This window comes from Macaca mulatta, chromosome 9 (genome assembly GCF_049350105.2).
Source record: "Macaca mulatta isolate MMU2019108-1 chromosome 9, T2T-MMU8v2.0, whole genome shotgun sequence".
NCBI classification, from domain to species: domain Eukaryota; kingdom Metazoa; phylum Chordata; class Mammalia; order Primates; family Cercopithecidae; genus Macaca; species Macaca mulatta.
In genome coordinates, this window is record NC_133414.1 from 118,322,722 (window position 1) to 118,394,810 (window position 72,089).

Sequence of the window (72,089 nt, forward strand, 5' to 3'; positions counted from 1 at the left end):
CATAACAATAAAAGGGTAAATCCACCAAGAAGTCATAACAACCCTACATGTACATGAATATAACAAAAGAGCCTCAGAACATGAAGGAAAACCTGAAAGAACTGAATGGAGAAGTAAAAAAATCCACAATTATATCTGTGGATGTATTTATCAGTCATAGATAAACTAGTAGACAGAATATTGGAAAATATATAAAGGGACCAAATGCCACCGACAATCAACAGGTTCTAATTGATACTTATGTAATTATCCATCCAAGCAGGAAAATACTTATTATTTTCAAGTGTATACCCAACACTCACCAAATAAGGATATCCTGATTCATAAAACAGATCTTAACAAAATAAAAGAATTGATGTTATACAAAATATGTTCTCTAATTGCTGTGGTTTTCCCACCCAAACTCATGCTGAAATTTGATTCTCGGTGTGGTGGTGGTGGGAGTTGGGGCCTAGTGGGAGGTGTTTGAGTCTCAGAGGTGATCCTTCATGAGTTGATTCATGCCCTCCTATGGGAGTGAAATTTTGCTTTCTCAGGATTGGATTAGTTATCAGAGAGTGAACTGTTACAAAAGCAAATTGGACTTCCTAGACTCTCTCTTCCTCCTGTGCCAAGTGACCTCTTTTCCCATGCCAGTTTCTGACCCAACATGTGGCCCTATGCTCTTGAGTTTCCCAGCCTGTAGAATCCTGTGCTAAATAAATCCGTATAGAAAACAAACTACCAAGTCTCAGGTATTCTGTTATAGACACACTAAACAGACTAACACACTGACCATAACTGAATTAAACTATAAATAAACAATAGAAAGATAGATAAATTTCCAAACTCTTGGAAATTAAACAACACATTTTCAAATAGTCCATGGGTCAAAGAGAAGATCCTAAGAGAAACTGGAAAATATTTTCAAGAGAAATAAAATGAAAATACACATATCAAAATTTGTGGGATGTTGCTGGAGCAGTGTTTAGTGGAAAATGTATAGGATTAAATGTTTATTTTAGAAAGAATAAAAATAATACAGTCATTTTGGAACAGAGTTTGTCAGTTTCCGGTCAAGTTAAACAGAGACTCTATTGCCCAGAAATTCCACCCCACCCAAAAGAAACAAAGCATGTGCATACAAAGACTGAATGCAAATGTATATAGCAGCTGTATTAATAATAGTCAAACCTGGAAACATTTATATGGTTCATTCAACAATATAAATAAAACAATATAAGCATTCAGCTGGTGAATGTATAATCTATTATGCTATATCCACACAATTAACTAGTACTCAGCAACAAAGGCGGTGAACTATTGATACATGAAACAATGTGGATGAATCTCAAAAGCATTATGCTAAATGAAAGAAGCCAGATACAAAAAGTGAGATCATACATATCCTTGTCTACTTCCTAAAATCAGAGGACACTATTCAATACTTATTTAACCATGAAGACTTATGCTATCTGATGCCTTTGTGTTGAAACTCTTTATCAGATTGAGAAGGTTTTCTTCTGCTTCAAGTACGTTGAGAATATTTATTATATGTGTTTAATTATATTAAATTTCCTTTTTCCCATTGAGAAAATCATTATTACTAATAGATTTTAATATTAAATTAAATTCTCTTACCTGGGATGAATGCCATTTGGTTATATTATATTATATCCCCAAATCCAAATCCCTTTACTATCTCCAAATCAAAATCTCTTTAATATTCCTCATTACAGTAATGCAAGTGTTTCCAAAATTCGTTGCTTCACAGAACATTTAATTTTTCTGTTAAGACATTTTTCAGGCTTTGTGTTCCACAGAACTATTTATAAATCACTGACATAAATAAGTTAATTAAAACCTGAAGTATATAGTTAGCAATCATTAATTTCTTTCATCTTTACCCATGTACTCACCAATGACTTCTAACATTTTGAAATGAAAGACACAAGAATTGCAGTTACTCTTACACTTACAAATGATCACTTTAAAGCATAATTTCAAAGAACAGGCTGCATATTCAAGTGGGAACAACTTGTGCATAAATCTTAAGATATTATTTGCTACATATTGATATAATAGTTGTAGTAAATGTTTTACTCTGTGGATGGTAGACTCACTGAAAAGCTCTTCTAACTATATATTGATTCCTTAATGCAGTCATTTCCTTGAAATATATTCACTTGTCTTGATCTGGCTCTTTACAGTAAGAATTTAATCACAGTTTTTCACTGGTTAACCACTTTGCAGTCCTTTAAAATTTCAAGAAGTTCTGGCTACCATCTGAAATTAAATAAGTTAACCGTTGACCTTGGAAGTTACATAAAAAACTTTTTTAAATTGGAGATTGCTTTTTTCTGTAGTCAGAGTTACTATTTTCCCAGGGATGCTAAGAAACATTAATCTATGAAGATAGGTGGCTTTCCCCTTGGCACCTTCACACACACACACCCCCCACACACGTGCATGTGCGCGCGCCAATAGATACTTGAATTAGATACTTTTATTTGGAGATATTGGGATTCTTGAACACCTGGGCTCAAGAAATCCATTTGCTTCAGCCTCCCAAAGTGCTGAGATTATAGGAGTGAACCACCATGCCTGGCCAAAAAATATTTTTTAAGCAGTGGCTTAGGTATCCAATATAAAATGAAAAGTATTTTATAAACTGGACTAGAAGATTTAGTAAACTTTTTTTTTTTTTTTTGGAGACAGGGTCTCGTTCTGTTACCTGGGCTAGAATACAGTGGGAGGCTCACAGCTCAGTGCAGCCTTGAACTCCTGGGCTCAAGCCATGCTCTTACCTCAGCTCCCAAGTAGCTGGTCTAACAGGCATGTGTCAGCATGCCTGGCTAATTTTTTTTTTTTTTTTTTTTTAAAGAGACGGGGTCTCACTTTGTTGCCCAGGCTGATCTCCAACTCCTGGCTTAAAGTGATCTTTCCAGTGTATCCTCCCAAAATGCCGGCATTACAGGCATGTGGCGCCATGCCCAATCTAGGAAACTTATTTTTAAGGTAGCTTGGCTTAAATAGTGAAGTGCTATAGGCAGGAAAGACTTGACATTCTGTATTTGTCTGGGACTATTCAAACCTAAAACTTAGACCTTACCTTATGACGTGAAGGAAGGACTAGGACAAAGGTAATACTCATAGACCCAAACCAAGACAGAAAGTTTGCTCATGATAATATTAAGGGAGATCACCTAGACATCTTCTCCAGCCTGGCTGCTGGGGTAGATTCTAGAGGGGAGAGAGGAGGAAAAAGATGCCTGGGTTTTATCTTTGGTGAGTGAAGAATATCGTACTTTACTTACCATACTCTTTTTACTGAGGGGAGAGAAGAAAGGTAAAATATGGGTGGGCGTTCTCCATTTCGAAAGGGAGAAAAAGAAGACCATGGAAATGATGAATTTTCCCTTCTATTAAGAAGAAAGGGGAAATATTGGGAATAGGAGAGAGTAACATACTGGAAATTCTTCCTTTGGAGCTCAGTACTATTTTAATACTCTCCACATCACCCCCACTTTTTTGGACACAGAACTTATTTCAAACAAAGTAAAGTAAGCACTGAACTGTAAATCTATGAATGTGGTCCTCAGTTTTCTTCATATGTAAAGTGAGAAGTCTGGGCTAGTCTCTGAGATGTCTTCTATCCACATGTACCTGAAATGACCCAAGCTGCAGACACTGCTCAACACACCTCGTCACTACTGGACTGGATGGCCAGGTGAATATTCTGGCTTGCTCATTCTGCTCGCAACAGCTGGGGCTGAAACAGCTGAGATTTGCCATCTCAGGCTACAGAAGGCCTGGTCAAGGACTTACTTGCTGAGCACTTCTTCCTCTCCCTCTTGCTCAGTTTGGTAACAGTATCAAGGGCATAGAAACTGCAAGTTCCCCAGGATCAGAAAATGCATTTTGCTCTTTAGGCTTCTCCTCCTGGTGCCCTGCTGCCCTTTCTTCTCAGAAACCCCACTGGTGCTCACACTGGGGCATTTAACAGCTCCTTTCAGTCACTTTTGTGTCCTAGGGCTGATGCCCATGCAGAGCCTGCTGGCTATTGACTAAAGGTTGGTGGTGGCCAGCAGAGCATGAGGTTTGAGTATCTCGGGAGAAAGCTCTGGGACAATGCCCTCCTTGATGTCAGTGTGTGGGGTCTTGTTGAAGATTTGCCAGGCAGCCAAGAGAAACTGTTCCACACATAGAACAGGGGGAGACTTGAATCCCAGAGAAAACAAAACAAAACCTAACAAAACAGAAATGACTTTTGATGAACCTCTTGCTCTGGACTGGTGCCCTAGAAGTGAACGAAATTGTTTTAAAGATTACCAAGAAGATATAACATATCAAATGCAGCATTAATATGTGAGTATTATATTTTACTTTATTCTTAGTGTGGCATAACACATGTAAAATTTATCATCTTAGCTCTGTTTAAGTGCACAGTTGAGTAGTGTTAAGTGTATTCACATTGTTGTACAATCTCCAGAACTCTTTTCATCTTGAAAAACTGAAACTCTGTGCCTATTAAACAACAATTTCTATTCTTCCCTTTCCTGGATTCCTGGCAACCACCCTACTACTTTTGTTTTTAATAAATGTGACTACTCTATGTATCTCATATAAATAAAATAATACAGTATTTGTGTTTTTGTGACAGGTTTATGTCACATAGATAATGTCCTCAAAGTCCATCCATGATGTAGCTATGTCACAATTTCCTTCCTTTATAAGGTTAGGTAAAATTTCCTTGTATGTGTATACCACATTTTGTTTATCCATTCACCTGCTTATAGACACGTGAGGTATTTTCACCTTTTTGCTATTGTGAATAATTATGTTATGATAAAGGGTATACAAATATCTCTTTAGGATCCTGCTTTCCATCTTGGGAGGTATACATGCAGGCATGGAATTTCTAGATCATACAGTAATTCTATTTTTAATTTTCTGAGGGATCACAAAAATATAAGTGCTATTGTCTGAATATGTATGTCTCCACAAAATTCATATATTGAAATCCTAACCCCCAATATGGTGGTATTAGGAGGTGGAACCTTTGGGAGGTGATTAAGTCACATGGGTGTAGCCCTCACGAATGAGATTAGTCCCCTTATAATAAAGAACCCAGAGAACTCTCTGTTTTTGGTGATTGACATCATTTCCTCTATGGAAGTGAATATAAAAAGAGACACTGTAGAGGACCCTGAGATAATATATGGCTAATGATGAGACCCTTGCAGGTGGTATAGAAGCCTCTGGTTTGTCAGGGCAGATTCATATCTAGGATCAAAAGGACGACCCTAGTTGCTTAACAGGAAATAGGGTTTCATGAGAATGCAACAGTTTATTATAATTTATAATTATTATATTATAATATTTACAGGAAAAGTTTATTATAATTTATAATTATTATATTAATTTATAATATGTATAACTTACAATTTATAATTATGTTATAAGTTATAACTTATAATTTTAAAATATCTTTAATTGTATACCAAAGTCATTCATATTATATATATAATACATATATAAAATACATGTATATGAATATTTCTGCAAACAAATGTTTCAAATGTAAAACCAGGAAAGAAGCTGACATTCAAACTCTCAGTTCTACTTCCTTGTCCAGCAAAGATGATATCAAGCAGAATATATTGGAAATAACCTCATAAAACCTCAAGCACTAGCATACCCTATACCTAGCCCTAATGTCAACAAATAAACGCGCTGCTTGATAGAAGCCCACCAAACAAGTTCCTACATAGCCGACTTTCACTTCCTTTCCAGGATGACGAGGAGAAAAAGAGATATCATCAGCTCTAAGATGGATACTTTAGAAGGAACAGTTCTTTCAATGATTCCAGATATCTTATCTGGCTTAACATATCTTCTGGTATTTCACAGAGAACCTGTTACTATTTTGCATACGTTTCTTCTGGACCTATGTCTTATTTCTGCCTGCCACACAAATCCAGAGTACCTATGATTTAGCATACTATATTATTTTCCCAGTTGCCATAATATATTCAAACAGATCAAGAATGTGAGATGGGCTCTAACTAGACTCAGAATAAAATCTCTCCAGCTCTTTATTAATCCCATTTCCTTGAAAAGCAAACAAAACCCTACCTGAGGTATAATACAAAACACTTGCTTTGCTATTACTATGGCTATCCTATTTCTTCTATTTCTTCAGGAGTGCTGTTGTCAAAAATGATTCTTCTGATTTTGGTGGTTGTACCCTACATCATCATTTAGAGCTCACACATATGAGAAAGCAATTGAGATGACACTTGTTTTACTGAAGTATTAGTTAACCTGTTGTTTACCTGTGCTACAGCCCTACGCTTATAGGCATAGGAATTTCGATCCATGTCTAGCCTGTCTCTGATCTCTGTAGGCAGAAGCAGAGATTATTTCTCGAAAAATAATCCAGGTAATAAAGGATTTGCTTCAACCTTTGTACAGTATTTTCTCAAGACTAAATCCCATTAACAATTATATCTACAAATGGATACCACATTTGTTTCTAACCACAATTTCAATGACTTCTACATCATCTTAGTGATAATAACGTAGGACAGAATGTTTGTGTCTCCTGATGGAAATTTTGATAATCCCATGCAGATTGTTTTACAAGGTCCTGGAGAAAACATTAAGACCATTAGAACAGCGTCTATGAAATGAATGCAGTGGAGCTAGTGGCAAGGCTAGGGTCTAGGAAATAGTCGACTCACCCCAAATTTGCTGATTTGTGCCATTCAGTTGACTCTGCCCTTGCTCTTGGCTTGCTCCTTGGTCATATGTTCCTGGACTGAGGCTTTAACATGCCTTTAGGAAAGAACTGCCAACATTTCTAGTAGGATATCCAGTACTAGGATCCAAGGCAAAATGCAGGCCACTGAAGAAGCTCATAGCTTCTAACAAAGCTCAATTACGTATTTGTTGATGAGAGAAAGCCCCAAGGTGAAAGACAGAATGTTGACTTAATTTCTTAAAGGAAAAACCTAATGGAAATAGATTCAATCAGATCCTTAACTTACCGTAGAAAATATATTATGATAGAACTACAATTTCAGATGAGACTGAGAAACCAGCTGCCTTCAGCATCTTCTGTGACTGATTTACTCTAAACCAGGAATGAGATCTGCAAACCACCAGGTCCTACTCAACCACCCTTTATTTCCTGCTTTCTTGTGGAACCATGAAAGCTTAGGGAGACCTGTTAGGCTTGGACTTGTGAACTACAGTTCTCCAACAGCAAATGTGTCATGCATTCCCTGGGCAGAAGGGTCCATGATCACAGGCTGTGTTATCAACCTGTCTCCAAGAGCAATCAAAGAATGTGTGGGATGTCTGAGAAGGACACTAAGCGAGCTAACAGCTGGACTGGGAGAAAAAAAAAAAACTTTCCATGGCATGTTCAAAAATTATGTGGTACCCTCAGAACATGCAAATAAACAATTATAGATATGTGTGGATATAAGATGGCTACAAACATCTACACGCACTGAAAATAAAATCTGCATCCATAATCAACAAAACTCTGGACTGGTTCATATTCTTAAACATAAAATGCAACTTATGAAGAAATTCTTAAGTTTTATTCCTCCCTCCCAAAGAAAATCTTCACAACACTATAATCTCTTCATAGATTTTGAAACACTTTTATGAACAAAAATTATAATTTTGTTTTTAGTCAAAATATTGTTTAAGATGTGTTATCAGTACAATTTTCCAAATGACTAACTTCTAACAATAAAGTCCAATTTCCCCTCAACAACTAGGTGTCATGTTTTTTCATCTGCTGAAAGTCAAGCGGATCCTCTGGTTTGCAGATTACAAGACAATGTTTAGATGAGGTGTCAGGCTGTACTTGCATATGCGTCTTCTAATGTGGTCTTATCATTATCAAAGTAGTGTTTTTGAATTTTGAAATTGTGGCCTGTTTTTACACAACATAATTCACATAACTCCACATAGATATTGAGATTTATGTAGTAGGATGTATTTGTCTAAGCCAATTCCATGTAGGAATAGCATAGGAAACAATATGCCATACTTGCATGCCTGGGTTGCTGGTCCTAGATTTGGTGAAGTTGACATTGTGGGTTAAGAATTTTCAGATCATTTTCCAGGGAGTACAGCAAGTTTTGGTATATGGGTTGATAAAATTTAAAAGGTGCTTTCAAGGACTTCTGCATTGAGACAGTACAATCAAAAGGCAAAAGTCTGTAGCTTCTAGCTTTACCTGTTTCAACCCTGAAAAATGTTCAGCCTGGACCCTAGTAAGCACAACTATTTGAAATTTTGGAATAGAGTGAAAAGGTCATACCTCAGGACCTCAAAATGTCAAAAAAAAATACATGAGTCATTTTCACACAACATTGCTCAAATGTTGCATGGAGATTGATCATAGAATATTTGGAAACCATTCTATGAACATTTGTAGGCAATGGCTTTCATTCAGATGTGTTCTGAATTTAGTAAGAAACAGAGACTAGATTTTTTTGATATTATCGAAATATTCAGTAACCACTACTCTTTTGAATGTTAATAGCGTTAAATTTGTATTTGTATTTTGCCAAGGCACTCTCCATTACCTTACCCATATTGTTATAACTTTGCTTCTCGTAATATATAAAAATGACCCTTAAATCTGTAGTAACAATGGTCCAAGAATGTAAATAACTGAGTATATGTGAATGAACACATGGATGGACAGATGGATGAATGAAAAATAAAAATAAATAAATGCAGAAACAAATGAATGAATAAAGCCAGTAGAAAGTCAATATAGTTAGTACCTGGGGAGGGACGTGTTCAACTTTTGATAGGGAAGTCAGAGAAAGGGTCTCTGACATGATAATATGAGTGAAGTAAGATCTCACCAAAGGAGCTGAGAATGTAAGCCTCGTGCATTCTTTGAAGAAGAATGTTTCAGACAGAGGAAAGAGAATAAAGATCTAGAGGCAGAAACACATCTGACATGATTGAAGAACAAAGAGGCCGGTGTGGTAGCAGAATGACTGAAGGGGAGAGATGTAGGGTATGGGTTATTCCAGGGGAGCCAGACTGTATGGGCTTTTAGAGGCCCCTATAAATATCTTGGCATTTATACGCAATAAATACAAATGTTTACTTAAAAAATTATAATAGGAAATGAAATTTAAGTTCAGCTTTTCTGCATCACTCATAATTTGTCAGGTATTGTTTTTCTAGTAGTGGATGAGTGTTGAAATACACAAGTTCTCATCTTATCCTTTTTGTTGTCAATAGTCTTACTTATTGAGACGTGAGGCTTATAGCTGTGTAATAAAAGAAAATTAATTTTAATTGTTAGATTTAGTACCAAACACTAATATCCTTCATTAATGTGTTTCTTCAATGAAGATCTCTAAGAAATTTCTACGTGCTCAGTACTGTGCTAGGAAATAATTGCAAACTCCAGGAGGATTGGGCATGATTGCTTCAAACTGCTCCTTTTCAGGATTAGCACAGCTCAATAACACATGCTCAATAATATGTCCAGAATAAAGAAGTTACTAATACATGAGGATACAACGGTGAAGAGTATATAGTTGGTGTCTGATTTCATGGAATATACAGTCAAATGAAAGAGTGATTTAAAAATAAGCAACTGCAGTACAGTTATGCACCAAACAACAACGTTTTGGTGAAGAACAGACCACATATATGATGTTGGTTCCATAACATTATTATGGAGCTGAAAAATTTTTATCACCTGATATCTTAATCGTCTTGATCCTTTGTAGGTCTAGGCTAATATATGTGTTTGTGTCTTAATTTTTAACAAAAAAAAGTTTTAAAGTAAAATATATAAATTTGCAATAGAAAAAGGCTTATAGAATAATGATATAATGAAAGAAAATATTTTTGTACAGCTATACAGTGTGTTTGTGTTTTGAACCAGAAGTTATTACAAGAATCAAAAAGTTAAAAAATTAAAAGCTTATAAAGTAAAAAATTACAGTTAAGGTTAATTTATTATTTAAAACTATTTGTTTATAAATGTACTGTAGCCTGATTATATAGTGTTTATGAAGTCTCCAGTAGTGTTCAGCAATGTCCTAGGCCTTCACATTCACTCACTACTCACTCACTCATTCGCCCAGAGCAATAGTCAGTCCTGCAAGCTTTGGCCACAGGAAGTACCTTACATAGGGGTACCTTTTTTTTTCTTTAAATCTTTTACATTCTATAATGTTTAGACAATGACAAAGTCACCTAAGGAATACTTTTTTCAGAACATATTCCCACTGTTAAGCGACTCATGACTGTGATGAAGGAAGGATAGTTTCAGCGTGATAGTGATTAATCATTGCAGAATTCAGTAACAAAGTAACTATTACCTAAAATATCAACACTAAGAAAAGTCATTGAAATACTGACCAGTGTTATTGGAGAAAATTGGAAGAAAAAGACTAAGCATACAAATTGCAGATATTTATTTCTTGTTTAGAATATGATTAGGCTGAATGGTGAAATGCACCTAACAAAATTAAGTCAACTTTATAAATGGTGCCAGGGTGTTTATTAGATTTGCTTGAAAATTTCTCAAAAAATTATCCAAGACTTTGGCAATTTACTACAAAGCCAATTCTATGAATATAATCACTCAAAAAAAATCTATTGCCTCAGCATCTTCACTAAGAACAAGAGTAGGCACAAAAACTCAAAAGCAATTTCAAAGCATGTTGATTTCTCCCATATTCTTCTTATAGATAATTCATTAAAGCCATGCAAATGTCAATTCACAAATCAAAGACACATTTGTATCTTCACGTTCTTACGTGTAAAAAGAGAAACCATGCACGTTTATGTAAGATATGTCATTTCAGTGTATAATTACCTGTCAGCTTTCAGGAAAAATGAATATTCAGGAACACAGGAAGAATCACCGTACATCAAAAAGGAAAACATCATTGATTGTTCTGGAAGTCATTAGCTAAATTGTCTATTTACAAACCTTAGCATGAGTCTAAAATGACCTAATGCATTTCTTGTAGAAAATAAAAAAGAAATCGTATCTAACAAACAGAATCTTGATTATTAGAAGGGATTTTTACAGTTTCCAAAGCAGCAGTTGGCAAACCTTTTCTATAAAGGGTCAGACCAAATATTTCAAGCTGTGCAGGCCAAACATTCTCTGTCACTGCTACTCAGCTCTGTCACTGTAGCTGAAAGCAGGCTTTGTGAACAAATGAGCATGGTTGATAAAACTATTTACAAAAGCAGGCAGCATACCAGATGTGGCTCAGGGGTTACCGTTTGCGGACCCCCATTCTCGAAGATTTTCAGATTAAAGAAGCTCTGGGGGTGCTTAGTATTTACCTGACCACAACCAGATACATTCCAAAGTCATGAGTGCTATGGTATCTCAGGTGGTATCAAGCCTGGTGAACAAATCCTATTTATGTAAGTCAACTGAAAAAACAAATGGAAAACTTTACCTGAGCTTGCCTGCAGTTGATACATTCTGGGAGAAATGAAAAATACATTTTTTAATGACAGAAATTAACCCATAAAAAGATGTTTGAGCAAGAAGGATGTGTGAATCAAGTGTGTTCAATCTTTTTCAGCAGAACCACCTGAAATTCACAAAAGCCAAAAATAGATTAAGCTAGACATCAAGATGTCTGGATTCTATTATGGGCTTTGCTAGTAAGAGCTCATATGACCTCTACACTTCAATTTCCCTAACTCTAAAAAAAAAGTATGTGAACTTGATGAACTTCGAAATTATTTCAGACTAGAAAAGTTAATGGTATTATGAATGAAATGAACATTTTGATAATATTGCCAATAGGAAGAAACCATGGCTGAGAGAGCCAGTGGTGACTAAGAGGACAGGTGTCCCACCAGGCAGATCTGCTATGAGCATTCAACATTTGAGTTGCCAGGGACTTTTTAATGACAATGAAATCAAGATGATGGAATGTCTCATAGAATACATGCCATAAGTTCCAGGCAGAGTCTGTTCATCACCCAGATAACCAGTAGACAAATGTACACTGTGCAAAAGGTAGAAAGAGACTAGCTGCCAGTAAGCCAAAGCATTCATTGCTTGCAAAGTAGAAGCAAATGTTGCTCACATCAGAGCATATGAAGCAAGGCCTCCTATTTCGGTGTGTGTTGGTATCCATACATTTCTTTTAAAAAAAGGTCAATTTATACTTGGTTATATTTGATTATTAAAGGCTAAGATGCTGCATTTGACTGTGAATCTGGAAAACTCTCAATCCAAGAAATTCTCAAGAAAGGTAATCTCAGATTCCTAGGAGCTCAGGTTTTAAAATTCATCAGAAAGAAAGTACTGGTGGAGGACTGCTTGGAGGATATGCTACCTCTTGATGACACTGGATTCTTTAAAATCTATCCTTCCATTGAGTCAGACCATCAGAGAAACAAACTTCTAAGATGTCTCATATTGTCCAATCTATCCCCCCTACCTGCTCGCCACAGAATTGCTTTTACAGAATCAGAGTTTGCTGCAATGCTATAAACATAGACTGATGATACTTACTTACAGCATAGCCACACGTTCTGGGGTGCCTGGGACAATCCTAGTTTATGCCTATGGTCCTAACATAGTGACTGATAAATGCTTTTCCAAGAACCACTTTTCTCTAAATGAAGGCAACTTAAACAATTCAATCATTTATTTTTTTTAAATAATGATTTTCCACAAGGAAAAGGAAACAAACAAACAAACATGATTTAGTGGACCCTCTTATTTTTCCTAAATCAAGTGGGGAGAAAGAGAAGCATTCTCAACCAATGGATTTTCACCATTCTAGAGCAGGTATGGCAAATACTGACACTGAAAAAGGAAAATTAATTAACATCTTAATGCTTCTTGGTCACCAAGGAAAGTGGATCTTGACTTGAATCACAAGTGGCACAGTGTTTCTGTGATCAGGGTTCAGCAAATAGATGACAATTGTATGACCTGATACATGCCGGCTCTCTTGCCTCTGGTTGCCCTGGAGAAATGACGAAAGGGCCATAGGTCCCTTACTTTTTGAGGACCACGTTTCACTGCAAGCAGCCAAGCATCTAGCACCCAGAAAGATTAGATAAAAACAACTCACCAATCCTTTTCAAATATATCACTTCCCTTTAAAGTACAGCGATTTGTTCCTGGATTCAATTAGCTACACAATATTCTAGCTATAGCAGTTCACTATACTTTTAATATACCCAAATTTTAACTAATTAGTGGGACACCAAAACGATCAAGTGGAGAGTGCAACATTTGTTCTGGAGGAACCAGACTCTAAAATATTATCATCTACATCCTTTTATTTTCTTTAGTTTACATTGATTATAGCTTGTCATTTTAAATCATTGTTGGAACAAGGCAGTTTATAAAGAAAGAATAGAAAAGTATGAATTAAATAGTGAGATGACATGATATTTCCCAGGGTTCCTGAAATCATACTGAGACTTTCCAAGGGAAGAATGATCCTTGTTTATTTAACAATCAACAAATAGCAATGTGCACTACGTTAGGAAAGATAACACTATATCACCCCCTGAATATTCTATGTAGCTTTAGGTGGTCTTACTATTTCCTTTCCTTCTCTAGTAATAGAGGGCAGTTGCACACAATGAGCATCTCTCCGATGTGCAGCTCTTTTAATGAACAGGTCATATATTTGCTTGAAAGATAGGTCTGTGGAAATATACGGCAATGGAAGATTTTGTTCTGCCCACTAATTTATTTAAAAATCCTTTGGATTGAGTGGAAAGACCATTTTAATGGTCTTTTTTGCATCCTACAAGAAATATAATAATCAACAGCTAACCCAAACATAACTTTTGAAGGAATCATAGCTAAAAAAGAAAATGGGAAGGTAGTGCTCTGGGTTAACTTGTGTCCTCCATAAAGACAAACTGAAGTCCTAAACCCCAGTACCTATAAATGTGACTGAATTTAGAATTAGGGCCTTTATAGACATAACTAGCTAAGATAACGTCATACTAGGTACAGTAAGCCCTATATCCAATGACTGACACCTTTATGGAAGCCCATGTGAAGACACAGAGACACATAGGGAAGAAGGCCACATAACAACTGAATTAGATATTAGGATGATAAACTACAGTTCAAAGAACAGCAAGAACACCAGTAATCACCAGAAGCTGGAAAAGCATTCTTAAATAGAGTCCTTAGAGGGAGCAGGAGCCTGCTGACACCTTGATTTCAGGTTTCTAGCCTCCAGAACTATGAGAGAATACATTTCTGTCCTTTTAAGCCATACATTAAGCAGTACTTGGTTACAGCAGCCCTAGGAGACTACAGCAAGGGACAAACGCCCTTTGTTAGGATCCCCTTGTCACTTCCTTTCCAACTTCCTACTCTCCAGGGTAATATGCATTTTATTGAGATTCTATATTTTAAGTTAAATGATGACAGTATAGTTTGCCAGTAAACAGCGTGAGCTTTGGAGAAAGAAAGATCTGAATTTAAATCTGGCTTTACCATTTGTTAATGAAGCATCTTGGCCAAGTCACTTGATCTCTCTAATATTCAGTTCCATTATAATTAAAGTGGGAATAATTACAATGTTTACTTAGAAATGTGATCATATAAGTAAACAATGAGCATTGATCTTACACAGAGGATAAAAGACACAGAAATAAGAGACATTAAAGTCATAAAAAAGAAGTTAAATTGTTTGCAGATGCCATGATATTACATATAGAAAACCCTAAAGACCACCAAAAAACTGTTGGAACTAAGAAAGGAATTCAATAACATTTCAGGATACAAAATCAACATACAAAAATCAGTTGTTTTCTATGCACTAACAAAAACTATCTGAAATCTGTAAGATATTGAATAAAGAAATTGAAGAAGACATAAATAAATGAAAAACTATTCTGTGGATTGGATTGGAAGAATTAATATTGTTAAAATGTTCATACTACCCAAAGAGGTCTATATGCCTAATGCAATCCTTATCAAAATTCCAGTGACATTTTTCACAGAAATAGAAAAAAAAAATCTAAATTTGGATGTAACCATTACATAGCCCAAATAACCAAAGCAATTCTTAAGAAAGAACAAAAAAGCTGAAGGCATCACAGTCCCTCATTTTAAAATATATTACAAAGCTATTGTAATCAAAACATCACAGTACTGGCACAAACAGACACATGCATTCATGGACAGGAATAGAGAGCCCAGAAATGAACCCATACATATATGATTAATTACACTTTGACAAGACTGCCAAGAATACACAATGGGGAAAAGATAGTCTCTTCAGTAGAGGGTGATGGGAAAACTGGATATCTATGTGTAAAAGAATGAAATTGGACCCTTCTTATATACCATATTAAAAAAATTAACTCGACATAAAGATTTCGACGTAAGACCAGAATCCATAAAAGTCCTAGAAGAAAATAGGGGAAAACTCCATAATATTGGTCTTGGCAATCACTTTTTGGATATGACACCAAAAGCATAGACAGTAAAAGCAGAAATAAACAAGTGGGACTACATAAAATTAAAAAAAAAACAAAAAACAAAAAAACAAAAAAACTTCTGCATAGAAAAGAAAACAATCCTCTGGGCATGATGTCAAATGCCTGTAATTCCAGCACTTTGGGAGGCTGAGGCAGGAAGATGCCTTTAGCCCAGTTGCTCGAGACCAGCCTCAGCAACATAGTGAGACCACATTTCTGCATTTTTTTTCTTAATTATCTGGGCATGGTGATGCATGCCTCTAGTCACAACTGCCTGTGAGGCTGAGGTGGGAGGACTGCTTGAGCCTGAGAGGTTCAGGCTGCAGTGAGCTATATTCATGCCACTGCACTGCAACCTGTGACAGAGCAAGGCCCTATCTCAACAAAAAAGAAAAAAACATCAACAAAATGAAAAGGCAACCTACAGAGTGGGGAAAATATTTGAAAATCATATATCTGACAATGTATATGGAAATATATATGGTATATGGAAATATATAAGGAATCCAAGTAACTCAATATATATGGCAATATAAAAATACAAATAAACCCGATTTAAAAATGAACAAAAAACCTGAATAGACATTTTTCTAAAGAAGACATACAAATGACCAATAGGTATATGAAAAAGGTGTTCAACATTACAAATCATCAAGGAAATTCAAATCAAAACCATAGTGAGATATTGCCTCACTCTTCTTAGGATGGCTATTTTCAAAAAGACAAGAGATAACAAGTGTTGGCCAGGGTATGGAGAAAGGAAACCCTTGTACACCATCAGTGGGAATGTAATTTGGCACAGGCATTATGGAAAATAGTATAGAGGTTCCTCAAAAAATTAAAAATAGAATTATTATATGTTCCAGCAATATATACTTCTGGGGATATATCCTGATAACTTGAAATCAGTATAGTGAAGAGATATCTGCACCACATGTTGATTGCATCATTATTCAGAATAGCCAATGGCTACACATAATCCAAGTGTCCATTAATGGATGCCACATGTATCATGGAATATTTATCAGCCATAAAAATAAGGACATTCTGCCATTTGCTACATCATGATAAACCTGGAGGACATTAGGCTAAGTGAAATAAACCAGACAGAGAAAGACAAATACTATTTAATCTTGCTTGTGTGTGGAATCTACAAAAGTAAAACTCATAGAAACAGAGAGTAGAACAGTGGTTGTCAGGGACTGAAGGGTGGAGGAAGTGGAGAGATATTGTTCACATGGTAAAAACTTTTAATTATTGTTCAGTTTTATTGATATAACTGACAAATATAAATCATATATATGTATGAGCAATGTAATTTTTTGATATGTGTTGTGAAATGTTTAAATCAAGCTAATTAGCATAGTCATCACTTCACGTACTTATTTCTTTGTGTTGAGAACATCTAAGATCTACTTGCTCAGCATGTTTCAGGTAGACAATACATTACTATTAATTGTAGTCACCATTCATTCAGACTAAAACTTTGTAAAAAGGGTAATGACTTTGTTGTAAGATGGATATGTTCTGAGGACTAATGTATAGCATGGTGACTATAGTTAATAATACTGAATGGTAACAGTGGATTTTAAATGTCTTCAGCCCCCTATACACACAAATGATTAATATGGCTGATGATGGATGTGATAATTTGATTGTGGTAACATTACACAGTCTACACATGTATCAAGCCATTGCATTGTCCATCTTAAAGATATACTATGTTGTCAATTAAATATTTAAAATAAGAAAAATAATAAAAAACCATTGTGCTGATTAGGTATCCACTAGTTCTCCAGTTTAGGATTTAGGTGCATGCCAGCCAGGAGTATGATTACAACAGATATGAGGTAGAACTGAAATGGACAGCATATGGAAGTCTTTTCTAGCTATGGGGTCTGATGAACCACTTAATACGGCAGTGGTGGCTATAAGGATTCCTGCAGATTTGACAGAAAACTCAGCAGGATGTTGAGACTCTGCTAGAAGCAAGAAACCCTGTTTTTCTTTATACCCCCACCAATCTGTCAAGATTTAGGGTTTGGATTAGAAATTAAGACAAAGATGGTAGCAAAAGAAAGCGCAATGTAATTTTTCATCAAAGGGCCTCAGCTAAACTGCTCTTAAAGACTCAAACTGGAATATGTCACCCAAACTCTCATTCTGTTCTATTTTTAATTTCTCAGCCATCGCAGATGTTGGTGTGTGTGTGTGTGTGTGTGTGTGTGTGTGAACTACTTAATTTTATTTTGCATTATGGCACTGCAGCTCTTGTTTTGGCTATATTTCTCCTGTAAGTCAAGAAAAAATAAGCAGAAAACAAAACAGCAAAGTCACACATATAATTACCACTCCTCTAACATTTATCTAAATCAATATTTAGATAAAGGAGTAAAAAGCAAAGAATAAACCAGAAACTGTGGTGTTTCTGAACCTTTCTATTACTACTTCTTACATCCTCTGGTACCTGCTAGAGTTTAGACTTGTGGTCATGGATTTGAGAAAGCAAAGGACATATCCATACATGCAAAAATGACAATGAAGTTCACATCCATGAGATACTATCTTCCACAGTTATTTAGCTGACCATGGAGAAAAAAAAGAAGTCTTAGCTAGATGAACAGGGGCAAGGAGGAAGTGGAAAATAATTTTGCATTAAGGCACCCCACATTATTTCTCTTTTAAACATGAAATTCAAAGCACATGAATCATTAAGATATAGCAAAAACCTATGCTTTACTGGAATTTAGGGAATATAAATGTTTAAATACCAAGCATTAGTATTCTTCCTTCAGATGATTTATATTTTGAAGTAATCAAAGTAGTAAACGTGCATTCCTTCTCTCCTAGGAATAATTTTCCAAATAACCCTGTCATATTGATTTCTACTTTCTCACACAAATACATATATATACACACACACACAAAACACAAGTAATCACAGAAGTTGATGTCACAGAAATGTGTTATATATTTTGTTCTTTATTTAATGATCATCTGCCATAACTTATTAAAAATTGTATATATTCAAGGTGTACAACATGATTTGATACATGTATACAGATAGTTCCCAACTTATGCTGGTTCAATTTATGTTTTTTCAACTTTACAATGGTGCAAAAGTGATATGCATTCATACAGTACTCATAAAACTATTATGTTTTTCACTTTCAGTAAATCACATGAGATATTCAACACTTTATTATAAAACAGGCTTTGTGTTACATGATTTTCAAACGACGTTATTTTCAAATTGCGTTGGATTTATTGGGATGTAGCCCCACCGCAAGCCAAAGAGCATCTGTGCATTGTGTAATGATTATCAAAATCAAATTAAATTATCACTCCAAATACCACCAATGCTGCACATTAGATTGCCAGAACTTGTTCATTTTATAATTAAAAGTTTGTACCATTTGATCAGCATGTCCCCATTTTCCCCAATCCCCAGTTCCCGGGTGACCACAGTTCTACTCTCCATTCCTGTGAGTTAGACCTTTTAGATTTCACATATAAGAGAGACCACACAATATTTTTCTTTCATTTCACTTAGCATAATATCCTCCAGGTGCCATGACTCCTTAAGTAAACTGTGTGTTTCTTGGTGGCAGATGCTCTTTCCTTCTTTTATATCCCCAATAGTTTCGAAACCAAGACTGCACAGAAGTGCTGCAGGAGTGCTACCAGCGATAGAAGCCATAGTTCCAGTTTCTTGTATTTATTTATTGTGGGTACCACAAAATGTAGATCAAGGATTTATAAAAGAAAATATTAATTCTTGACTTTTAGTGGCTAGTTTTCATCTGACCCCATATATTGAAGGAAACCGTAAATCCAGGATGCAGTAGAGTCTCACAGCATGATATAATCTCAGCAAGGCTATGGGCTCTTCTGAAACTAAACACACAGGCAGCAGTCAAACACAGTGATGATTTGGGGATGTTAGGATTCAGGACATTTTATATTCTGGTTCTGTAATCTAGGCAAAATGCTAAAGATACGTTTTGATTGCTTGGAGAAACAGAACGAATAGAAAGGGCAAGTATCATGAAAAGTGAAAGTTTCTAAAAGCTTTCTTCAAATGCAGGAAGGACTCTCACATGGAAATGGACATGCTATTTCATACAGAGCCAAAAAAGACAAAACAGCAATAGAAGTAACCATGAAATGTATTATAATAACTAAATAACTTTATTAATAAAAATATGCTCAAAAGAAAAGGCGGCCTTCAGATATAGCTTACGTTTATTAGAATCAGTGAAATACAATCTTGATTGAGTACTGGCCAAGGACACACAGGGATTTCAAGTGTGTGTGTGTCTGTGTGTGTGTGTGTTTGTGTGACCTAAGTTACTGTCCAATTCTATGATTTTATGAAATGTAGCCACCCATTGCAATCAAAGGACAATTTTAAGTGACTTAACAGAGATTAGACACAGGCTCATAGACCATTAAGATATCATCATAAATCTCCAAAGAAAGGAGATAAGTTAACATTAAAAAGATGCTTTGATTTTTTGACCCTATGTCACTTTAAAATTGCAGAGATCCTAAAAGAAACCAAGATCAAAATTCAGGCTATAGACTCTTTCCCGGTGACTACTTACATCTAGACAGTGAAATGTTTCCTGATAAAACACAGTGATTTATGTTTGTCTTTTAATTTTGAAAAATGAAGACAACCCTGGATTTAATTCTGGAAAATCAGTATATATTTGGTCATGCCCAGGTACCCACATCTATATACTATTCATGCTCTGCCATGTTTTACAGTGCTCAAGCCCAACTGGTTTATGGTAACTGGGCCTAGCTCTTCATGGTAGCCTGGAAAAAGATGAAGTGAGACCATTAAACATGGAGAAGAACACTTACTAAGAAATCAAAAATGTATTATAATACAAGTATATTAAAGCTATCCTCTCATTGTGGCCCAACATGACTATCTCGGTTCATCTGATACTATACATACTTTTGTCTAAGAAACTTCTGCTGGACATGATGATATTAAAGGGAAGGAAAACAGAAAAGTAAGCTTTCCTCTCCAAGTCTTCTTTCATAGCCAGAGATTCTAGACTCTGCGGATTAAGTTGCTCTATATTTTTTCTCTGTTCTAGATTATTGGCCTAAGAAACTTCTAAAGAAGAGTGGGGAATAGGGAAGCTTCTTTGAGATTCCTCAGAGAAAAAAAAATGTTCCTCATATAGCTCCCCAGGTCCTAAGAACCAAGGTCATAACATTCTACTCTCCACCAATACTCAGATGATAGATAAAACCAGAATGATAAAACTTCAGATCCTTTAATATTACCATGATATAAACTCTGTGAGGCCAATGATTATTGTCTAATTTTTCTATAACTCTTTTTTAGGGCATGGGACAGTGCCTATCACATAGAAAGCATTCAATAAATGTTTGTTGAATAAATGAATGAATAACAAATCAATGTGTCATTAAATTAAGTTTGATAACAGCATCAAATTATAGAGAAAGTATTTGCAAATCCCTACACTCAAGAAAAGAAAACATTTTATGCATTAACATGATCACTGAGAAATTGATGTTTTAAAATTAGGCTCCTGCAGAGTTCCATTTTACTTCAAATATATATCTATATACCTCCAGAAAATCAAACATTATCATTGTTTACATGTTATTGATTTAGCTCTCTGGACTACATTTCAGAGCTGATCGTGCACCATCTCACATTCAGGGCTCTTTGCAGGTACAGGCGCAGGTGCAGGTGCAGGTGCAGGAACTGCTCCAAGAACTCCAGAAACAAAGCTTCTTCTTTGGAGCAGGTTTTCATGCTCACATTAAGAATGTGGGAACTTGTCAGATCTTTCCTTCCCACTGTGTTTCATTTGTTTATTTGTCTTTAACTAGCAAAAGTGAGAAACTCTTTATAGGTCAATGGTTATGAGCAAGGCCCCTGAAGTCAGACTGCCTGGGTTTACCATTCACATCACTTAAAATCTGTGTTATTTCACCTTTCTGAGGCTTAATTTCTCCATCTATATAATGGACCCAAAGTAATACCTAACTCACAGATTTATTTTGAAGATTGAGTTTGGAGGTGGAAGTTCACAGCACAGTGCCCGGTATACAGTAAGTGTTTAATGATTGTTAGATTAATAGGTAGTAAGCATGGTGATAACTGTATCCCACCCTTTCTTTTTGCATTCCCTGCTATGTACTATTCTGCTACCCCTGTACTGCCGCCTTACACGAGAATCCCCTGAAAACATGCTGCTATTTGAAAATTCTGCATTCCAATGAAGGGTGTGCGCGTGGAGGATCCCGATGGTACCTGACTGTGTGCAGATGCAGCAGCCCAAACTCTGTCTCTGACCCTACTTCTGTATCTTAAGCCCAGTGGATCCCTTGCAACTATATGATTCCTCTGTTAGCAGTTGGTGATAATGGTGCCAGAGAGGGCAGAATTGTTTCAGAATTCAGAGAGAGGATGGCATGTTAAAATTAGAGTAAATATTCTAGATCAAGACCCTTATTCAGTAATGAGGACAATGAAAGCAGAGAAGCAGTGTGCCCGACCCAGGTCTGGCTTACTGAAATTCCTGGCTGATGTCTCTGTGCCCCATTCCTGCCCACCCCTCCCACCTCCCGAGAATGTTTAGTCATGACAACCAGAAGAGATTTGTTAATCAGGGGACCCACTCTGGGGAAAGGAGATGATTCTGTATCATTAACGGATTAAATAAAACAAATTCCAGTATAACATTTACTTTTCTTTCTGCCCCCCCTTGGAGGAAAATTTCAAGAAGAAACAAAACTAACTAGCAAACTACATGTTAAGCATTCCAAGATTCTGTTTTTAACAAAATATTTTAGTATTTTAAGGAAAAGAATATGAGGACTTTAAAGTGGGGGTCCAATTTGTCTTTGTTACTTTAACTTTTGATGAGCCACATTGTTCTAGCTATATTAATTTGAATCCATCTGGCTCGCACAGAGAGACATTTCAAGTGCTTTCGATAATATCGGGAAGGAACGATCTCATAAGGAAAGGATTTTTTCATGCTGCTGGATTCTTGGAGGCTTTTGCTGAGAATCATCATGTAGGGTGGGGTGGAGCATCATGCATTTATTTAACAAATATGTATTGAGTAGGTGCCGTCCCAGGCACCGTGTCAACTACTAGGTTTATGAAAGTGAGATTCAGATCTTATTCTCAAGGAGCGTAGAATCTAGTAGGAAATACTAGCATGTTAATTAATTACTAATAAAAGTCACAGTAAATGTCATGCTAGCGTATATTCAGTGTGCCCTACTAGTCTTAGAAGTGGCCCCTAGATCATGCTGGGACTAAAATAAGAGATCTCTGAGGAGCTGACTCTTGATGGACAAACTGGGAAAGAAAAACTTTTTGAATTAAAGAACAACGGGAGTCCAAAAGTTTTTATTTTAACTTAGCAGATAACTGGCAAAATCTAATCCAGTCTCACCTCCCTTTCCATTGAAGAATTTATTAAAATCATACAAATGATCACACTCTGGGAATACTCATTAAACACCTGTAAGATTCTATGGGAAATTTTCATGAATCAAAGCCCAGATGTGACCCTATGGTCAAATATTTAGAGACTATTTGAAAGAAGGCTGATTTTTCCTTATATCAGTTACCTGCTCCTACCTAGTAACAAGATTTCTGTCTATGAGGGAAAAGCAAGAACACTGGATATGTTTGTGGCTCTGAGTGGACCTTTCTAATAGTGCTGGCTTTCATCCTATCTTCTGCCCAGGTTGTGACCTTAGTAACTAGCACATTAACCAGCCTCTGCATGTGAGCTCGCCTTTCCTCTTTATGGGTATGTTAAAATAATAATCTAACTGCCTGACACTTAAGCAATGGGATATTTTTTAATCCAAAGGGCAGTTGTTTCATTAGAAAGAGCGTAAATCTTAGCAAAGTTAAAGTTTTAAGCAGTGGTGAGTTTCACAAATAGTCGTAGTCCCACAGAGCACCCTCATTCTTGCCATTACTTTACATTCATGGCAGGTTTAGAACATTCTCTGGGTTTCAGTTAGGAAAGGGGCATCAGGGGCTAGAGCTCTGACTGGAAATTAATATGTGGAATGTCAGACTTTGATTACAAATGTCACAATTATTTCCTTGGTTAGGTCAGTTTCACAGCTTCATGTCATTGTTCAACAATTTTATTAAATATCCACTTTTTGCCAGGTACTATTCTATATGCTAGAACATACCAGTAAATAAAAAGCTAGGGGTACCTACACACTGTGATTTCTGTAGAACTTGGAAACTGTCCATCATAATGGCACATGTCAGTCCAATTGCTTGTCAGTTCTATCACTGCTTGTAAGTGATAGTAAATTCAACTTTTCTTTGACTCTCAAGAAATAGAAAAACGTTAAATTGGTAATTGTATTCCAACAATGACTAGTGTAACAAGGAGTTAATAGAAGAGGAAAGTTAACATAACCAGAAGATGTAAATCTTAAATATAGGGCATGCTTGTTTATAAATATTCAGTATAAGTAGCTTTTGCTACCTATACTTAAAACTTCTCTTTCTCTCTCTCTATATATAATATAAATATATATTTATATATTTTTATATATCATACAATAAGTCTACAGATCATAAGTGCACATTCCTTGACTAACAGCTCGTTTTAATTTTTTAAAAATGTTATTTTTGGATTACAAAATAATAAAAATTTCCAATATTTGTAAGACTCAGCTGATGTGTACATCCCCAGCTTCATATATAGAAATTGATAAATATCAGTTTAAGATAATGAATTTTAGATTAAAATATAAAAGGCAAATGGCACAAAAATTCCAGGGCCTAAAATAGTGATCTCTGCAAAAAAAGTGATAATACTTTACAGTTCAGTTTAGGATGTAGGTAGTGGTCAATTCTATATATGCTGCTGCATTTCTAAAATTTTACCTTTTTTAGTAGAAAAACTAGAAGGGAAATTGACCACATAAATGCATGTGCACACACACACACATATCAACCCTCCTCAATTCAAAAGGGAATAGAGAAAATTCTGTTCATCTGGTATTTCTCCAGAACCTGAGATGTAAAACTAAAATAAAATATCCCCCATAGAATCCAAAATTGGGATCCAAATTTACACCACACATGGTGCATAAATTATGTGATGAGAACTTATTGTTAAAATAGGTCTAGGCTTATTAAGTTTTCCAAGCTCCTGGCAGAAACCAAACTCCAGATTTCATCAATTAAACAGAAACTACTATAACCCAACATGAGCAAAACTCTCATGGAGAAATAATTCTTGCCAATGAAAACCTCATATCAAAAGTCACCCAATACATGAAGAAATGATTCTACCTAATAGGCAGTTTATTGGCACAACACAAAATAACATCACAGAACTTGATATAATGGTACAATCTGAAATAGGTTCTTAAATAAGTATAAAAATGAGATTAAAAGGATCGAAGATAAAATATAGAAAATAAACCATAAAAAAGAAGCCATGAATAAACAGAAGAGATTTTGAGAAACAGAATTTCTATAAATGAAGACTAGTCATTTAAATTTAAAATGTAGAAGATGATAAATAGCAAATCAGACATGGCTAATCCGTAAACTGAGGATAAATTTGAAGAAATCATCTGAATCCAGCACAGAGATATAAGAACTAGAGCAGTAAATCTCAAAGTGTAGTCCTCGCATCAGAATTTCAGCATCACTGAAAACTTGTTAGAAATGAAATTCTTAAGCTCTATCTTAGATGTGTGGAATCAGAGATTCTAAGGATAGGGATCAGTAATCTCTCTGATACATGCAAAACTGAGAACTGTACTAGAGAATATAAAAGAGAGGTTAAGAGATATAGAAACATAGAAATTGTACAATGTACTTTAAGTATTCTAGGGGAAATTAAATAGGACACATTTAAAATGAAGCAATGTTATAAACTATATGGCTGAGAATACCACCAAAATGAAAAAGGAGAGAGCTTTCAGATTGAGAAATAAAATGAGCCACCAACATAATAAATGAAAGCAAGTCCAATTATATATATTAGAGTAAGCCTGCAGAGTATCAAAGGCAACGATGTTATTTTAAGGGCAACCAGAGGAATTTACTGTCAAAACAGCAGTGTAAAGAATATAGTGAACCATGTTCCCAGTCGAAAATAAAAATCATTTAGTGAATGAATTTTTTTTTAAACTAACCATGCAAAGTCTTTGGAAATTGTCATCTGGGTATATAGTAAATGAACAACCATTTATTCAAGAAAATCTACTAAATGTATGTAAGAACAGTCAAAATATGTGGCACTTAAGCCACAGCTCATTACCATTTCTATCCTGCCCCTCCTAGATCTGTGTGATGAAAACACTAGTTCAGTCATTTGAAGACATGGGGCTTCCTCCCTACCTCACTCTCACCAAGGGTTACAGTTTTATTCCAGGAACAGCATGAACATGTCATTCCACTCCAGCTCTGAATTGTAGAATCTCTATTCTGGGTACCATGAGTGGGAACACTGATCTCCTTTACCTTCCCCAACACCCACTCCAATTGCTGAAGTTATGCCCCAAACAAAACACATCAAGGAAACTGGAATCTAAACAGCGCTGCCCAACTTGCTTAGGGTAGAGGTTCAATGTCAAAAAGGACAAGTTCAAAAGTTCAGGCTCCCTTTCCCTGCCCAGAGGACCACTTGTTGAGCAGAGGTGTCACCCTAAAAGAAGTGGACCACTGTCTTCGCCCTCAGCCCAGCTAAAGTCACACAGAAGTTCTATTCAGAGGAGAGGCAGACAATAAGAACGAAGAGCTCAAATCTCTTCCTAAATGAGTTTACTTAATTTGGAAGAAACTGTGAGTTCGTGACCAAGGGCATTGTTGAACCCAATGGAGATCACGAAATGAGCAATGAAGAGGAGACTTGTAGCTCTCTGACACCCATAACAAAAAGCAAAATTGTAGATGAGATAGATATTTAATAGAGAAAACCAGAGAATAAGATAAGAGCCTTCATGGATTCGGAGCAGCCTTCAAGACTGGAAAGATTCTCCCCCTGCAAAGGGGCCTTACTTTTAACTGGATCACTCTGTGGAACAACTTATGCCTCAAAGCATTGTTTCAAAACAATAGAAGAATTAGAAAGCAATTTGTGGATGCTAAAAGCTAGGTGTGATATTAATAGAAGCAGACTTTCCCAGGTGCTCAGAGAGACTCTGCATGCCAAGTCTGCACATTCTGAGAAGCAACATCAGATGCTGTACACTACTGGGGAAATAGAATTCACTGAAGTAGTCCAGCCATCTCACATTACTAAACAAATAGACACACAAACAAGAACAAGAAGTGCCAAAAGGAGTGAGAAAGATAAGAATTCAGAGTTGCTACAGTATATGAAGTAAAATATCTAGTTTTCAATTCAAAATCATGAGACATACAAAGAAACCGGAAAGTGTGAGCCATATACAGGAATGTTATCTGCTTTGAGGCAGACAATAGAATCTGCCTCTGAGAAGGCCCAGATGTCAGATTTAACAGAAAAAAAAAAAAGAACTGAGTCAAAGTATCCCTTATAAATATATCAAAAAACTAAAGGGAACTATGCTTAAATATGTTGAAAGAAGCTATGAAGACAATGTTTTAGCTGAGATTATAAACATAGCCACATGTAAATTCTGGAGTGAAAAGTTCCGTCATCAAAATATAAAATCCACTAGAGAGGCTCAACAGCATATTTGATACAGTTAGCATACTTGAAGATAAATTGATAGAGATTATGTGATCCAAAAAAACAGAGAGTAAATCAAATTTCTAAAAATGTATAGAATCTCAGAGAAATGTGGACACCATTAAGCATACCAACATGTACATAAAGGGTATATCTGAAAAAGAGAAGAGAAAGGAGCGAAAAAAATTATTTTAAGAATAATGAGTGAAAACTAAAAATTGATGAAAAAATAATCTGCATATCAAAGAACCTCAAGTAGGATGAATGCAAAAAGATCTACCCAGGCATATCAGACTAAGAATGCTGAAATCTAAAGACACAGAAAATACTGCAAGCAGCAAGTGGAAAATGACTTTGCTTGGATACAGAAACCTTAGTGAGATTAAGATCTTCTCATCAGAAACAATGGAGACCAGGAAAGAGTGGGGTGACATATTCAAAGTACTGAAAGAAGAAATAAAAAACAAAAAAAAACCTGTCAACCAAGAATCATACATCCAGCAAAACTATCTGTAAAAATGAAGATGAAACAAATATAGTCTCAGATAACAGAAGCACTGAGAAAATATATTGTTAGCAGACTCATCTTACAAAAATACTTAGAAATTTTGCCAGGCTGAAAGTAAGTGATCCCAGAGAGTAATTCAAATCTACATGAAAAAAGAATGATTACTGGGATGGTAATTATGTAATTTTAAAAGAGAGTATAAATGCATGTTTTGTCTCATTTCTACTCTCAACAGACTGATAAAATAATTGTCTAACACAATTTGTATATAGTTGTACTTTTTATATCGGGCATATACCATGCAGAAATCTGGTACACAGACAGTTTCTAACTTTTGATGGTTTGACTTACGATTTTTAGACATTATGATGGGTTTACATGGACAAAACCCCATCCTAAGTTGGGCAGCATCTGGACTTAGGATGGTTTGATTTATAAATTTTTAATTCTATAATGAGTTTATAAAGATATTAAATGCATGTTTGACTTACAATGGGTTTATGGTACATCCCATTGTAAGTGGAGGAACATATGTGTTTGATGATAACAGCACAGAGGGGTCAGGTGGGACCAAAGCTGTTTTGAAGTATAAAATGACATCAGTTGTCATTTGAATCCATAGGAACAAAAGAAGACAATCAGAAACAGAAAATAATAATAATAATATAGCAAACTTTATAAATACTTCTTTTTTTCCTGTTTTTTAATAAATATAAAATTATATGAAATATCATTTATAATAATATTTTATATTATAACATATAAATGTAATATGTAAAATAATAATAGCATGAAAGGAAGAAGATGGAATTGAGATATATAGGATTAATATTTTATATTTCATTATAATTAAGTTAGTATAAATCTGAAGTAGATTCTGATAACAAACATATGGTAAGCCTAGACCAATGACTAAGAGAATAAAAACGTGAAAACAAATGTAAAGTAATTAAAACATTACATCAGAAAACCTTGGCTTAACACAAAAAAAGTCAGTAAAAGAGGAATAAAATAGGAGGAAAACACATGAGACATATAAAACACAAAAAGAAAAATGGCAGACTTAAACCCAACTGTATCAATAACAACATTACCTGCAAATGCATTAAGGGCAGGGTTTTTTAGACTTTATATATTAAAAAAAATTCTGACAATATTCTGTTCTCAGGATGGAAAAATAATTTGTATCTTTAGATTCAAATATAGGAACAGGTTGACTGTAAGAGGAAGAAGACAAATATAGCAGGCACGCAGCAATCATTAAAAAAAACTGACCTATACTGACACCACGCAAAATAGATTTTTGAAACAAAAATATCAATAGAAGGATATTTTATAATGGTAACAACATCAATAAATCCAGAAGGAATAACAATTATACATAAATATACACGTAACAACACAGCCCCAAAACTCATAAAGTATATAAGAGTTGAAGGAGAAAGGGACAATTCAACAATAGTTAGATATTTTAATATTCTACTTCAATAATGGATAGAACTAGAGAGAATAACAAAGATATAGATACTCTGAACAACACTGAACCAACTAAAACTAACAAATATTTATACAGCACTTCACTCAGAATACACATTCTTCTCTGGTACTATGTAATATTTTCAAAATAGACAATATGCTAGACTATAAATCAAACTTCAGTAAATTTAAACACATTAAAATCATAAACCATGTTTCCTGATCACACTGATATTAAATTAGAAATCAATAACAAAAATAAATTTGGGAAATTCACAAATATATGGAAATTAAATGACACACTCCTAAATAACCAGCGTCAAGGAAGAAATCACAAGATAAATTAGAAAATTCTGAGATAAATGGAAACAAAAATACAACATACTAAAACTTAAACATATAAGTGGAAACTAAAATATTGCTGACAGAGACATTTGTAGCTTTAGATATCTATATTGAAAAAAAAGAAAGATATCAAAGTGATAACCTATTGTCATAAGTAATTGGAAAAGGAAGAGCAAGCTCAACACAAAGCAAGCATAAGACAGGGAATAAGTATGTGAACAAATGAAATAAACATAGAGAAATCAACAAAACAAACTCTGGTTCTTTGAAAATATTACCTAACTGACAAAAATTTAGGATAAGAAAAAATGATAAAAAATTCAAATTTCTAAATCTAAAGACTCAAATGTGTTTGGAACTGAAGCTCTGATTGGCATACAGTTGCAATACTCTTTCCTTATTATTCCTTTATTTCTGTGTGTTTGGTACTGACATTCTCTTAATCAGTACCAAACACACATAATTTGAAAGAAATTAACAAATAAAGTATATTTTATGCTTTATACAAATAAAAAGTAAACATAAAAAGGAGATTAAATTAATAATTTCAATACTTTTCACAAAGAAGAGCTAAAGATTCAGAGGGCCCTCTTGGTAATTTCTACCAAACATTTGAAGAACAGTTAATACTAGATCTTCACAAACTCTTTTTAAAAAGGAAGAAATTGTCTGTGAGATCAGTATTACCTTGATATTAAAACCAAAGACATCACAAGAAAAGAAATCTACAGGCCAATACTTGTTATGAATATAGATACACAGACACAAAAAATATTGAAAAAATATTCGCAAACCAAATCCAATAACACATAAAATGATTATACTCTATAACCAAGTGGGCTTTATCCCAGGGTTGTAAAGCTGGTTTAATATCCAAATATCAATAAATATAAAACACCATATTAATATAATAAAGGGAAAAAGACTATACAGTCATCTCACTAGATACATAAAGGTGAGTTCGTGTCCTTTGCAGGGACATGGATGCAGCTGGAAAACATCATTCTGAGCAAACTATCGCAAGAACAGAAAACCAAACACCGCATGTTCTCACTCATAGGTGGGAATTGAACAATGAGATCACTTGGACACAGGAAAGGGAACATCACACACCGGGGCCTATTGTGGGGAGAGGGGAGGGGGAAGGGATAGCATTAGGAGATATACCTAATGTAAATGACAAGTTAATGGGTGCAGCACACCAACATGGCACATGTATACATATGTAACAAACCTGCACGTTGTGCATATGTACCTTAGAACTTAAAGTATAATAAAAAAATATATATATATAAAATAAATAAAAATAGAAAAGAAATCCAATCTCGTATCACAGTTAGAAAAAAAAAAAAAACACTCAACAAGATAGGGAAAAAAGATAACTTCCTCAACCTGATAAAGGACATCTATCAAAACTCTCAGTTAATCTCATACATGAGGGTGAAAGATTGGATGCTTTCTCCTAAGATCAGGAATAATACAAAAAGTCAACTGAGATTATAATAAATGAGAACAAGGACACAGACCTTACTTCAAAATGATATGGTTGTCCCTAGAAATGAAAGAAAATTAACTTTAAAACTTTAAAACAATGAAGATATAATAGTGAGAATATAATATATATAAAGCTCTTAGCTTTTTATATTCCAAAACTCTTCATCATAAAACAAAGTCTAGAACCAAAATCAGGAAACTATAGAAATTCATCATAAAATGTGTAAAAAGTTCGAATAAATGTAGGAATAGATCAACCATCTGGTGGGAAGAAGTAAATATATCTAATATTTTCAAAATTCTGCAAATAATATATATGTACCAAACATATTTGAAATCCTGATGACATTTTTTACAAAGTTATCTTACAGTTTACCTTAAAAATTTCACCTATGAACTTTAAAAGATTTGAAAAGAAATACTGAGGGAGTATTTGCTTTAAATATTAACACTATTGTATAGCTTTTATGACATTATGCCTAATAGAAACATCACTAGACTGTATGTTGGCATCTTCATTTATTCAGTGAATAGAGCCAAACATTTCAGAGTACACACTGAGACTGACAAGTCACCTTGAATTCCCTTGTCATCTTCCTTGAGAGGGTAATTGCAAGGGGCTAGTCCTCACTGTCTGGAGAGATATGTATAAGATGTCCTATGTTTGGGGGATTAAGTGGTTCAGGTAAGGTAGGGAGTGGTTCTTGGCCTGTAGCAGGCTTGGTGCCCAGTCCATAAGGTCACCGCAATGTCAAGGCTGGTTTGCACCTAAGAAGTGACTGTGTAATGGCTAAGACCTCAAAAAGTACGGATCTTGTAACTAAGCAAGATACTGAAATATCTTATTCCTTTAAAGAGCCACTCTGAAGAACTTCCATCAGTAACAAAGGTAGCAGGCACAAAAAAAGACCTGTACTTTGCCACATCATCATAACCTAACCTTTCAAGACTGTTTTCCTGGTAAGGTCACAGTTTATCCCCTTCTAGCTCAAGTCTTCTATGAATAAGATTTCTCTTCATACATGGAGAGAACATGCATGCTATCTCCATGTTTCTCTCCATGCATCTCTTCATGTTTGGGAAGTTCTTGTTTTCTACCAGGGAACCTCAAATGTACTACATTTTATACTTTCTCATACCCAGTGGGCTATGCCTTGATGTCCAACTGAACCAGGGCACCATAGCCAGAACTCTACCATCTTGTTTCCATGAGATAACAGAGACTGTGCTATTCTGTCTAAAACAAACAAACAAACAAAAAACCTCAGTAAGTGTCAATAAACCCATTGAAACGTTCATTTAGAGAAGCCTGGCCTTTATGGCTGGGAACCTTAGCTGCTGAGGGAGATGATTCCATTTTAGCATCGATAGCTGGGACATGACCAGAACTTGATTCATCTACTGTACTTTGAACAGGATATCCCAAGGAGTTTTTTAAACCACAATTCAAGGCAGAGAAAACCTGAACACTCCCATTCCAAGAACTCGTAAACACTATAGAACCCCTGACTAAATAACCAAAGATTAAAATCTTGGGGTGGATGATTTTCTGAACTGTAGACTATTACTATCAAGTTAGAGGTTTTTAGAATTTGTACATTCCTATCATACACCTATAAAAGCATGTCTTCTGAGTAAAATGGGGAACCAGTGTTTATATGACATACCTTTAGTATGTGTATTCTCATTTAATCTTATAACATTTCTGTATTGACAACTTAAATTTTAACTTTCTCTTTTGGTCATATTGGCCTTCAGGTTTAGGAATGCTATTCTTAAATGCTATTTTGCATCTGCATCAATTTCAGTCCTAATATACACACTTCTCGTTTTAGAAAAAAAAATCTATTTTCAAAGAAATTAAAGCCAATAACTTTGTCCTGCAATTCATAAATTCTGAGAACTTCAGTGAAATTTCCTTGTTTGCAGATCTCTGTAAAAATGTTTGCCAAATGCTCCAGAAATTCCTTCCTCACTTACAAAGTCCCAAATAAATAAAATGAATATTGTATTGGCAATAAACATAAAAAAGATTTCCTCCTGAGGTTTTGCATCCTCACCTAGTTATTTGGTTCAGTCCTGAGGTGGATGCCCAACATCTCTGTGTGTAGAGGTCTCTGACCACAGTCATTGGAAAGGACCAGATTAGACCTTTTACTTTTGAACTGCTTTCAGTGGTAGAAAGTTTTCCTTTATCTTGTGTTGAAATTGACTTCCTTGTTCTTCTTTGTATGAATGTGTCCTCTGGAGTGCTATTGAATGAACTGAAACAGTTTCTTGCCTCTGAGTTGCTGTAGTTGCCTTCTATCCCAATCTTGCATATTACATGTCTTTTGTATAGTGACATTTTGAATCTTTCCCTGCAACATTTCTCCCATACCATTGGCCCAGATTTGGTCACGTTACTACACCCTACCTGTGGCACCAGATGATAGGGTACAACTCATAAAACCAGGTGATGCTTTGGGGGTTTTTGTAAATGTATCATCAAGTCGTAGACATGGCCAATAACCAATTCAAGCTATTTCCCTCTTCACCTTTCCTGCCTGTGTACTTAATCGACTACTATAGCCTGAAATATTCATGATTTCTTACTCATAGAATCATCCATCACATGTGATTTCCCACAAAAACAAGCAGGTTTAAAGGAGCAGCTTTGTGCCAAAAGTTTGCAGAGTAAAGACTATTTTTTCAGTCATTTCACAATACCCTGAGTTATTGCTGTGGTTTATTAATTCTAAGTCTGTTTGTTTGACTTCATGTTTCAGTATAAGTTACTATGAGTCGGTTTCTGCAAGGTAGCGATATGTTCTCAACTGCTAGTTATTTTCCAGGAATGTCTTTTCTTGTCATGTGTTCAATTCGTCATTTTAAAAAACACATTTATCACTACAAAGCAAGGCTAGGATTAATGCTGATCTGCTTCTTTTTCCTGGATTAGTGCATTTTCCAACTGTTTGTGCCTCAGCATATGGCCTCTATGTTCTTTTATTAAGAAAAAAAGAAAAACATTTACATTGGCCATCTTCACTGCATTTTGTTAAATGTCATCTAAAAATTCTATGTGTGCTCTGACCATCACTTGTTCATATTTGAAGTGCCCATGATATTATTTACTGAGACATTTACTACAGCATTTGGGATCCTTTTGATCTAAACACCCTCACATATTTTGAAATGTGTTTCATCTTTTTAATTTAGTTGGTTCTGGGACTCAGGTTTTGGAATGCTATTCTTAAATAAATCACAGTTGATGATAAGAAGTCAAAGTTACTTCCTGAATTTGTTTCAGAGCTTTGGAATATGGAAAGCAGAATGCATGCTATATTTAGGGTAGACTATAATGTTTTTCTGTGGATTCAAGTTATTTCGTTCCTCTTGTGAGGAACAAAATTGAACAGTCTCATAGATGGCAGAATGGTCCATGTGTGGTGTAGTTCTGTTGCTACAAAAAAAAAAAAAAACCTGCTTGAGTCTATACTAACAATATCCTATTCATTTCAATCTTATGTGCAATGGCTGAGAGATAACAGCTGTTTCAGTGAATATCAAATCTTGCCCAGAGGAACACATGCATTGCTCTGTCTGTCTATATAGAAACTTATCTTGGCTTTTCTGCCCGTGCACATCTGCTGGTGTGCCATGGCTCAAAAGGCAGCAACCACTCTCACTGAGCACCAAGGGGAATTGAAGTTGGTCTTGGTACTATTTGGCATAGAGTCATTGGTCTGGGCTAAAGACAAAGGGATAGACTCCCTGAGATGCTCCTGCTAAGGAAAATCAGATGATAATAACTATATATTTGTAAACCACCTTATAGCTATACTATGCAGAGAATATTCACAAATATCATTTCCTTCTTGTTTCACTGCAATCATGTGAAGTCAAGTAGTAGAATTTTTTATTTTTATTTTTTTGAGATGGAGTTTCGCTCTTGTCACCCAGGCTGGAGTGCGATGGTGCTATCTCGGCTCACTGCAACCTCCACCTACCGGGTTCAAGTGATTCTCCTGCCTCAGTCTCCCGAATAGCTGGGATTATAGGCATGTGCCACCATGCCTGGCTAATTGCTGTATTTTTAGTAGAGACTGGGTTTCACCTTGTTGGCCAGGCTGGTCTTAAACACCTGACCTCAAGTGATGCGTCTGCCTTGGCCTCCCAAAGTGCTGGGATTACAGGCGTGAGCAACCACACCCAGCCGACATTTTTTATTACCTGTTCACCACCTTCCCAGGTGTTTATCCTTTCCAACAGCTTCAGCTTCTGCTTGGGAATCTCTATAGGTTCAAAGAAGCTGCTTCCTTTACCCACTCTAGGCTGAAACTCATAACTGAATCTAAGCTAATCCACTTGTTTAATTTCCCTGGTCACAGTGATTGGGACAGGCATGGTCATGGAACATATGCTGATCCAGTCAGGGTGAATCTCAGGAAATTTTCTAAGCACCCTGGAATGAAGACATCACGTTGTTCACATCTCACATAAATGACAATGCATCTTACTGTGGAAGCTTCTGGAACACATCTTGGGATCATGAGGGATAGCAACCATAGGATAAAGCTGGTATATTAGAAGGCTAAGCAAGGTGGTGGAGAGAAATCAAATCTTTGGAATACTGGCACTTTAGTAAAAGTGCAGGAATAAATATTTTCTCTGGGACTTTTAACTGTGTGAATCAAATAAATTTCTTTATCATAACAATCCATTTAAATTTGGTTTTAAGTTACTTACCTCTGAAAGTGAATTCATTAAAAGGGCTGTCTTTGATGAACTCTCCTACAGACAGAGCCTGAGTCAAAGGTTTGGGTGCACATAGATAATTTAAGGTAAAATTTAACAGGATGATGCGAGTGGAGAAAGAAATTCAGAGCAGGAGAAAAGCCAGTAAAGGAGGTGTTAGGGTAAGGAATCGCAGTAGGAGTGCTACAGTAGGCAGAGCAGGAATGATTAACATTTTTCATTTCAATGTGTTTAAGAGAGGTTAAATAAATATCTTCAAATCCAAAGACTATAGGCAGCGGTTATGTCACAACAGTGCTAAAACCTGAGATTTATTGAACATTCACTGTAAGAGGATTATGCTAAGTTCTTATCGTGCACTATCTCATTTAATCTTTAAAATAATTTCTGGAGATAGTTATTATAATGCTTAATTTATTTAAAAAATGAAATTCTGGGTAGAGGAAATTGTGTAATTTGCTCAAAGCCACATGTCAAGCATGTCAGAGTTATATCCCAAATTCAGGTCATTCGGACCCCAACACTCCATGCAACACTGCCTTCTACCCAGCTACAACAGGTAAGCCAGCAGGGGAAGTAGTAGTCACCAACATAAGGAAACACTACTATTATTGAAAGAAACACATCTCTAAATGTCCTAGGTGAATTTGTAATCTTATTTAATTTAAAAACAAAGATGTCCTACTTTCTCAAAGATTCAATTTTATCTTTCAGTAAGATGAAAGGGTTCAACCACAGTATCTCTAAGAGCCCTAATAATTCTTAGATTATATAATGGTCTGATACAAGCTTTTCAAATGCGAATATAAGTGAGTTTTAAAACATTGTCCATATGTAAGTGCATCTGAGAATACATTTTATTTAATAAGTAAAATTGCAATGTGTATTTGGGTGTTTTCAAGACTTGAGGGTAAACAAGGGCTGTGTGTGGAACAATCAGATATAAACACAGATTAATACCATTCAGTCTTTCAGGGACATTTATTGAGTATCCTCTTTAGGTCAGGTACTATGCAGCCATTGAAATATCAGTCCCTGGAAGCAAATAAAAACAAAAAGACACCTAAGAGTCATTGGCAACCAATTTCATGCCACCAAACGAAGTTTCTTTTCTTAAGTAGGATGAAGGTAGTGCAGGCCGAGAACAGAAAAGATAAAACAAATAATCTAATTCTAATTTGCACTTCAGTTTTTGCCAAATTATAAAACTGGTTAGAGACTTATTTAGGATATAAAAATTTGTGTGAAAGCCTCTGAGCGTGCGTGAGCGTGCACACACACACACACACACACACACACACACACACACAGAGGCATCTATAATATGGCAGCACCTCAATATGGTTCTCTCTAAGGAGGCAGCATTCACTGGTAGAAAGAACAATGATTTGGGAATTAGGCAGATTTGGAAATAAACCTTCCCTCAACCATTTTCTAGCTGGGTAATATCACTTTACCTCTCTGAGTGTTTCTGTCTTTTGAATGACTTGTTTTAACTACAAATTTTTCAGCTAGGTTGATGTATACATAGTTCCCGACCTAGGTACTCAAATAGATTAATAATAATAATAAGAAGAAATAGCTACTATTCATTGAGGTATTTTTAAAATCATTTAAAGTATGGGTTTTGAGAAACTGTTTCCTTGAAAAATAAAATCCCCACAGCCTAAATCACAAAGGAAATTAACAGTTTTAAATGTCACAAATGATTGTACATAATTAATGACCACTGGCAAGATTTAAAAAAGAAAATCTAATGTGAGTGAGTGATTCTCCCTGGGATCCAAAAATTAATTTAAAAAATATTGGTACTCAAGCTAAATTAACTTAAGTATAGAGACCATTTTTCTATTTTAGCATCTTTTTTTCCTTTGCTTTAATCAAATAAACATATAAAAATAAAGGACTTAGAAAGCATATTTTTCCAAGTTATCAAACATAGCCATTACAGTTTTAAATTGCTGAGCACAAAGGCTGAAGCTTACATTTTGGAAAACCATAAATACTAAAGCAAAGTTTCGATATGCCTATATCATTTACCTTAGCTGGTGTTAGTTCTTATTATCAGAGTTCAAACAGTTGTATAAAAGTGTGTCCAAGAAATTGATATGATATGAATTATCTATTTTTTCCTTTTAATGTTGATGATAAACTCCATTTACAGGTATGTGATTTGTCTCTCTGTAACTCTTCATGTATTATGTTGTAAAAATTTTATTGTATTGTTAATGTTTGTATTAAACCTAACTGTTTAATGTATTTATATCTTTTCTCCTCAATAAGATTATAATATTATTGGTAAAAGATTCTGTGTCATGCTGTTCCCCTTTGTAGCCTCTGAGGTCAGGTAGCACATATTCTTTGTGTACAGCAGGAGCCCAATGTATAACACATTTAGTGCTGGGCTGAAATTTCGCTCATCTCTGTATTCATATTCATCTCTTTATGCTGATTTGTTTCTGCTTTATAACTCCTGTTCCTCCATTTGACTTCTCTATCATAGTCTCTGTTTTATCAAATTCCCTCCTCATTTTAAATCAAATCAAATCCTTCTGTTTACTTTCCACTTACATTACCGCCTGCAAGTGTCTATCAGGTATACTTATACCTAGATTATTTATGCTGGGGCTGTAATGCTTTTCACAATATCATATGCATCAAAGATGCTTCCCAAAGCAAAATTCCCATTTTATTGCATCTAGTCAATTTTGCAAGCCCATAATTCCTCCCAGTTGTCATTTTCACAATAATACAAGGGAGGACATTGTTTGTATGAAAATTTTACAAAATGCCTCTCTCTGTCTAGCCCAATTTTTAGTTAATCAAATTTTTATTTTATTTTATTTTGCTGGTTCCAGGTAATTATTACCCACTTCATGTTCATTACCACTTCATGAAATTTCAAATTTCTGTATTTGAAATTTCTACAGGCTCCACCTCCTTTCATTCAAATTTGGTTCATTTTATACATGAGCTTCCCCTCATGGACATTTTAATCAGCTGCTCCATGTACCAAGAAAATGCTTTGAAACATAAGCAAACTGCATCTCTAGTAGAATCATTAGTAGAATGTAGAATTTGTTGCCGATTTATCTCTACCTAAGTAAAAGGCAGAGATGTGGATTGTAACAAATCTGTTACCTTACTGTAACCTGTCATAGTGGCAACCAGTTACAGTATGACTTGCTTTTCTTTTATATACATAAAGGGGTTGGTGATGGGCGAGAAGATCTCTAATATTCTTATTTGTAGGCACTACCCAGTGTGTACTTAGCAATTGTATGATATAGAAAATATATCATTTTCTCTACTGAAAACCTCTTTATTTTATAATTATTTAATGGTAAGGAAAGAGGCTTTATAAAATTCTGACTGAAAAACTAGAATGTAGAGCTATGGAACTATTTTTGGAGGATGCTTTCTCTGATTTTTAAGAGTTCAATTTCAAAGGAAGTGTCTCAAGCAAAGGGCATATCTCTTTCCTGAGACAGCTTCTAAGAAAGGCAGTGAAAGCTGATAGGGAGGACATGTTCCTAGGATCTAGCCGCCAGAGACTTATCTTTGTGCATCTACTGGCCAATGAATAGGACATCTCCCAGGGCCAAGAGTGAACTTAAAAAAGGACTGAACATCTGTTGTCATGTTGCTAACAAATTCCATGTACACTTGGTTGAGAAGGAAATCAAGACTGTCTTTAATATTAACTATTTTTGAATTTTAAAACACTGGGTCTGGGGACAGTGGCTCATGCCTGTAATCCCAGAACTTTGGGAGGCCGTGGCGGGTGGATCACAGGTCAGGAGACCAAGACCATCCTGATCAACATGGTGAAACGTTGTCTCTATTAAGAATACAAAAATTAGCCGGGTATGGTGGTGGGCACCTGTAGTGACAGCTACTCTGGAGGCTGAGGCAGGAGAATTGCTGGAACCCGGGAGGTGGAGTTGGCAGTGAGCTGAGGTCACACCACTGGACTCCAGCCTGGGTGACATAGCAACACTCCGTCTCAAAAAAAAAAAAGGAAGATGTTCTCTAGAAATATGAATATCCAGATGTGGTTATTAGAATAGCCCATTTAAAATTATTTTTGTCCAAAAAAACTGGGGACATATGGTCACTGCAATCACAGCACACCAGTTCTCTCCGTAAACTCCATCCTCTGAGCTGTGCATGTGTACTTCCTAAGAAGAAATACTGAATAGAGGTGCCTCAAGACTAATCAGATTTAGTAGGGACAATCTGCTTTCCTGTTCATACTGAGAACAAGATCAGACCTAAATTGACTGATCCAGAATTAAGGACTTTACAAATTTACAATATAAACAGTGACATCTTGTTAGGGATCTATGTGATACATTTAACCATACTAGTTTTCCAAACAGCATTTGTGAATTCACTTTGTTTTTTGGGAAGGCTGTTAACAATGAAGGTTGGTTGAGGAAGATTTCTATTTTTATGTATCTTTATTAAAAAGGCTTGAATTTAGACATATCTAGAGAGTGCCACCTTGTGGGTAAAAGGCAGTAAAGTCAGATGGAGAAAAACATACCACGTGTGCATTTTCACTATTTCTAACTGATTGTTGTCTTTATATTTAACTAAGCCTGACAACCCAAATATTTCTTCAGTCATACAGAGAGAAAATTATATAAGAAGAAGTGATACAAATTAACCTAAAGATTACAGAGAAATATTTTTCTGCTTCAATAATATTACACAAGAAAAATATAGTGTTGCAAAAATATATGTATATATACTGTCATATATGTGTCTGTGTCTGTGTGTGTGTATATGCTTTTGCTGGTGGTGTTCATAAAATATACCAATACAAAAAAATCAGCAAACCATCTTGAAGATACAAATATTAAATCTAGCTTCATATTTTGATTTGTTGGCTCATCCTCAATTCTACACAATTATTAATTCTCAGGCACATGGACTAAAAATCTCAGCATAAAAATTGATTTCTTGATATTGAAGAAAAACATGGTTATGGACAAAATATGGTACTGCAGCATTGCATTGATGGCAACCTCTTATTCTATACACCATGTTAACATTATGCAGCTTTAATGTGGAAATGGAACACATCTCATTTCTGAGGATACCTCATTTGAGCCAGGTTTTTATACTCTGCAAATCATGTATTGTCATTGATTCTAGAATAAGCCAAAAAGAGATCAAAGACAAATAATTTCAAATAAATATCACCATTGATGTTTATGTCTATAGTTGTTTAAAATTTGTCTCATTTGAAGAGCTAAAGTTCAATTCCTTGACTGCATTGAATTGTTCAGAAGAAAGAAGATTTGGATACAAGGACCTTTTAGTAATTATTATAAAGAAATCAATTTCTTCGTGGTTTACCAACTATTTTTGAATCTTGATGAAAGAGATAGTGAATATGCCAGCTGAACTCTATTTCTAACTTCAGATGAAACTAACTGTTCATATATAAAGCTGATTTGTCCCATAAAACTTTTGGTTTAGTTCTTTATTTTCAAAATGTCTATGTTCATGTCCTTTCCTGCCTCATACCCTGACTCTGAGCCGTTGCACATCCATGTCTCCATCTGTCCCAGACAAGTCTCAGAGGCATATGTCACAAGGGAAAAAGAGCAGGTGGTTTAGTTAGGAAACACCTTCCAGTTCTCTTGCTATTTCTCTTGTTTCTTTCCATCTTGTCCATGAAGCCATTCTTGACTTTTTCTTCCTCTCCAATCTCCCTCCACTTAAGTCTCCTGTAAATCTTCACCACACAATTAAACCCTTAATTATATAATGTGATGTGTGTCCTCGAATTGTTTTACAAGTGTTTGTCTTGTTTTTGCACTATATTGTGAGCAGCTTGGGAACAGGAACTATATATTTTACTTCTTCTAAATCCTGCACAGCATTCATCAGAGTGCAGTCCTCCATAAATATTTTAAAATAAAATTAATTTGGAGGATGACAGGGCCTTGGCCTTGTCCTGTTTAATATTTGGGGAAATGACTTAGAGGGCCTAAAAGAAATGCTTTTCGAATTTGCAGATATCCTAAGGTTGGGAGTGAGAACTCAGGCCCTAGTGGGAAAGACAGATACGCATTCATTTAGATTACCATGCATTATCAAATGTTAGACTAAATACTGTCAGAAAAATTCAATGGAACTTCCTGGAGGAGTCAATAGATACTGAGAAGCAGGTTTTGAGCAAGTGAGAGGGTATTCTGGACAAAGATGGCATGCACAAAACAACAGACTAGAGAATGAGGTGGAATTGCTTGAAGAATGATGTGCTCATGGAGGCAGAAATGCATGTGGGTAGGTGAGATTTGTAATCCATTATTGCATGAGTTATAAATTAAGTACAGGTTGTAAAGAACATTATGTACCTTGCAAAATGGCTATGATTTAGATACATGGATTTTGTATATTTCAGTATTTCTCTCCTTTCTATTCCCAATGCTGCAACTCTAAAGTTTCTCTTTCTATCTTTAAGGAAATAATATAATAACCCCCTAATTAGTCTCCCCATCCCTAGATTCTTTCTAAATAAATCAGGCTTCCACACAGTTGAGTAATATCATACCTTTACATGAAAACCATTTGTAATTTTCCAGTTTCCACCAAATTGAAAAGAACCTCCCTGTAACAAACTAACCTTGGCAATAGAACCTTGACTTAAGTACCCTACATTCTCTATATTATTCCTTATGACACAGTAAGATGTAAATTATCTTGCTCCCAGAGATATACCCATCTTGGAAATTATCCATACTTTCCAGTTACTCATGCTTTGCATTTGCTTCAAGTACCCTATTATCTGCCTACAAAATTCTATCTCCTTCAGGTCCCATCATGAGGGACAAATCCTTCATCAGTCATCCTCGGAAACCCACTAAACCATATGATTTCGATCTCCTTTGAATCTCTCAAGTCTTTGCTTATACTATGAGAACCTGAAACATCTTCTGTCCTATAACTATATAGTTATTTGTGTTCTTGTCACCACATAATCACCAGATCTATCTCACCTTGTTGTCTCCTTGACAAAAAAAAATTTAAAAAAGATGTGGAATATAGCAATCTTTGCAGACCCCAAAGCAGTAGGCATTAAGAAGACCTTGCTCATACCCATTTTTAGCACTGTTTGCTCTTTGGTGACCTGCTAACACTAAGAATGTATTACAGAATCTGACACTCTATGTCCTCTACAGAGTCCACAATGTAGAGGGAGAGAGCTTACTAGGTACATACATAATAAAACAAGGTGGAAAAATGAATTGGGGAATATAATGGAATTCCTAAGTATGAATTCAGTATGGAAGTGGCAAGATTCCAGCATTCAAATTGAAATAACGTGGTCAGGTGCAGACTTTGAATCTTATCTCAGATGTATGGTAAGTGGACTAAAGTAACTTCCTGGGCAGTCACATGTAGAAGAATAAATTTCATGAAAAGGGATGAGGGCATCCTAGACTTCCAGGGATGGGTGGGTCCAGTGACATTCCTTACCAGGATCCATAGGCTGGATAAATGGACTGCTGAGGCCCTCTTTAAGAGCAGAGCAGTTATGGATTGTTTTTATGTCCATAAAGAAACATATATTTCTTATAGAATATTTGGAAAGTAGAATTTTGAATACTTGCCTTTTAAACAAATTTATAAGCGTATTATTTGAGATTATATTACATCATGTTTGAATCCTGACTTTTTTCCCTACCAAACAATAGATTTGAAAGATTTCTCCTATGTCATTATAGAGTCTTTAAAAAGAACAGATGCCAGTGCTACACTATATCTTTGCATCATAATTTATTTAAATAGTTGAGTGGGACCACTTTTAAATACATCTAGGTTTGCATCAAAGGGTATACAATTAGCTATATTTTTTAAATTAGATTAAGTAGTGGACAACAGCGGTTGGGGAAAACTACTACTACCGCAACTACTTAGTTCCATCATCTGTCGACCTCAAGTTATTTTAATGTTATTTCTGCCTAATGTTCCTCCCCTTCTATTCTGTAACATCACCAAACACAACACATAATTGGGACCTAGGTTGATAGAATGTGTCCTCTTCTGTAGTGAGACAACTTCATTAATTCATTTACTTTCAAAGACGAATAACTCAAAGCAGAGATTTCCCTGAAAAGAGATAACACCTCCTTTCAGTACAAAGGGCCAGCTGCTTTATTAAGGTGGACTTCAGATAGGAGAGCAAAGGAGCAATTCCCAAGGAAGTCACTGGGAAAGTGTCCATTTGTTCTTAAAGGCATCAACCCCTCTGCTCCGAACTTTTATTCTCCAGAAGGAAGCACAGAAGAGGGGCATGGAGTGGGCACCGAGTCATGCAGGACTGGGGTCTGCTTCATGAGCAGATTCTTTCGTCTCTGTCTAGATCTTATTTTACAAATGCAGCTGTTATTAATTTTAAATAATTAATGTGGGGTTTGAAAATAAATAATAACAGCAAAAACAACAATAAATCACCCTTAAAACTGATGAGGAAACAATATTCTTGCACAAAGACTGCAAGAGGCAGGTATGTTCTATAGAATGAAATGCAAGTTCTATCTACATGTGGATACTAAGGGAGCCTATTTTTAGATGGAAGGGGGTCAATGAAAGAATGAAAGACTGTGTCTACTGATAGACACAACCTCAAACCTACCTTAATCATGGATTTTATGATTCCTTTAAAGTCCTAAGATATAATCTCATATATGTCAGATAAAGATATATAAACTTAGGTGTAGAGGTATATATAGACATAAGGACATATACACATGCATAAAAAATTTAGTACTTAGCCAGGAACCCAAAAAAGTGCTAAGTACTTTATGTACATTATGTTATTTAATTTAGTAACTCAAAAAATCTATTATATCCCTCATTCTTTAATGAAGAAAATGAGTCTCAGATTTGCCATTGATCTTACACCTAGCCTTTTAAACCAGAAGACCATATTCTCACCATACTACCAGCACTGCAGCTGCTACTTTTTTTTTTTTTTTTTTTTTTTTTTTTTGAGACTGAGCCTCACACTGTTGCCCAGGCTGGAGTGCAGGGCCGTGATCTCACTCACTTTCTGCAACCCCCACATTCCGGGTTCAAGCGATTTTCCTTGCCTCAGCCTCCCGAGTAGCTGAGATTACAGGCACTTGCTACCGCACCCAGCAGCTGCTATTTTTAATAGCACTGATATTATATTTCTCCCATGCCACTTTATTATCATTCATTACACTATTAGCATCTATTTACTGAGTGTTTGAACTACATACTAAGCTAAGCAATTGATATATGTTATCTCCTTTAAACTCTGTGGTACCCTGTGATTAACGTCTAGTGAATAAGTAGAGATCTTGATTATTGTTGTTTACTTGATTGTTTTTCTTTTCTTCAGGAAATTCCTCTTCCCTATTCTTTTGGCGCTGCCAATGAAACAGACTTGCTCTTCTAGATATAGGGACAGACAGGAGAACAAATTAGCACAACCAGATTCTCTGTCCCAAAAATATGAATCTTAAAAAAATACAAAGGAATGGCCAGGTATGGTGGCTCACGCCTGTAACCCCAGCACTTTGGGAGGCTGAGGCAGGTGGATCACTTGTGGTCAGGAGTTCAAGACCAGTCTGGCCAACATGGTGAAACCCCATCTCTATTAAAAATACAAAAAATAGCCAGGCACGGTGGTGCACACCTGCAATCCCAGTTACTCGAGAGTGAGGTAGGAGAATCGCTTGAACCCTGGAGGCAGAGGTTGCAGTGAGCTTAGATCGTGCCACTGTAATCTAGCCTGGGTGAGACAGAGAGACTCTGTCTCAAAGAAATAAAATAAAATAAAATACAAAGGGAGATGGAACATAGTTGAAGCCCAGCTATCTGTTCAGAAACACCCAGTTTTGCTGTGGTTTTTACTCTTCCCGACAATGCTTCATTGCTCAATTCTTCCTTTCATGCTGTGAACTACAGTAAATTCTTTTTCATTGTAACCTAAAAAAAATTGTTTTTCAAATATCAGTCACTTTGATTCCTCTTGCTTGCATTCCAATTACTACCCTCTGACTCACAGATAAGGCTACTGAAGTTCAGAGACAAAACGTGATAGCAATGTTTGGAGAGGACAACTGCAGAAACTCATCCAACTGGCAAGTAAAATTTAAATGCATTTCAGGCTGACCCCCAAGCCTGTATTGTGTTGTGCAGGTTTGCCTCTTAACAGGGCTTCTAGTTCTTCTCATGGAATCTAAGCCATTCTCAAAGTGAGGGAAGACTTGACAGTACTATAAAGATACCCCTCCCCTCTTTTTTATTAGAAGCAGGAGTGCTATTCCTAATCTTCAAAACTTGGTCAGGCAGTCACAACTGCTCTCATCCACAGTGTTGAAACAGAGGTCGACAGACCACCTGTGGGGCCAGATACAAACTTGGATCCTGAAAATCAAGTGTTCTGAGCCAAGGTGGCCCGGGCAGCTGGGGAAACTAGGGGGCTCAGGGCATGGCTATTTACCAGCTGATATGGAAATAGTTCTGCTGTGTTTTTAATAAACAAAAAGACCAGACATAGCCAATCTAGTACACATGGTCTGAATATCAGACCTGAATGGAAGGTGATCTTTGAAGGGATATTTGTGAAGAGAATCGTAGTAAAACACATCAGCATGAAAAACAGCAAAATCGGCTCCACCTGTGGCTTCCAGTGTGTATAGGCGGATCTGAAGATTTCTTTACCTTGCCCCCCAATACTGTCATGGGCACAGATGAGAGGCAACCTGGTGGGTGTTCTGAACATATTTTCACTCTTCTTTCTACACCTAGACTGGAATGGTATGGAATATTTATAATTATTTGAGGAAAAATTTGAAAGCCATCTACATAGTGAAACAAATGAGGGGAAAAGTTGAGAAAAAAAGAAAGAAAATGTTCCAGAGATTGGCAGTGACTAATTGGAAAACATAACCAACCTACTGGCGGGCATGTCTGTGCTCCCACTGGCCTGCAGCCAAGGTCTCTGCTGTCCAAGAGGTGGGGAATGAGGAAAGCCATTTCCTCCAGACGGAATAGATGCAAGGGAGCCTCCCTTAAGACTTCTGCCTCTTAGGCTGAACTTGTAGAAAGGAAGAGGCTGTTGAAGGTGTGCAGAAGCTCAAACTATCCACCCCAGAGGCAATTTCCCGCCTAAGGCTTTGTCTGAAGAAACAGTGCTCTCTGTCCTGTTTGAGATCATATTTCTATAGGAATACACATACCCTTTATGCTACACTGATCTCTGGCAAAATAGTCTCTATATGTTTACATTTATGTATATATTTTTTAATACAAAGTGCTGTCCAATGTCCACATAGAGGGCTCGTGTTGCACAGGCTGAAACTCCCATGCTTCATTAGGCCTATTTAAAATACACAGTTATTGCATGAAACAGAGAAAGCAGACTTAAGCCCTGTTTCCTTTCCTCATTCATTTCTCTCTTGGAAATAACAAATAGCTTGTTCCTTCATGCGGCTCTGCATGAATTCCCACTATTCTATGTGATTTTCCTACATAAAACTGTTAACTGGAGTCAGAAACTAAAGCAGATGAATTGGACCTGAGGGGATAGCATACAATGTGTTGTGCTCCCAGACAACTTCATTACTTTAATTACCTAAAAAGTATAAATAGTTTGGCAGGGTACGAATCTCATTTCTCAGCCTAAACGATAATAGTTAGCTGGGAGAGATTGTCCCAAATCCTGCTGCTTATAGATTGCCCTATTTTTTTTTTTTTTCCTAAAAGCAGATCCATTGACCTTTATGTGTATGCAGTCTTTGCCCTTCAAAGTGGCTGAGAGATTGACTTTTGAACACACAGGGAGTTGAGAATGGATATTTGGATATTTACTAAAGGCCTATTATGTGCCATTCTTCGAATCAATGAATAATTATGATGTAGCTCCATACCAGGTACTGTTCTGGGCACAAGTAATACAACAGTGAAAGGTAGTTGAGGTTCTTGCTCTCATGAAGTTTATATTCTAACTAAAGTAGGAGGAGCAGGAGAAAATAATCAGAAACAAATACACGGATACACTATTTCTAGATGTCAAAAAGAGGAAAAGGTGAAGATCAGGAGAAAGAACATTCCAAGGATATAAAAGCAAAAGTAAAAATGCCCTAAAGTGGACATCAGCTTGGCATGTTGAAGGCTGAAAAGTAAGTCTGGGCTGAAAAGATGGGGCTGGCATCACATCTGATAGCTTAGCTCTGCCACTTAGTTTTCATTTTCTACTTAAAAGAGTTATGCTCATCTCTCACCTTATGTTTCCATATCATTATATGTGGCTTACAATGCTTCCACTACAAGGTTTTCTAAGGATAAATTACAGAACGTACACTGACCACTTAGTGCTTGGCAAATATTAAAATGAGAATATTAGTTGTCACTGATATTGTTATTAATTTGTAATATCTTGCCTGTCTTCCACAGTATACCATACTCCAAACTGAATCATTATTCTATTATTATTATTATTATTAGCAGTATTAATATTATTTTGTAGAGGAGGTTCTTGCTTTCTTTCCCAGGGTTGTCTTTAACTCCTGGGCTCAACTGAACCTCTGACCTCAGCTTTCCAAAGTGCTGGGATTACAGGCTTGAGCCATCAGGCCCAGCCTAAATGATTCATTATTCTATAAATGTGATGTTTCATTTTTCAGAAGTGCCACGCCTCATCCTGAACTCCATGCACTGAAACATTCATCACTACCCTCACCATCTTTTCTATCAGCTCGTTCAAAAGTTCCATCTTTCCGGATGGCTCTTGAATGACTCTGTCTTCACATTTGACCATATGTTAATTGATTCAATATATGCCTGTATTACAGATCCAAGCTAAGTCTGTATTGTCTTCACCAGTGTTGAGATACACCTAGGTAGGTATTTTGTAGGGTTGGGACTCCTGAGGTCTATTTACATGGGGCTATATCAGGAAAGTGAAACCCATTCCAGGTAGCCAACTAGTAAGGTTTTAAAATAGAAAACTAACTACAAACATGTGGGAGGAGCTGAAATACCAAAGAGTTGATAAAAAGGTAACCCCCAAATTAGCAAAAGCAGAAAGTTGCTATCACCCTTAGGCTATAAGAATAAGGGAGGGAATGGAATTTCCAGAGTCCGAGAGACTGGTTACCTTGGTGGGGTAGAAATGGTAGGAGGTGAGGTCAAGGGGAGATGTCCAACAAGAACAGGAACCATAGGAGACGTGCAGTCCTCTCTAAGAACACTGCCAAAAACAGAGAAAATGGCAACTAACCCAGGTTTTTCTTTTCTCCTTCTGTTCAAGCTCTTGTGAGTGTTCACTGTTGGCGAGATCTAGCTGGAAGTCAGGAGAGGGAGTCCTGGGAAACAGTGTTTGCAGGTGTCAATCCCCTGTGATATGAAACCAAGCAGGGGAAAGGCAGGAAAGGCACCTGAACACAGACAAATGAAACAGACAGCACAGGAACAGACACCAGGACTGCCACAACACACAATGAACATGCCCGCCTGAACACTCTGATGTGATATTTGTGCAGCACACACAGGCAACTTGGGAATGATCAGACACCTAGGAAAAATTTTGTCTTTGAGTAAGAGTCAGACATTCGTATTTTCCTGAGAAAGGGGACACTGTGTGATAAGCACACATTGCCAGTCACTTAACTTCTCTCTCCAGCCTGAGCTCAAGGACAGTCTGCAAACCAAACCCAAAAGAGCTGTGTAACTAATACATTCAAGTATAAGGAGTCCCAAGCTGAACTGCCTTGAGTTGTGGGCAACAGAGATGATACAAAGGTATAGCTAAAAGATCTCCCACGTTAGCAGAAATTAGACTGACTTTTGTCATAATAAGCTCAAATCACTCTTGTAGTAACAAGCCTTCATGCTCTCCATAGTTACCTTGATGCACCAGAATTTGACTGCTAGACACCCCAGTTCAGGTATCAGCAGACAGCAACAACAACAACAACACAGCATGAAGTCTTGCTGGGGCCCTGCTATAAAGCCCACATCATGGTGCCTGGACCTAAACATTGGCTCACCACACTGAACTGGATCAAGAAGGAATTAAAAGATAGAAATATTAACATTGCTGATGTGATTGTCTGTGAGCCCATGATACATATCATTTATTGTTATATAAATTTGTGCTTTATATAATTCTCTCTTTCATCACATCTGAGACATTGTGGATTCTAAATCACATCCCAATTTCAAAGATGCTGAAATAGAAAAATATGCACTTCAGAGCCAATGAAATATACGATACATATAACTATACACATATTTATAATACATAACAATGGATCACTTATTTTACATCAGGCAGTGGACCAAATATTCTTATTCTCATTAATCTTTATAACAAATATGTGGGGGAAGTGCTTTGTTTATCTTCATTTTACAAATGGTGAAACTGTGATTAGGAAACTTGTCTATGGTCGCAAAACTATTAAGCTGTGTAGTCTGGATTCAAATTGCAAGCTCATGCTCACATCCATTTTTTTACACTGCTTCTATGTGAATCACTTCTTGAGAGCTTTCAAAAAAGTAATATCTTAGGAAGGATACTAAAAAGAGGATATAGAATATATCTGACAATGTTAAGTAGGAGACAGGAGAATTTAGGCTTTTTGTTTTGTTACTGTGAATCAATAACTACATCCATTGCACACATACACATAGACACGCACACACAAAAACACACATCTCACACATACATACACAGTGGCGTGACCTAAAGCAAGCTGGATTACATGTAGGTGCTTAATCATAATGATATCTGGGTTTTGTGGGTGGACCAGGACTACGTATGTCTTATCACTATATACCCCATCGCATCTGTTTCAGTGATTTTCATGTGAATACTCAACATGTATTTTCTTAGTGAGTGAATAAATTAATATATTAAGCATTGTGTGTGTACAGGTTATATGGGTACAGTGATGCTGGGTAAAGAGGGTCTAAGAGACTGTTCCTAGCTTGATTAGGGCTTAGCTAATCAATGTCATCTAGGTATAAGCAGAAAAAGATGCCAATTGAAAGGTTAGATCTCTTTTAATTATACTGGGGAAATTGCAAAAAAGGGGCTGTCTCATAAATGTTTCACTAGCTAAAATGATAAAATATTGATTCAGAACTCACAATTAATCCTCATATGTAGACGAGGCTTTTAATAATTCAGAGCTGTCTCTCCACAGTCTTGTTTGTTCCGTACCCATGGCTGGGTAGAAGCTGCTTTCTGAAAAGATGGAGACCATTATTACCCAACAGCATCAGCTCAGATTCCTGTGATTATAGCACAGCATGGTAAATATTAACTAACTCTTAAGTACTTGGCCTCATTCCCCGATCACTTTCTAAAGCAGAAACACAGGTCATTCTCCTTCCATGCGTGCCTACTTGAAATCTGTTTTCTTTTAGATGTTCAATTGGATACTTTCTTCTTTTGACTTCCAATTAACTCTGACACTCTTTGAGTTATAAAACACACTACAGTTTTGAGAATGTAGATATAAAAATGACACGTGGACAGCTTCTCAAAGGGTTGCATACAGGGTGACTGGAGACTTGAAGCCCTGGCTCTGTCATCAACCTGCTTTGAGAAAGCATGGCACCGTACCAGGCATCAGTTTTCTTATTTGGAAAATGTTGGTCCCTCAAGCCCTCTTTTGACTTAACTAACTCTCTTGAGCCAAAGTACTACTATTCTACGCGTACAGGTACTTTTGGTTCAAATAAATCCTGTAGAGTACACTTAGTAAGAGGGGCAATTTTTTTTTTTTTTTAAATTGAGATAGAGTCTCGCTCTGTTGCCCAGGCTGGAGTGCAGTGGTCCGATCTCAGCTTACTGCAACCTCTGCCTCCCGGGTTAAAGTGATTCTCCTTCCTCAGCCTCCCAAGTAGCTGGGACTACAGGCACGTGCCACCATGCCCAGCTAATTTTTTGTATTTTTAGTAGAGAGAAGGTTTCTCCATGTTAGCCAGGCTGGTCTCAATCTCCTGATCTTGTGATCCACCTGCCTCAGCCTCCCAAAGTGCTGGGATTACAGGCATGAACCACTGCACCCAGCCAAGGGGGGGCAACATCTTAGTCAAGAAAAGAATTTCCTGTTTTAGTAGAAAAGATGCCAGATGTGAGGCTCTTCTATTCCTGATGGTTTAAGGGTTTCTATGATGTTGTTTTTGGTCCATCTCCAAGGTAAAAAAAATTCCCATTTAAACTATGTTCTCTGATGCTATAATCCAGATGTTATTTTTTCTTTTGTTTCTATATTCTGAAAATCTTAGTTGGCAGACATATCTTGGACCCACAGGGGAAGAACACATATTATAATATCATTTTTATGTTTATAATTCATATCGAATTAGGGCAATTGCAGAGATACAGTGTTGGAGAGAAGAAGAGGTATACATTTCAAGTAAGGTCTCTATATACAGAAGTACAAAAATGTGTATTTTTGATCAAGCAGATGGAATCCTCTGGTGCTGTTTCCTAATTTTCTCTAAACTTCTGCAGTTTCTTCTCTTATTTTCCCTAAAAATATAATTTGTTCCTATTCTTTGGTTTTTGTTTTCTACTTTGAAAACAAACTTTCAATTCCAAGTGACAAGGCAAAGTCACTAGGTAAAGACACTTAAATTTGAGACACTTTAGCTATAAAGAAGTTGAGAAGCAAGTTGAGGTCCAACTATTTAATTGCCATATATTCTTTATTATCTTCTAGAAGTCTGCATTCTTACTTTCTCTTATGGCTTGACCTACTACATTCACCAATGAGTCTGATACTTTTTGCTTTCTTTTCTTATATAAATATAAAATCTATCTTGCTATAGATTGCTTCTTCATCCCTTCTGCCATGTGAGGACACAGTGAGAAGATGGACAACTATGAATCAGGAAGCGGGCCCTCACCAGACACTAAGTCTTCCAGCGCCTTGATCTTGAACTTTCTGGCCTCCCGAAATGTAAAAAAATACATGTATGTTGTTTATAATCACCTAGTTTGCAGTATTCTGTTATAGCAGCCCAAATAGACTAAGACACTAGGTTTTTAACTGTTGATCTTATATTCTTTTCCTCGTTCATCTCTTTATAAATTGTGGTCCACTGGAGATAATATTCTGTAATATATTGATCATGTTCCTCATTGTATCTCTCCTTGCAAAACTAATACAAGAGATAAACTTGCTAAAAATGATATAACTCAACATTCTCATAAATCCTATCCAACTCCTCCCCATGTAGGAACCCCCTTGCCCCAACCATACACACACACTCACACACAAAGAACACTCGGTAACATCTTAACAGGAATGTTAGTATTCTAAGAATACAGTTGGAGGAAGTCACATTGACCATGGCCAGAACACTATGAATTATAGGATAGTAGTTGTAGTACCCATCGTTTTCTGGAGTGCTGACCTGCCTGCCAGTCCTTGATTCAAAAGTCATACTTCTGTTATATATGTCTGGTCCACTCATTCTGGTACGTTACTTAAAATCAAAGCCTGCTTCTTTGTTAGTAAAATGAGTATAATAAAAACCTTATATGGTTGTTTTCAAAATTAAATGGAAGAATACACATAAATAGCCTGACATAGAGTAATAAACTCTATTGGTAATTGTTGTTATTGCTACAACTATCGTTATTGCCATCTGCTGCTGGCCTCTGACACGATGCCATGCGGATGTAGGTATTGCTGCTCTCTGCTGGAATTGTTTCAGCCTCTTTTGCCTCCTAAGACAAATGAAGGTCATTGATCTTTTCACAAAACCTCCCAAATTCTTGTCAGCCCTTCACCCAGTACTGACCTTCTTAGCGGTTGATGCACTGACCTTGCAAATGCTAAGAGGTAGATAATTAGCCATGCTCTTAACTCATACAGATCGTCATACCAGTCACTTTAATGTGGGGTGATAAAATTTGTAATTTTTATGAGGCTTACCCTGCAGATCTAAACTATAAAATATGCCATGGAAAGATAGTGGATAGCTGGGGGAAGTGCTACCTGAGGTTTAAAATATGACCCTAACAAGTTCATCTCAATTCCACCAACCAGGCTTCAGAATTAAAGATAATAGGTACCTGCAACAACAAAAGCATCCGCAGAAAGATGTCTCTTCTTCCTTTCTCTTTATTTTTGTTTGTGGTTTAAGACACTTCTAAAAGTAGTTTCACATAAGCAATTACAAATGCCATTTAGATACCTCACTTCACATTGGGCCACACAGACCGCATATTTAATGAGTTACTTGCCGAAGCCATTCTCTCCCATTAATAACGGACAGATGGACCACTAGCTCAAATCAGTTTTAATGAGTGTGGGCTAAGGCATAGGCCTAAAATAGCCAGACTCCCGTATTTATGTTTTCCTGATATTTTCACCCTCGACATCATAGAGCTTTTTCTTTTTCCTTTTTCTCCCAGAGTAGATTTTTTCCACCTGTCTGCTCACAATTAAATTGTAAACACTCACCAGCTTAATCTGTCCCATTTCCTCTCTTCATATCACCTGAGGATTTAAACGTGCCTTATTGATTCTCAATCATGCAAATCTTTCCTATAAACAAATCTATTCATTCAGCTCTGATCAGCAGCTATTAGTAAGCAAGACACATTGGTAAGGTAAACTAAACACTGGAGATGAGTTAGGAAAAAAATCACTGATGTGCTTATCCAAATTCTGTGTGGCATGTGAAAATGTTTTTCCCTTACTTTTTTTCCATGATGACAGCTGTATAAGTGCCTAAGTTTCTAAGAAAAGATTAAGATGAAAAAAAAAAAAAAAAGATTAAGATGCTGGTGACTTAAAACACAAGATGACTTGGAGCCCAGAAATGGAGCCCAGAAGATTTTTATGATTTCAGATTCCTTTTGAGTTGACAAAACAAAACAAATATTTATATTTAAGTTGATTTCTCAACTATAAATTGATTCTGAAGCTAAGTTCTGCTTATTTATGGGCTAACACAAAGAACTCAAGACAATTCCTGGGAACTAAAAGTTACAACATAACCTCAAAGATCACCCAACCAATCCAATTACCCACTGTCTGGCAAAGGGACTGTCTTTCCAGAAGAAACCCACTCCTCTTCTTGGTCTTGCACTGAGTTTTAATTCCTGGGTCCTGATGATGTCAGAAAATGATTCTCAGCTACGTCCACACACTGGAAACACCTGGCCCTTCCTCATATTAATTCAACCAGAATTTTGTCGAGTTTTTGTTGTTCAGGTCAGTACCTCAAATCAGAAGCATCAGTATCATCTGAGAGGTTATTAGAAATTCAGAATCTCAAGCCCAGACTTAATGAATCAGAATCTGCATTTTAAGAGGATTTCCAGGCAATCTGCATGCACATTAAAAAATACAGATGCTTGAGTTCCCTCCTCTCAGAGATTCCCATTGAATTATTTTGAGATGAGGCCTAGGCAGTGGTTCATCACCATCATCACCTGGGGAGGTGTTAAATGCAAATTTTATGTGAAGGAGTGCGTATGTTAATTACTCAGTTTAGCTATTTTATAATGTATACACATTTTATAATGGCATGTTGCATACAATAAACATATGCAATAAGAGAAAAATATATAAATAATTGGATCTCATACCAGCTGAAGCAGAAATTCTGGATATCGGGCCCAGGAATCTGTATTTTAACAAACAATACAGGTGATTCTTACGATGCTAAAGTTTGAAGACTCTTGCTCAGGGGAATATGCCAAATTTATCAATATATTCACAATCTATTTCTGACAGTTTTGGGTCAGGGATGGGCTCATAACCCAGACCTCCACCATTATAACTATCAGGGATAGACATGAAACTGAATGTGGTAAATTTATTGAAACAAACATTTCTTTTGTCTAAATATGAACCAAGATGCATGCAACTCAAGATCAATGCCAACCTACAGTCAACATGAGGAAAGCCAACCTGAGAAATGAAATTTAACCTCTGGTGTCAAGGGTAGATAACCCTCTGGGTCTAAACTATTCCTGAAGCTTGCCCTATCTCCTGACTTCCATTTACATAAGCTAATGAATTCCTTTGTAAGTTAAGCTGGTTTGAGTAGGCTTGGAACATAGAAAATATCGGTGTTAAAGAATTTCACATATCCAGTGGAAAAACTGGGAGAGAATAATGCCTCTGATGAGAGGTTGCATAGCATGTTTTAAAACCTTCAGTGATTAGAAATTCATCTATTTCAATGACAATCCATTCTAATGTAGAAGATGATTGTGAAAAATTATCTACTTATATCAAGCTGAACCCTGAAAAAGTTATATTTTGTAATCACTCCAAATGCATATTTCCTCCACTGCACAAATATTCTCTTCTTTAAATACATATCCGGCTTTTTCATTATAAAATGATGTTGTGCCTTCACCATCCTAATTGCTTGACCCTGAGTAACAGGCACTTTATCAATTTATCTTAATTAGTGCCTTGCAAATAAATGATGTATTAAAAGTAGAGAACAGACCATGCAGAAACAGACCAAACATTCTCTTTCTTAGAATACTAAATTGAAGTGAGCATAATAGAAGTCCCCCTTCCATGTTGCTGTCAACAATTGTTTGTCAAACAGAGATTCTCAAATGGGTAAGTAGAGAGGTTACCAAAATCTCAAGTTTTATCCTCCCCTCTCCAAATTGCATACAGATCTCCCGCCTCTCAAGATTACTATTTTCTATAGAAAATCAAGGAAGTTTCCCTCTGTCTTATAACTATATCTGACACTATCACTCTTTTGGATAAATTGTTTCATTGACTATTCTCTTTTTGGTTATTTGCAACTTCATAGCAAATAACCAATACAAACTTCTCAAATTATTTTTAGGTATTCTACTTCCCTAAGGCTTAGGTTTTGCATTTATAGTGTGTGGATAAAACCACCTATATCTTAGGGATAGTGCAAGGATTGAATGAGATATATATATGTGTGTGTGTGTATATATATGTATGTATATATGTGTATATATATGTGTGCATATATATAAAAATTGATTAGTTTCAGGGTCTGTCATCTGTTCAGTGCTCAATAAATCTTGGCCTAAAGATAATGACATGCAAGGCTTTCATGAACTTTTATCCACTTTACCTATCTTATGAGCCTTCCTTCAGCTTTTGTATCATGAACTCCAACCATTCTCAATAGGTATCATTTCTATAACACACATATTTGATCTCCAATGACTTAGTTTAGAGCCAAATAGAACACTGGCCTTTTCACATATAATTCTATGCTACAATATCTCTCTATTATGCATTTGGGCTCTAGTTTCTGTGAACCAAAAGATAATACTTTACAATTATCAAAATTTCACCTCATCAGACAAAGTTCAGGATTTCAGTATTTTCTAATGTTGTTTATTTTAACTCTCTCATTTAATATATTAATGATGTGTTTTTCCACCATCAACATTTAACCCCTAAGTAAGTAGAAGATTAATGGAATAAAGCAGGAGTATCCAATCTTTTGCCTTTCCTGGGTCACATTGGAAGAAGAATTGTCTTGGGCCACACATAAAATACATGAACACTAATGATAGCTGATGAGCTAAAAAAAAAATGCAAATAAAAACTCATGATGTTTTAAGAAAGTTCACAAATTTGTGTTGGGCTGCATTAAAAGCCATGCTGGGCTACATTTGGCCCTTGGACTGCAGGTAAGACAAGCTTGAAACAAAGTTTCTGATATTAAGAAGCATATATTCCAAGTAAAAAAGACAATCCCATCCAAGAATAATGGCAAAATAACATATTAGCAAGTTAGAACATATACATACAACAATGATTAGGTATGTACTAAATGTAAATCTAGGTAAAGAAATTTTCAGAGTAGGAAAATCTTGAACAGTAACTTGGAGGAAACTAATTTTGAGGTAGAACTTAAAGTAACCACTGAATATAAACTAATACAAAGGAGCGGAGAAGAGGAAAGTTTGCATGGAAATATGTGAGTAAATGGTCAGAAGTAGGGGTAAGCAAGGCTTATATGACAGAAGGAAAGTTGATGCCAGCTTTCCAAGCTTTATTTCCCTAAGGTAAGTAAATATTTTCCTTTAGGTTCTCTACTTACGTTTATCTAAAATCATCAGTGAGTTTGAATACATATCACAAATTTACAGGTAAACCTTCAGCTTATGTTTACCATTTTAGAGATGTCTGGCCTGAATAATTATAGGATTGGTCCACACTATGAATTTGCATTGCAAATAAAAATACTTCCAATGTGGAAAAATATTTTATCCAAATCTTTGGAGGTGGAGAAAGGAGAGTATTAAAGTCATGATTTAAAAAGACACTTACATGTTTTGCTCTTTTAATTAATCTTCTCTGTATTGTATGAATAACCACAATATGCAATGTACCATCTGGAAAACCAAACATTGGAAAGCTGGAGGGCTAGTGTTTTATAAATCTCCTGATTCCAATATTCTCTGGTCTCTAAAGTATTATAAAAAGATATAGAACCAGAGGACTGCCTTCTCTTTTCCCACTTTCTAACTCATGAACTAGTTTCTGTTATGAAACTGGGACTATATCTGCAATTCCCCAAAACACCCATATTGAAATCTTTTAAGGAATTACTTTAACATGGTGTAAAAAGGATAAAAGATCTTTTGATATTCAATATTTTTCTTATGAAAAAAAGATGTCATGTGCAAAGTTCGACTAACTGGGAGTTTATAATGTATTAAGAATCCTAAAACTCATAACATCTATCAAAATTACATGGCAGTATTAGATATGAGAAAATAAATTTAATTTTCAATCACTGTAATTAAGAAAATCATTAGGGAAAATGTGGAATTTAAACAAGGACTAGGTAGAAAAAATATTTGGTATGAGGAGGACTTGCCAGGAAGTGAAAATTGTAGAAGTAAAAAGACATTGTTACCTGCAAAGATTTTTCACAGATTCCTAGCAAAATAAATTTATATAAGTTTGCTAGTCTTCCAGATAACAGCCAGTCAGAATTGCCAACTACAGACTTGTTATTTTAGGATTTTGGATTTACAGCATGTGATGGTTAATGTTATGTATCAACTTGCCTGCACTAAAGAATGCCCAGATAGCTGTGCCTGGTAAAGTATTATTTCTAGATGTATCTGTGAGGATAGTTCCTGGAGATACCAGCATTTGAATGAGAAGGCTGAGAAGATCTAGCCTCATCATTGTTAGTGGGCATCATCCAATCTATCGAGAGCCCATACAGAACAAAAAGAGAAAAGCTGACTTTCTCTCTCTCTTTCTTTCTCTCTCTCTCTCTCTTTGAGCTAGATCATCTATTTTCTCCCATCCTTAGACATCACAACTCTTATTTCTTGGGCCTTTGGCCTGTGGGACTTACACCAGTGACACTCACCCCTTGTTTTCCTAACTTTGGAATAAGAATGGTAGTTGTACTATTGACTTTTCTGGTCCTTGGGCCTTCAGACTTGGACTGAATGACACCACTGTCTTTGATAGTTCCTCAGTTTGCATAATCTCTCAATAGTTAGATAGATATTGGAGGTATCTATCTATATAAAGAGAGAGAGAAGGAGAGAGAAAAAAAGAGAAGGAGAGAGAGGGAGAGCCCTAACAAATACAGAGGATAAGTTTTGTTTGGCAGCACATTTTGATTGTTTGTATTTATTTATTTGCTTTTGGTTATATTCAAGAACTTTAATTTTTTTTTTGTCTTGAGTTCCAAATGGATGCATCTCTTTTTTCCCCCAAACTTTACTAAGGTATAATTGACAAATAAAAATTGTATTATTTACTGTGTACAATGTGATATTTTGATATGTATAAACATTGTGATTACCACAATCAAGCTAATTAACATGTCTGCCAGCTCACATAGTTACCATTTTGTTTTCTGTGGTAGGTATATTTAAGATCTACTTTCCTAACAAATTTCATGAATACACTATTTTACTATTTGCTATAGTCACCATGCTGTGCTTTAGGTCTCTAGAACTTACTCCTCTTAAAGCTGAAAGCTTGTACTTTTTACTAACATCTTTCCATTTCTTACGCCTCACCTGGTCCTCTATCACTGGTAGCATTTTTCTTTCTCTGAGTCTCTGAGAGTACATTCCACATGTAAGTGAGACAATTAAATAATTACATTTCTGCCTCTGGTTTATTTCACTTAGGATGATGTCTTCCAGATTCTTCTATGTTGTCACAAATGTCAGGTTTCCTTATTTTTAAAAAATGAATAATATTCCAGTGTATGTGGCTATCATATTTTAAAAATCCATTTAACAATGAACAAGTACTTAAGTGACTTTCATATCTTGACTATTGTGGATAATGCTGCAATAAACATAGGGATGAGGAGAACTTTACCAAATAGTGATCTCACTTTCTTTGAAAATATACCCAGAAGTGGGATTGCTGAATCATGCAATAGTTCTATTTTTAATTTTTTTTTTTTGAGGAACAAACATACTGTTTTCCATAATTGCTGTATTAATTTATATTTCCACAAACAATATACAAAGGTTCCCTTTTCTTCAAATCCTCCTAACACTTTTCTCTTGTCCTTTTGATACAGCCATCCTAAGAGGTGAGAGAGATCTCATTATGGTCTTGATTGTATTTTCCTGATGACTAATGCTGTTGAGCACTTGTTCTTGTACCTGTTGGCCATTTGCCAACAGACATTTATTTTAGAATAGCAGGAATTTGTAGTTTTCTTTCTTGCCCTCATAAACTCTCTTATACCAATAATACTATAAAATCAGATTAAGTACAGATATCTGTAAACAAATTAACAAAGAAATTATCATTTACAATAAAATAGTAAAATCTTTACTAAATAGCTAAGAACAAGAATATGGATTACTAAATATTAAAAATTCTAATAACATATGACATATAGATTTCATTCAACTTCCTCAGAGGCTACAAAACCATTTTAGGTTAAGACGTATAAAATTGACTATGTACCCCTAATATAGAAAAAAGTGTTGATATAGAAACTCAATGAGATAAGACTCAAGGGAAGCACACTTCCCAATTCAGACTTTCTTTTTTCTGAATTAAACTTGGACAGATCTATTGCCAAAACTGTCAAATAAGTTTTTAAAATAATTATATTAATATTAGTTAATGAATTCATAGGTATACAATGATCATAAGGAGCTAAACTGATAACTGATCTCTATGCACAGAAGGTTTGACAGTAGGTCAGTCTTACAGGAATCTGGTTCTGTATGTATGAGTGGACACCTTCTCTTTTTGCAAGGTTCAGGTACCCAAACTGAGTACAGAATCTGACTTCAGGATGTTAACAGAACATTGTTGTTATATTTTTTTTAAAGATTAAATAATGTTTTTTAAAGTTTTCCTTTGTTGTTCTTTATTCTCATTTCAAAGTATTCGCTCTTTATAATGAACAATTATGTATTTTTCTCTATGTAACTGTAATACTGTGACTTCTCCCTCTTCAATTCCAACTTATTGATATAATTGTTTAATATTATACCTATCCATTCATAATAGTTTTCTATATACATATAAATGCAGGTGTTTTTCCTTTATTATTTTCTTCTTTTTTTGATAAGGTTAACTTACATGTTAACTTCATTATGGTGAATAATCATGGAGTTTACTATCCAAGGATAGTAAATGGTTGTTTAAATTTACACTCATATCGTCTATGAGAATGCAGCTATTCCTAAGCTTTTTTTTTTAGCACCAACTGAAAATAATCATTTCCATTTCTCCAATAGAAAAAAATGGCATATTTTTGTTTTAATTTGCAGTTACCTATCTACTAGTGAAGTTCGATGTCTTTTCATGGGCTTATTTGATGTTTGCATTTAATTTCTTGTGAATTTCCTACTGAAATTTAGTGTCAATGTTCCTTCTGCTGTTCTTTTTAAAAACAATTTATAGATCTTTTTATATTAAAGAAATTAACATTTTGTCCATTTTTTGTGATATCAATATTTTCTTTTTCTTTTTTTTTTTTTTTTTGAGATGGAGTCTCTCTCTGTCATCCAGGCTGGAGTGCAGTGGTGAGATCTCAGCTCACTGAAAGCTTCGCCTCCCGAGTTCAAGTGATTCTCCTGCCTCAGCCTCCCGAGTAGCTGGGACTACAGGTGCCTGCCACCAAGCCCAGCTAATTTTTTTTTATTTTTATTTTTAAGAGAGATGGGGTTTCACCATGTTAGCCAGGATGGTCTCGATCTCCTGACCTCGTGATCCGCCCGCCTCGGCCTCCCAAAGTGCTGAGATTACAGGCGTGAGCCCAAATTGAGCCATATAAAAATTTTAAGTACAGTGTCATCTAATCTGTCGGGGTTGTTTGTTTGTTTTACTTATTACTTTATGGCTTCTTGGCTTTTTTGCTCCTCTCCACAAAATTACACAAATATTTTCTTCAAAAGTTTTGTCTTTTATATATTATATTTAAAGCTATAACTCCTCTAGTGTGTGTGTGTGTGGTGCATGTGATATGAGATGAGGTATACTTTTATGTTCTTCTAATGGAATATTTATATCAATCAGGATCCTGGTATGAAAAGTACCAAACAGGGTAAAAGTAGACAACTTAATAAAGGGATAATTTATAAGGGAGAGGGCAAGGTTGAGGGAAACCAAGAAATAGTGAAGCATCCTTCTCCTTCATTAGATTTGGAGAGGTAAGAGGAGGATAGATGTGTTATCAGGACCTTGCAGGAGATGGCCACCTAAATGAATTTATTGCCCCGGAGAGCAATGAAACAAACTCCCAGTCCAACAGAGAGGTATATGGAGGAATACATATACAACATCACTCTCCTTTTATTCTCTAAGTTCATCTATTTGATGTCTGTCCTTGACTGAATTTAATAAGAAACCAGATAACAAGGGGACTGATCAGTGTAGTCCACAGATTTGCTCTCAGTGAATGGTGAGGGTTAGAGACAGGATCCAATATGGCAGGCATTAGTTACGGGCAACTTCTGAGTATTTGAAATGTGGCCAGTCTGGAGATGTTCTGTATGTAGGAAATAAGTACTGGAGTTCAAATAATTAGTAGGAAAAACAAAGAAAATGAATATGCAATACTCACGTATAATTGTTTATATTCATTGCACTGAAATGGTAATATATTAGATTAAATGAAATATATTAAAATTAATTTCATCTGTCTCTTTTTACTTACAATTGTGGCTACCGGTTTGAAATTACATACGTGACTTATAGCAGCAATATAGAGGGATAAATGGAAAGTATCTATTCTTCAATTATTAAATAATCTATCCCCTTTCCACTAAATTTAATGGCCATCTTTTACATACATTAAATTAGTTTATTAAATAAAAATGTTTCCTGAACTTTCTGTTTTCTTCTGCTTATCCACTTCCCTATCCTTATTCTAATCACACACCGTTAACATGAAAGGAACTTTCTAATGTGAGGTAGATACAAATGGTTTATCACTATTGACCACATTTTTGTTCCTTTTCTTGTTTCCATATATTTATTCTTCTATGTGTAATTACATGTGGGCCTACATTTTCTTCTCTTTGCAAAAAAGGTCAGCTGGTGATATGATTCAAAGTATATTTTTTAAAGTATAATTAAATAACCTAATGTTAATATATTTGATAGGAAATGTCATTTTCATGTTAATTCATACCATGTAGTAAAATGATCTGTTATTCTACTTATCAAGATCATATTTTATGCTCTTCTATAGCATTTTTTAGATTGATTTATATTAGGTGCCATATATATATATATATGTGTATATATATGTGTGTGTGTGTATATCTATCTTAATAAATTCATTTTTAAGTATTTTATATTTTTGTGCTCATTATAAATACTCTTTCATTTTCATTCTTGATATTATTTTTGAATAAAGAAAACTTTTTGGATTTCTAGATTTATAATCAAACATCCAATTAACTTATTAATTCCTATATATTGGATTCACTTGGATTTTTCTAAAATACAAATATGTAATCAATTCTTCTAAGCTAATTGTATTTTTTCATGTTATGAAATATTTTGAATTATGTTAATTGGATAAACATCTGTTAAAGTACTGATTAATAGTGATGATATCTATAGTGTTAGGATCCAGATTTCAGTGAAAATGACTTTAACATATAGCTTTTTAAGATGATGCTTGCTATTAGTTTGGGGTTGATAAATAGGATCATATATGGGTAGTTTCCTATTATTTGTATTTTACTTTCATTGAATTTTACTTAGATTGTATTTTTGTTCTTTTACGTTAATCTATGTCTCATTTAATATTTTGTGGATGTTACTTTTTACTTTAATTTAAAGACAGTGTTCACATTTTGATGGATTAACACTGAATATTTTTGGCTCTCCTAGAGTAACCCCAACTTGATGAGAAGTGTCTTATTCTGACATATGATTTGATATTTTATCTTGGATTTTCACACCTATATTTATAAATTAGTTTTGTCTATAGTGTTTGCACTATCTATTTTAGGTTTTGTTAAGAAAATTTATGCTAACCCATAAAATTAATTGGATTTTTATTTGGTATGGACCTATAAGAATCATAAATCAGCTTTAACTAAATTTTTATGTAACTCCTGCGGAACTAACAAACTTTTTGCACTTTTTTTTTTTTTTTTTTTTTGAGAAGGAATTTCACTCTTGTCACCCAGGCTGGAGTGCAATGGCATGATCTTGGCTCACTGCAACCTCCACCTTCCAAGTTCAAGCAATTCTCCTGCCTCAGCCTCCCCAGTAGCTGGGATTATGGGCACCCGCCACCACACCTAGCTAATTTTTGTATTTTTGGTAGAGACAGGGTTTCTCTATGCTGGCCAAGCGGGTCTAGAACTCCTGACCTCAGGTGATCCACCCACCTCGGCCTCCCAAAGTGCTGGGATTACAGGTGCGAGCCACCGTGCCCGGCCTTGGCACCTTTTAAGTTACATTTATGTAGGCCAGGCATCGTGGCCCATGCCTGTAATCCTAGCATTTTGGGAGGCCCACGTGGGCAGATCACTCATGGCCAAGAGTTTGAGACCAGTCTGGCCAACATGGTGAAACCCTGTGTGTACTAAAATACAAAATATTAGCTGGGCATGGTGGCAGGTGCCTGTAGTTCCAGCTGCTGGGAAGGCTGAGGCATGAGAATTGCTTGAACCCGGGAGGCGGAGGTTGCAATGAGCCAAGATGCCGCCATTGCACTCCAGACTGGGTAACGGAGTGAGAGTCGGTCTCAAAATAAATAAATAAAATTAAGTTACATTTATTTAACAAATTTCTAAAACTTTCCTTTGATTATTTTTCTGTTGGGCTTTATAACTTTCTCAAAGTATTATTTATATTTTGTTACAAAATTATCTACTTTTTATGGTTTAAACATATTTTCAAAGAGTTCTACACAAGGGTATTTTGTAACTTTCTATAATTTTTACAGAAATCAGGTTAATACTTTTCATTCTTAATTTTGGATGCATTTATTTCTTTTCTTTAATCAAACCAACCAATGTTTTGAAAAGTAGGTATTTATTGGCTTAGATGTAATTTCTCTACTTCCTTATTTCATTGATTTCTATTTTTATCTTTATTAAAACATTGCTCTCAATATTTTGGTTCATTTTTAGTTTTACTTTACTAGGATCTGGAAAGAAATTATTTATTCACAGGTTTATTTGTTAAATTTAAAAATATTTAGAGGTATAAATGTTTCCGAGTGTAGCTTTAGCCTAAATTCACATTTTGCTATTATTTGTTACTTTGATTCACATCTAGATAATTTATAATTCTGGGTTTAACATCACTTGAATTAGGAAATGTTTATAATATTGTTTCTTACCTTTGAAAGTGTAAAATTCTGTTTTCTTGATATTTTGAGGTTATATGTTTGTTTCTTTGTTGTTATATAATCTGATTTGACTATGATAAAAGAATTTGTCCTATCAAGTACCCAATATTTGGAAGTTTAGATTCTCTGTTACTATTAGTGGGCTTTTCAGTGAATATTTCATCAATTTAAGAAAACAGTATGTATACATGTGATGATCTCTGTGAAAATCCTTGATTGTATTTCAAATTTTGATTTTTGACTACTGGATGTATCAAATTCTGTAAAATACCTTCCTTTATGTATTTCCCTGCTTTGAGGTTTGGTACAAGAAGGCAATGACTAGTATATTCCTATAGATTGTATATATTGGAAAAGAAAGCTATTCCTTTATTATTAAATAATGGAGTTATCATTGAATGAAACATTGTTATTAATAAAGCCAGTTTCTATTTTTGCATTTACATAATATATTACCATATTTATAGTAAATACAAAATATATATTATAAATGAATGCATACATATAAATTTCCTTTATTTTAAATACATGTTTAATTAAAACATAACATTCTTAAGGGGTAAAAATAAAATCATAGTTGGCTAAAATGTTATGAAGTGACCATCCTGCTGTAACCACCACCCAAAAGAAATGCCATATATTCAGTTTAAAAAAAACCTCCTTGTGCCCCATTTCAGTAATTTCCCACTATACAACTTTGTATACATAGATGGCAGACAGACTTTTAGGGGCTTCCCCCAAAACCCTACTAATATGGTTTGGCTGTGCCCCACCAAAATCTCAACTTGAATTGTATCTTCGAGAATTCCCATGTGTTGTGGGAGGAACCCAAGGGGAGGTAATTGAATCATGGGCACCGGTCTTTCTCGTACTAGTCTCATGATAATGAATAAGTTTCACAGGATCTGATGGGTTTATCAGGGGTTTCTGCTTTTGCTTCTTCTTCCTCATTCTCTCTTGCTGCTGCCATGTAGGAAGTGCCTTTTGCCATCCGCCATGATTCTGAGGCCTCCCCAGCCATGTGGAACTGTAAGTCTAATTCAACCTTTTTTTCTTCCCAGTCTTGGGTATGTCTTTATCAGTAGTGTGAAAACGGACTAATAGACCTACCAATAACACTGTCTTTTTGTATTCATGCCTTTGTAGAAACCCATCCTACTGAGTATGGGTAGGACTTGTGATTTGCTTCTAACCAAAAGAACACAATAAAGGTGATGAGATGTCACTCATGCTTAAATTATATTATATATGACTGCATTTGCTAGAAAATTGGCTCTACAGACACTTATTATTGACTTGATGATGTATGTGATCATGTTGAGGAAACCACATGGTCAGGAATTAAGGGCAGGAACTGCAGGAAGCCTGTAGGATCTGCGGGCAGCTTCAGGTTAACAGTCAGCAAGAATTGGGATATCTCAATCCTACAATGCCAAGGAAATGAATTCTGCCAACAACCTGGGTGCCTTTGGAAAGAAATTCTCAGCCAGACCTCCACGTGACAACTCAACTGAGAAGACACCTTGATTGCTGCTTTGTGAGATCCTACACAGAGGACCCAGCTAAACCATGCCTGACCTCCTAACCCACAGAAATCATGAAATAATAAATGTGTTGTTTTAAGCCTCTAAATTTGTCATAATGTATTATGCAGTGATACACAAGTAATACACCCCTATTATGAATTCTATCACCATAAATTTGCCTATTTAGAATTTTATATTAATAGAATCATTAAGTGTATGGTCATATGTATTTGGCTTAACTCAATATTATGTGCTCCTGAAGGTTTTTGATGTCTTAATATAAAATTTAAACTTCATCTTTTTTTTTTCCTTTCTTTTTTTTTTTTTTTGAGACAGGGTCTCACTCTGTTGCCCAGGCTGGAGTGCAGTGGGCCAATCACAGCTCACTGCAGACTTGACCTCTTGGGCTCAAGTGATTCTCCCACCTCAGCCTCCCAAGTAGCTCAGACTACAGGTGTGGGCCACCATGCCTGGCTAATTTTCGTATTTTTTGTCGAGACGTGGTATCACCTGTTGCTCAGACTGGTTTCAAACTCCTAGGCTCCAAGTGAGCTGCCTGCCTGGGCTTCCCAAAGTGATGGGATTACAGGTATGAGCCACCACGCTCGGCCTCCATTTGTTTTTATGAGTGTTTTGACCTGTATGTCTGGTACTCCACTAGGCAACTACAGCCAGTTCTAATTATTTTAGGAGTTCAAGTGTCAAGTAGGAAGATGACAAAAGTGCAGATGAGAAACACGTATTTAATCACCCATCTTTCCCAATTCTCCTCCGTTCCATTTTATTACTAAATTATACTAAATAACAAATTATTCCTTTTATTTCAAATTTTGTGTTTAACTTTGAAATTACAGAGATAGACTTATCTTTAATTTAATTCACAATTCAATGTTTTCTTCAGTTATTTTGGGTGAATGCTACTTACTAAATCCTGGTGATAAAAGAGTTTTATTTTGCCACTAGCTAATATGGAGTGTTCTCATAGAGCTATAAATAAGCTCAATATTCATTATGCAAATGAATAGAACCAGACAAAATTAAATGGGTTCAGCTTGGTGGCATCATTTCAGAGATCTAATTTGGGGGTTTCAGTCCTCTAGGCTGAGAGAGCTGTGGGAGCCACATTAAGTTGCTCTTAATAAATAATAAACCATATCAAGCAGAAATTGCATTGAGAGGGGTATGACCTTAGGTAGTTCAGAGGAAGAGTTACAGGGAGATGACAGTAGGTCTGATGATAACTTCATCATACACTGCTCCACGCCTGAAGGTGACTTACTGCGATCAACTCTTAGCTTTAAGGATGAAACATCTATTTTTACTAGCTTCTTTCTGATAATCTAGGAGGCATATAATCTCATCTATTTAACATTTCAAAAGATAGGCAGAGATCAACAAGAAAATTTACCCAATGTGTTGACCTCGAAACTAAATCTAGCTACTATTCTTGGCTCTGCCAAACACACATACTTGCACGCACATGCACATACACACACACAAACACACACATACACACACCTGTATATCTTTGAGTAGATAACTTCAACTTCATGAGTTTTTATTTCCTTGTTGATTAAAACATAATAATAAGGGTGTGGAGGATGGACCAGATAATCTGATAGGGACAACAAAAATGATAGGCAATGTAATTCACAGTCCTTATTTACAGAAGGGTTAAACTGATGCTAGGTAAGAAAATATAGGAACTCATTAGTGAGTAGGTCTCAGCTTTTTAAATTCAATTTCTGATTTTTATTTATTTTTTTTTACAATGACACTAATTTCTAAGTACATTTCAGCTACAAAAAGTATATACACGATTTCACATTCTTGTCTAGACAACATCAGAGTGTCCATAGAATCTGTAAGATAATTGCCAGCTATGTTGGAAAATACAGCTGAGACTGCTGTGGTGAGAAAAATAATCTCATCGATGAATAACTACTTTCGATTATAGATGATATGCAGATAAATCTATATATTCTGTAGTCTTATTCAACAATGTTAAACCATGAAGAGGGACATCAACCCCTGGCACAAAGAAAAGTGGAAGGATAAATTGTAACAATGTGGTCTAATTATGTTAGAGTCAATTCTCATTGAGAAACCTAAATATGGTCTAACAAAACAGATTTCACAATAAAAGTTGACTCTAACATACTAAGACCACATTGTTACAATTTGTCCTTCCATTTTTCTTTGGGGCAGGGGTTGATGTCTCTCTTCATGGTTCAACATTGTTGAATAAGAATACAGAATGTATAGACCATATTTAGGGTCTAACAAAACAAAGTTTTCACAATGATGATTGACTCCTGGCCAGCTTCAGAAAAAGAAACAAATTCATAATTTTTACCAACTATATTTTGCATTTAAGAAACAAATGAATAGGTAAGAACAATAATAAAATTAGGCTTTATTTGATGGTTAAGAAAATGCTTTATATATGTAATTTGAATCTTCACTGATCATCCCATGAGAAGTAGATATTATTGCCACTGCCAGATACAACAATTCACCTGCATTTTTCAGGTAGAAAATTTGACTTCAATTTTGTAGTATAACCAAGAAAAATAGGGGAGCCCTATAATTGGCTCAGAACATCTAAATAAGCCCAGTTCTTCAAAGAGTGCTGTAATTACTTTGATGAAGTTATCTAAACATCCAGCCATCCTGTCTTTGAAGGATTAGATTCAGAAGAAGCAGATATTTCTCTAATACTTTCTGCTAATCTCAAATAAATGTTTTCAAATGGGAGGGAAACGTTCAAATTTTTTTCTTAGAAGCTGCTTTTAAAGCATTATTATAAAATAATTTCAATTTCCAACTAATCAAAGATACATTTAGGTGCTCAGATAATTTTATATGCAACTCATACTTTCTATCACCAGCCTCACGTGTATAATTTCCCAAAATCTATCTGGAAAAAAAATCCCTTTTTCTGCTGGGCACTGAGATTCTGAAATAAAACCCACAAAGCCATTGCTGGCTTAAACCAGTGGCAGGTCACTGAGGAAGGTCTGCATCTGCCAGGTAAGACTCAATCTCTCCCCCTTAGATCTCACTCCTGGTATTCTTCTAACAAATAGCCATTTTCTCTATGCTATGTCTTGTACAGCACCTTCAACAGTCTTAATGCTTACTTGAAGCTGAGTGTTATAGTCATAAGACAGCAGTATCATTTTAATGAGACATTTCCACTCTACCCAAACCTTAATGACTACTTTCAGGTATCTTCTATGAGAATCCTGGGCAGTTGTTTTGAAGATCACATCCAAGAAAATAAAGGTACTATAAGTCAGAGCAGAGTTTGATGGGTTATTGGGATGGATGTCTTATTTTCTTGGGATAAGAAGAAGAAACTAGTGACTAGTGAAGGCTGCAAATTTTCAAGAATAAAAAACAATCCATTTCGAAATAGGAAGAATAGATAATACTTCTGGTATTAATTTTCATCTTATAGGCAATAGAACAGGCTAATAATATTGTCTAATTAGAGTATTATAAATAAATTATTGTCATTTATTTTATAGCAAATGATTCTACATTCTAAAAAGATAAATGATTTGTTCAAGCCCACATAACAAACCTTGAGGATCACTCCTACTTAAAAAGATCTTGGGCCGGGCACGGTTGCTCACACCTATAATCCCAGCACTTTGGGAGGCTGAGACGTGCGGATCACTTGAGGTCAAGAGTTTGAGACCAGCCTGGACAACATAGTGAAACCCCATCTCTACTAAAAGTACAAAAATTAGCCGGGCATGGTGGCGCATGCCTGTAGTCCCAGCTACTCAAGAGGCTGAGACAGGAGAATTGCTTGAACCCTGGAGGCAGAGGTTGTAGTGTGCCGAGATCATGCCACTGCACTCCAGACTGGGGGACAGGGTAAGACTCTATCTCAAAAAAAAAATAATAAATAAAAAATAAAAAAGATCTTAGAGCAGAATAGCATGGAGCAGAATTGCTGCCACGCTGTCTTATAGTCCACTAGTCCACACCCCCTATAATTCCTGCCGAGCACCTGAAGTTCAACTTTTCTTCCTCTGCTCTTTGCTCTGTGACTTCCTAACATGGCAATGCAGCAAAACTTGATCTTGGCAATACTTCCTTCCTGGATCCTCCTTTATCGAGGCCCAACATCTCATTAGCCTATCAGGATGGTTTCTTCCCTTCGATGATTAAGGTGTTTTTTCCTTTTACTCTAAAGAAATAACAAACAGCTCCTTATCTGCACTTCTTATGAAAAGGCTTTTGCTTAAACACCAGCTTGCTGTATGTGAAGTGTATGTATTTTTGAACCTGAGAGTTAATCATCACCCAATTATCATCTTAGGTATTACTTGAGAACTTTGTTTTTCTTGTTTTCTGTGCACCTGATATATCACGAAGAACAAGTTTCTGTAGGGGAATCAAGGAAGTAGTTGCCATCTATTTATCAGGATAATTAAAAACAGTATCCAAATGGAATCAGGTAATGAATACAAAACAGGCAGATGCTAAATTGATTTCGAAAATAAACTTGAATCTTTGGATCTCTTGAGGTATGGAGTCTCAGAATAAGAAGACACGCTAAATGTCGAAATACCTGATCCCTCAGTCACTCTATGCTTAAAAATGCTAATGATGGGAAACTTACTATTGACAAAGGTAATCCATTCCATTTTTAAGTACCTCTGACTCTCAACTTGTTTTTGTTATATTTTGTTTTGTTTCTTATATATATGTGCATATACATGTATACATATATGAAATGTATAGTCACAGCAAAATTGAGCAGAAAGTACAAAGAGTTCCTGTGTATTTCCCCCTCCTCTACTCCACCAGCCTTTCCTACCATCAACATCTCCCATGAGAGTGGTACATTTGTTACAGTTGGTGAGCCTGCAATGACATATAATTATCATATATAGTCTATAGTTGACACTAGGATTCCATGTTGGTGTTTTATATTCTATGAGTTTTGACAAA

General features: G+C 35.7%; 1 long non-coding RNA gene across 1 annotated transcript; it reads left to right on the top strand.

The window, feature by feature from the left end:
* Positions 1 to 4,186: 4,186 nt before the first annotated feature.
* LOC144331407 (uncharacterized) lies at positions 4,187 to 52,768 on the top strand. The gene is made up of 5 exons (XR_013398504.1): positions 4,187 to 4,347; positions 47,833 to 47,945; positions 48,618 to 48,665; positions 51,004 to 51,081; positions 52,609 to 52,768. It is a non-coding gene; the product is annotated as an uncharacterized LOC144331407 (long non-coding RNA).
* Positions 52,769 to 72,089: the final 19,321 nt, after the last annotated feature.